At 35.5% G+C, this 72,089-nt stretch overlaps 1 long non-coding RNA gene across 3 annotated transcripts; it reads left to right on the top strand.

Moving 5' to 3' along the window:
- The first annotated feature begins 26,764 nt into the window (after window positions 1-26,764).
- LOC309608228 lies at window positions 26,765-69,976 on the top strand. Of its 3 annotated transcripts, none has more exons than XR_014232751.1 (3): window positions 26,765-27,723; window positions 60,497-60,590; window positions 64,312-69,976. It is a non-coding gene; the product is annotated as an uncharacterized lncRNA (long non-coding RNA). The 3 variants fall into 3 exon arrangements; XR_014232752.1 differs by lacking the exon at window positions 60,497-60,590 and adding an exon at window positions 44,607-44,757; XR_014232750.1 differs by lacking the exon at window positions 60,497-60,590.
- Window positions 69,977-72,089: the final 2,113 nt, after the last annotated feature.

The following is a 72,089-nucleotide window of genomic DNA, read 5'->3' as shown; positions in this document are numbered from 1 at the left end:
AGTGTGGGAGCATACAGGTGGCAGTGACAAAGAACATTCATTATCATTATTTTATTTTACTTTGAAGCTTAGAATTTCCTTCATATCTTTCTAAAGTGATGGAAAAGAATGTATAAGTGTTTCTAAATAAGCACTATGATATATATATATACACATACAATATGTTGTATTATATATAATGTAATTATATATATAGCACATATATCATATATGTGTATGTTATATGTATACACACATATATGACATTTGTATGTGTATCATACATGTTATGAAATATGATATATATTATGTGTATATGTGTTAAAATGTATAATGTATCGTGTATCTATGTATATAAAATATGTAGTTAAATGTAAACTCAGTCACAATCATGTTTTATATCTTGTACCACTGGCTAATACTTGATTTTGGTATAAACATCAGGTTATATAAGAGGCGCAAAGACACCCTGGAATATAGTAAACATGAAATAGTTAACAGCAAAATACTAAAAAGCAAAGGAACAGAAAAAAAGTAGATGACAAGAAGGAATACTTATGCCATTGTCATTTATGAGTCGTAATTATTTCACACAATATGTGTCCAGTAAGGATGCTCTTAATTCATGTTTGAATTAATGAATTCAATATATATGGTGAATTAATTTTCAAAATTTGCAATTAATATACCATAAGTGTTCATATATTTTGAAAATCACTCTATGTGATAATACTTATTCTATTGAGACATTTGTGAACTGGCTTAATAGAATGTATACATTCCTAATTTAACCAAAAGCAGTTTCCAATTGCCTGTTTATGAAAAATAATTTGGGATGTTATTTATTTAAACGAAAAATATGAAATTATAAGTGCCTTGATTCCTTTTTAATTATTTCAAAGGAAGGGAGGAAAAGAATGGAAGGGAAAATGTGGATCTTTTTATAGCTTAGCTAAGCATTATAGTATTGCACATCCTTTTTCCATGATTTTCTCAAATTTTGCAGTTACAGAATTGTTTTCGGTAGTCATACAGAAATGATTAAAAGAGTAGAAAAGAGGATCAATAAGAAAAGATTAAAGAGACTGTTATTTTGCAGCCTAAGGAAGAGAGAGAAGGCTGAAAGACTTCAAATATACGGGGTTTTAAACGTTGGATGGTGATTAGTTGCTATTAATTTATGTCTGCAAAGGAGAAGAGAAAATATGTAAAACTGTATCATGAAGAATTTAGCTTAGACACCAAGAAAATATCTGACTATAAAATGAAAAACTAAGGGATACTATTTGTTTTGGGATTGGAAAATTATGTTCTTATTTGAGTATATAATTTCCTGGCCAAGATGTATGGTCATGATATTTTCCTATGAAACTTTATAAAACATATGTTCATTACACAAAACTTGAAAGCACAGAAAAAACATAAATCAAAAAATCACCTTTACTGTCATCCCTCTAAGATAATTCATGTTAACATCATATGTTTATTATTTCTTCAAATATTTTGTCAACTTTATATATTTGTGTGCTTTAATAAAATCTATTTAATAGAAAATTTTAAAAAGATGACAAAAAGAATAAAAAAGAATATAAATCATTTCTATTGTAGCATATATTACCTTTCTCATTTAACACTCTATTGTACGAATTTTCTGACATCATCTAATGCTTTCGAAACTACCATAACATTCCATTATATAAACATGCTATGATTTATTTAATCAATCTATTCTTAAACCTTTAGGTTATTCTATTTTGTAATGATTAAATTAAGTGTTCCTGATGTCATTTGCATATATTTTGAACACACTTCTGATTATTTCCTTAACCTGTACTTCTACAAGTAGAATTACTTAAGCAGAGGGTATGAACAATTTTAAGGTTTTTCACAAATCTTGACAAATTGTTCTGCAGAAAAGATATACCTTGTTAACAACACAGTTTTTAAGTAACTAGTGACTAAAGATGAAAGTAATTGTGTTTTATCATATTTAGTCTTTGTACTATGGAACCATGATAGACTTTACAATTTTTCCTTTGGAATTTTTTTTTCCACTTAGAGAAAAGAACACACATCTGAAAGGACCTTAAAACCTGACATCAGCTGAGGCGTACTAAACCGTATCAATAAGATCATGTCGTTCTCAAGAAAAGCATGTTTCAAATAAAAAGGAAATGTCAGCCTTGAGCGTTTTTATTAACCACCTTCCTATCTTGCCTTCAGATTCAGCTTTGGCTGACCACTTCCTCTCTCTGGTTTATTTGTATTAGAAATAAGTGGATTCATTAACTGTGCCACTTGGTGGGTAAGCCAGGCCTGCAAGTGTCCAATAACAGGTAATCGTTGTATTTTTCATGGGGTGAGTGATGTTTACTTTGTTGATGGCCCCAGGAGCTGATGTAATCTGAGATAGGTCTTGGTTTACTTCTTGTTTTACTGATAACGCTGACCCATTTGAAACCAGCGAGAAAGAAAAATAAACATTCTGGAATATAGCACTTGTAACCCTTCCTTTGGTGGCTATTTTGGAATCTCTTCAAAGGCTTTTTTCCCCCCCTAGTTTGTTTTATTTTTTAGATTCCACGTATAACTGATATCATACTATAAATGGAGAAGAACCTCTAAAAATTGTGAATCACTATGTTGTAAACCTGTAAAGGCTTTTTTTTAACCCACTCTTTTTTCAACAATAAACCCTTATCTTGTCTCCCCTCTCCCAATTAAACCCAAAGTAGTCAACACTCAACCAAATAAAAAAGCAAATTAAAAATCTAAAAGACTCAAATTATGACAGACAGTTTTTATCTGGCATGGGTAGGCCACTTGCTAACGACCTATATTAATAACTGACCCTGTCAACAGCAAATTAAATATTTTTTGTAGAATGTTAAGTTAGATTTTTCTATACTGACTTGTTTGTTCCATTCTTTTAGATGTGTTGAAATGATTTTCTTGTTGATGACAGGAAATAAATATCAAGTGAGATAAGCATGTTTTACAATTACTAATAACGTATTTAATGGAAATTTATTATTGTGCCACACACCTTATTAAGCTATTTTTTACATTAGCTCACTTCATCTACACAGCAAATATTCATATTTGACATGTGAAGAAAGTGAGATATAAAGAGGTTAGATGATTCCCCAAGGGCAGGGAGCTAGCAGCTGGTGGCTGTGGACACAGCTCCACGCCTGCCTGAGTCTGGAGTCCATGTTCTTAACTATTACACTGTGCTGCCTCTGGTTTTTATAATGCCAAATACGCATAATACTGATCTGAAACAAATATACTGGAATCGGTACATTCAAATGAGTAATGTCCATTCAGCTAAATTGGACGTGTGTCAGTTGTCTTCATATATACAAAACGTAACTCAGAAATGAGCTTATTTGTTAAATTGCATGGAACAGTTCCCTCGAAGGGCCCATTTTGCCACCATGCACACCATTTTTTGCTATTCCAATTTTGGAATTATCTTTATTTGTAATTGAGTCAGGAGCAAATAAACCTTATTATTTCATCAGTCAGACCTTTTAAGTTATATGTATATAACATTTATTTATACATATGATTTACATATATCAATAACTTCAAGACCCCCAAATTAGTTACTATATTGCCTCATATATGTGTGTTTTCAAAAATTTTATTTCATCTCAAAGAATGACCATCATCTTGTCTGGTGGGTTCTGAAAGGAATTTCAATAGAATTTCAGCAATTAAGACACTTAGAAAAGGCACAGCCCTGAACATCTACTTTTAGGGACTCTTCTTCATGTTAAATATGAGTATTAATAAATTTCTTAAAAAGTACATATTACTTGTATATATTACATTTATCTCCTATGCGTGTATGTTTTTAAAATTGTGTTGCATGCCCTTAAAAAGCACAATGTGTTCAGAAGACTAACAATTATATGCCCGAACAAAACTTAACTAGTTAAAACCTCTAGCCCCTAAGAGATGAAAACAAGAGGCATTCCAATGGAGCCACACTGGTCAGTAGCCTACTCACTATTGGCACTGGCACATCTTCCACTTCTGGTTTATTTGCCTTCAGTCATTTTGGCAGCTGCACTAACAACAGCCTGAAAACTCAATCCATACTTCATAAGAAGGTAATTGGAAGAGAAGAGGGCTTTTGAGGGCATTTAAAAAAAATAAATGGAATAAAGATGCTGCTAAAAGCTATCTTCTTAGATTCACAAGGCTGACAGGAAAACAAAGTTCCAACTTGAAATCAGCATGGACTAGCCAAATGGTTTGCTCTATCATGGAAGGCAGCGAGGTTGGCACACAATCCAGTGTGTTCAGGCTACTGGCACTGTTACAACTGAAGCCAGATCTGCAGTCCAGATAAGAACCCGAGTTCCTGGGAGAAGAATCCATTTTAACTATTGCAATCATTTTCCTGGAATACAATCCAAAATAGCAGGGAGCATTTGGAAACAGTTCTTGCTAGTTGTATTTAGTTGAAGAAGCTCAGAATAGGGGAGCGCTAACATAAAGCACACCCAAACAGAAATAAAAGGTTACCCTGGCTGGTCTAGAATAAGAGATAGTGTTTACTTGGTGTGGATACATATGAAGTGATATAATGAGAAAGACGTTTATGATGATATCAAAACTGTGTGTGGTATGAGTCTGATATTAATTCCGCCTCACTAATGAAACAGGAAACCCTGAGACAGGTGTGACAAAGAGAATTACTACTGTTTCTTGTCCAACATTAATTTCTTTTTTGAATTAAACATTGCTCGCCCTCTTCTATACGTTCCAAATTGTTCCTTTCCTGTGTCAGCCTGTATTTTAGGATCAGAACTGGTTTATACATGAGACCCTACAGGCACAGTCCTTGTGGCCTATGAGCCTTTTAGGGATGCATGCTTTGGTTGGAACTTGGGTTATAATAATGATAGTAATAATAAAAACAACATGCATGGAATGTTTACTTTGTACCAGGTATGATGTGAGGGCTTTACATCCATTAACTCCCCTGATCCTTACACCAACCTTTGGGTTGGGTACTTTAATTATCACCATTTTATGTATGTTGAACCTGAGGTATAGAGAGGTTAGGTAAGTAGCCCAGTGTTAATTAGATAGGGAGTGGCGGAGCTGGGCCGCTAACCCGGGGAGGGTGAGAGAGGTGTTCCTCCCTGCACGTCCTTTGCCACGTGTTCCGTAACACAGCCTCTGGGGCAGAACCTTCAAGTTTTCTGCAGTAGAAAACCCCAACGTCTGCTCAAACTGGGGCCCTGTACTCAAACACCCAGGTAGAGGGAAGAGCCAAGGTCTGGAAGCACAGGGAAATCTGATTCAGTGGAGGAACTGGAAGCTGGTAGGTGTGGATGAAAACCAGATACGAGGCCAGGGTGGCAGGAGGAAGAAGCCAACCAGGTCGAGCCTTAGATTCCAGGTCCAGGTTTGGGTCGACCTTGGAACATGGGAAGCCAATAAAGCATTCAACCAATTAGCAGTTTTTAAAAGTTCACTCTGGAAGCAATTAGAAAACTTACCTGAGGTGGAGGAGGCTGAGTAGATGCCAGGAGACCCTTGAGGCAGATTCAGTAGCCCAGGCAGCGATAAGAGGTCTTAGATTAAGGGGTTGGTGGTGCAAGACTGTACTATGAATCCCAAGCAGCCCCAACTCTCCCTCTGGCCCAAACTCAGAAGCCAGATAGCGCTGGTTGTTGGTGTGTCGACGTCCTGAATACGATACCTTGGCTTATGGGTGATATTTTTCTATTCCAAATTTGAATGCAACATTTTATTTGTTTTAAATAAAATCCATGGCTATCATTCTTGAACATGATTTAGGCCATTTGAAATTTACGAGAAAGAAAAAAAAACACATGTTAAATTTGGCATGATGTATAATGCAAATAACAGAATTAGTAATTTGCTGTCTTGGATTCCTCCTTCTATAACAAAAAAGAAAAAGAAAGTCTGGCCTGAAATAACAATGAAAAAGTTAAACCAACACAAAATCATTAGGCTGTTTGCTTTTCTTGAGTTCAACCTGATATATGGCTTCAATATTTTCACAAGGATTAGGATCATTTTCTATATAAATCTGTATTGCATCATTAGATTTCAGGTAGTTGGAAAGCTCTAGTAAAACATGAAATAATTTTGACTTGATACATTTCCTCTTAGTATTTAATTTGCAAGTTTAATAAGATCTTTACAAGGAGCTCTAATTATATGTCCAATTTTTCTTAACGGCAAAAATACTAGCTTGTCAAAACTTTATGTATTCAAAATGCACAGCTTGATTATAAATTATGAGAAATTTAAGTGTAGGTTTCACTTACTACTTAATATTAAATAGCCTCTGCCCATGTTCTGACCTAACAGCTGGCCAGATTTCACTTCAGTTATACTTAAACACTTGTTGAAAGAAAGTTTATTGAGATTTCCATTAGGAATGACTGCTACTGGGAAATATAATTTATTAGACCATCTCTTACAGAATAAAGCAAGCCAGATTGATCCAGGATTCAAAAGAGTATTGTTTGTATCCTAGATAAACCAGTAAAATGTTTCTAAATGTGTTTATATTTACACTTCCAATAAGGATCTCTGGGAAGCTCAAACGTATGCTCTTTAAAACCGAGATTGCTAAAACTGCTATTTCTAAGGCATCTTTTGTTTATAAATGATATAAAAATTGTGCCCCAAAGACCAGCTAACTAAAATTACTATATTTGTGTTAATAGAAGTGACTCAAGTGAAAGCCCTGGATGAAAGAAACAGAGGCAGAGAGTATTATGGTCTCAAATTCTACATACGACTTTGGAAGAACCACTCTTCTTTGTCAGCTGAGTTCTCTGAAAGCCATATGTTTATTTTTGGCCTGTAGGGAACTTAGTGCCACTCATTGTTTGTACAAAGTTACTTCAGTGACTGATTATTATTAATTACCCTCCTGAAAGAATTTCAAGTCAGACAGAACTGGAGTTTAGAAATTGACGTGTGTCTCAGCCCTTCCCACTTGAATAGGGAGATCCTGACAATGGCCCTTGTTAATTCCAGGCAAGACCCACACAGCCCCTCTGGGCTTTCTCATGGAACCCTTGTTGGGTGGAAACATTTTACCGACCTGAGAGACATTTACCTAGAAACTTGGCTATCAATACAGTGACTGATGAGTTATTGTATAAACAGCCACATGTTTCCACATTAAAGATGGTGTCGTTCATAATAACGGCAGGTCAATGGGTATAAACTAGAATTGTCCTGGGAAAACTAGGAAATGATTGAGAACCGGGAAAACTTACAAAGTCTTATGGCCACCCCAAAATGGTATACAGAAAAGATGACATAACTAAGATTTAAACAGTATAAGAGATTACTTTGAATCTTTATTCAAAATAGGGTTTCTCTTATTTCAGATACAATTTGAATAAACTTTCCCCTTGCCTTATCTGATTCCCAGGGCCTGGTGATTGTGAGTTGCAAATCTGTAGAATGGGGTGGATTCCTTAATAAGAAGCAACAATTGACAACCCACCAGGGAAATGAACAAACTACCGCCCCCCCCCCCAGTTAATTGGCACAATGAGTATTAAAAGAAAACAAAAATTTAGTAGTTGTGGGTTATTTCATAAATGAAAACTTAGTAAGCCTCAAAAACGTCACATAAAGTGTCCATTTGAGCTGCACTATCCCAAAGCTAGGTCACTCCATTACCTAGCTTTATATCAAAATATTCTGACCTGGATGAGTCTTCTTTTCTATTTGAACAATTTAAATCAATCCATAAGTATTTACTGAGTTTGAACACCGTTCTATGTAATTTCCCAAGTATCCTTGGCACTATTCCCATAGTTTTAATGTCACTTGGTAAAAGAGTTAGATCCAGTTTAAATCTGTGGTTTGGTACACTCAGGACAACTTCTAAAAAGTGTCAAATACCCACCCACCCCTTCCAGAGACTTTTCTATACTTTCTACATATATTTTAAAAGATGTAACAGATCATCCAGACACTTCTTAAAGTTCAAAGATAGAATAATGAGGAAATAGGTAAGTGAATTCTATATTCTTCTGTAACAGTTGGATAATGATCAATTCTCTAACTCTTTTTGGGAGAAGACGATTAGGCTTCAGATTGCAGTGTGGTTGCGCCATGAAAAGGAGGGAGCTCATGACATAACTTAGTCCTGAGGATACAGGACAAAATTCTTAAAGAGCAAAAACGGATTCTATATACAAGAGGAAGAAGTAACCGAAAAAAGATGAGACATTTTTGTCTGTTAGGAATGGAGAGAAAGGGAGATAGACACACACACAAACACACATTCTTACTAAAACACACATAGATCATCTTAGAATTCCAGCATACGAGAGAGAATTAATGGTATGCACCAACTTGTCCTCTTTTTGGATTAAAATCATGGTATTCAGGAATTACGTCACAGCTTCTGGTGATAGAAAAAAAGGAGTTATTAGATATTAATAAGTAAAAAGGGAGGTCTTGAGAGAGCGTGATGGAAGTAGGGCTCTTTATGCACTTTTTTTTTCTTTGTGTCTGTGATAAAGTCCGGGGAAGAGGCCTGGCCTATGAGGAAGCGCAGCCCGGCTGCCTGCAGAGGGAGTGGGAAGAGTGTATTGTTAGGGGCTGAGAGCTGTGAGGCCGAGGTCCAGCACGAGGTTACCCTGGGCCTGGTAAGAGACCTGAGGACTACAGACTCATCTGTGCCCAGTTCATTAAATAAAAGCTCCCTACAGCATCTCAAAGATTAAAGCTAGTCTTCGTCTCCAGATCAGGGAACCAGGACATGGGAAACAAGAACTCCAAATTAAAAAGGCCAACAGGCATTTTGATAAATATCTAGACATTGAACAAGAATCCCTTAGAAGGCGTGTTCTCTCGACAAAGCAAAACAAATTTGCAAGCATCTTTTTGAAATTATAGGAAAGGAAAACTTTTGGTGAATAAAAATGTGTCTCATTGTAGCCTTAATACTAACTTAATAGATATATCACCGGTAGCATTTATTGCTTTTATTACTTCATTTTCATAAATTTATATATTTAATAATATATACGGCTTCTCACAGGTTCATGCCTATCTAAATCTTCCAACTGTCTATTTCCTAATTCTTTTTTTCCTCCTTAAGTTTCCAAAAATGTGTTTCTTTTACACAGTTTGGAGTGGAAGCAACAGCAGTTTGCAGAACTTCTTTGCCTTCAGTAAGGCAGCATTGCTGGTTTGCCTAAGATCATAGAAATGATTGTTTTAAGTTGACTTGTCATTTGAGAGAACACTCTCTCGCTCTTGCTTAGATGACTGGGCAGCAAAAACTGGATACAGAGCATTTAATCTTTTTTTGAAGCTACCCTGTGATGCCATAGATTTGGAATGTTAGTGAGAATATGTGGAAGCATACATGTTTATTGTCTAAATATGCGTACTCCTGTTCATCTGTTGGGTGTCTGTATTAGTCTGCTTGGGCTGCTGTAACAAAGTACTAGAGACCAGGTGGATGAAATAACAGAAATTTATTTCCTCCTAGTCCTGGAGACAGACAGTTAAGATCAAGGTGTGCGAAGGGCTGGTTTCTTGAGACCTCTCTCCGTGGCTTGCAAATGGCTGTCTTTTCACTGTGTCCACACGTGGTCTTTCCTCTGTATGTATCTGTGTCCTAATTGCTGTTATATAAGGACACTAGTCATGTTGGATTAGGGTCCACTGCAAATTGCCTCATTTAACCTTAGTTGCTTCTTTAAAGATCCTATCTCCAAATATAGTCACATTCTGAGGTATTGGAGGTTAGGACTTCAACTTATAAATCTGAGAGGACATAATTTAGTTTATAAGAGTGTACATAGGGCTTCCTTGGTGGTGCAGCGGTTGAGAATCTGCCTGCCAATGCAGGGGACACAGGTTCAAGCCCTGGTCTGGGAAGATCCCACGTGCCGTGGAGCGGCTGGGCCCGTGAGCCACAACTACTGAGCCTGCGCGTCTGGAGCCTGTGCTCCGCAACAAGAGAGGCCGCGATAGTGAGAGGCCCGCGCACCGCGATGAAGAGTGGCCCCCGCTTGCCGCACCTGGAGAAAGCCCTCGCACAGAAACAAAGACCCAACACAGCCATTAATAGATAAATAAATAAATAAAATTAAAAAAAAAAAAAGTGTACATAGAACACTTTGAATGTTAATCTCACAATTAGTGTCAATTTGGGGTTATTTGGCAGACTACAACCTAGCCTTTTCATAATTATATATCTTTGCACTATTCTACCAAAGGTTTCTTTCTCGGACCAACTTCGGGGAAATAAAATACAAGCAGAGTCCTCTCCTTCGTGACATGCTACTAGGAACAGAACCACTGTGGATGAGTAATCCTGATGGCACCTGAGGTTAGGACACTGGTGCCCTGCACAGCACGCTAGCATTGATGACAACCGCTTAACACGTCATCTATCCTCACACTGCAGGGCCCTGAGCCGTGCACACCAGGAAAAGAGAGTCGTGGGGTCCCTGTTGTGTTATTTTCCTCTGCTTTGAGCTGTTAAGTCCACCACAGCCATTTAGTAAATTATCAGTTTTCCTATTGGCCCTAAATCGTGCCTAATTAAAAATCTGACCTCCACAAGCTAGTCCTCTTCCTAAAGAGACAGAACATAAACAGGAAAAATCAGCTAATTGCTACAAAAACCGCTTTTGTGGCACTGTAATTGGACCTCAGTGAAACAAATGAACCCACTGGGGATTCCTTAATGAACGTTTAACTGCGAACGGTAGTCGGGCACTTAAGCAGCTAGGCTGATGGTCCCTAATGAAATCAAATAAAATCAAATAAAAGAATCTGGCATTTTTACTAACCAGATTTCTTGGCACTATGACATGAAGGATAATATATTTCCGAGTAAATAAATATAGGAAAAGTTATAAATGGAGGGGTGAAAACTGACTTGAAACTGCTCCGATTACACTTAGGAAAATACAACCCATGGAAAAAACCTCAACAGAGTGACACATGCTGTTTAATTTCACACATGGATTTCCCTGTCATGGAAGTCACTTGAGAGAACTACTGAATTTGAGTTGGACTATTTTCTTATTGAAACTTACGGAAAGTGCAATTTCTTTTCTTTACCTTCCTTTAAAAAATTTTTTTTAGGTCAAAGAACATTTTTAAATTGACAAACGTTAACATCACAGTCTACAGTGCTGTCCCCACGCTCCCTCAGGGAGTCAATGACAATTCGAATTTGGGATTCCCATGCCTAATAGACGACAAATGAACTCTAATGACAGTGAAACAGCTCTATAATTTAGTTACTTTCCGATTCTATGAACATTAAAGGGAACCTTCATAAATTGTTATTATTATAAACAATTTAATGATGTGTACCCACCAGGTGTGGCTAGGACTGCTAATACTAATATTTGTGTGCGCCCCACCGTCCTTGGCATCCTGCTACTTTTAGCCCCCTTTGCATCTAGGTAGGCAGGGGTCCTACGATGACTTCTAAGCCGTGGGCTGTGAGAAGGAGGTCCTCTAGACCTGGCCCATAATCATCCCCAGGACCTCCCATGTGATCTTGGTCTCTCACTGCTCCTTGGTGAATGGGTGTAGAAGGGTATGGAGGGGCAGGGAGTGGTTAGCAAGGACAAACACAGAGGATCTCAAATCTCTAAACTTGCAATATTACAGCATCAGTGTTATCTGGGAACCTGTTAGAAATGGAAATCCTCACACCCCGCCCCAAACCTACTGAATCAGAAACCCAGGGAGTTGTTCTGATGATCTGCTTTAGCCAGCCCTGCAGGTGATTCTGATGCACTTTAGAGTTTAAGCAGCATGGCTCTTGGAGATAGTCAGTAGTTGGAAGGACTGAGGTCCCTGAGGGAGTGTACAAGTGAGAAAACAATCTTTCCCCACCCTAAGTAGTGACACAAGCAAGAGATAACTCAATTATGCTAAACGCTGAACGTTTGGGGTTGGCTATTATAGGAGTTAGCATTATGTGCCCTCACTAGTTTACAAGTAATCTTTTGCATAAAATGTGCACCCTGTTAGTTTCAGCCTCCTTTGCATCTAGGCAGGGGGTCATGTGGAAACTCCTGACCAATGGGAAGAAATGACCTATGCTACTTCTAGGTCTGGCCCATAAAACATCCCTGAGATCTTCTAGGTGGTCTTTATCTTCACTGTTGCTGATTGGATGGATGTAGAAGACCATGCAATCCTGGGAGATAAGTATTTTTAGTATCTACAGTTTGAAAACGAAGAAGCTGATGTCCAAGTTAAGTGATTTAGCTGAAATTACATTACTGCTTTGTTCTAGATCAGATGGTAAACCCACATATATTATATAGTATAGAGTTGGTGTCCTCATGAAAGATTTTATCATTGAATTTTCAACATGTGACTTTATATATTTTTTCTTTATAAATATCAATTTTTTCCTTTACACATTTACTTCATTAAATATTTAGTATTAATAAAGCCATTTATAGATAATTTTGGATGCTTCTACACCATTCATTATTTCTACTCTTTCATGTCATCAATAAAATTTTATTGACACTTGCTATTTGCTAAGCACTGTCCAGAAAATAACTCTTTCCACATCTAGCTATAAACCACATTTATTTTACCGAAGTTAAGTAGGCTCTGAATGCTCTGAAGAGAGCTTTGTCCCAGTAATAACTTGGGAAAATATTTTACAAATGCTTATATGATTTTGCAAATAGTATTTAAAGTTGGGTGTTATGGAAAAAATCTAGGATAAGTCAACAGATTTGTGTGTGTGTCTGTGTGTGTGTGTATTCTGGTTCTGCCACAACCTAACTGTGCAAACTTTAACAAGTCATTTTGGAACCTAGCTCTCAACATCTTTAAACAAAAAATTAGGAATTGTGCTAATTGAACTCTAAAATCTCTTCCACCCCTATAATTCTAATGCAAAAATCCTAAATTGAGAATCCAGGTAGGATCAGTGAGATTGCGTTCAGTGGTTCAGTGTCTCCCCCTCTCTTTGGAAAAGAAAACAAAACTATTCTGTTACCTTGGGATGCTGAGAATGATATAAAAGACCTTGGTCAAGTCCAGAATAGTAATCCTGAGGTCTTTGCTGTTACAAATTGCATTACATGGAGACAGTAAATGTTCCAATTGTTTTAAACATGGTCAGCCATCCAGTATCATTGAATGGCCTCATGATGTGAAGGATGACCACTTGGAATTATGCAATGTGGCAACCCTGCAAACAAGATCATTTAGCATCATTATGATTAAACCCTAAGTCACAGGTTCAAGCTGCAGCTCTCCCAAAAGGGGCAAATTGCTGAAACATCTTCCAAATAAGCGTATTAATAATATACACCTCACTTGTTGAGTATATTGTCACATACTTGTTGTTGGGCTCATATGAGGTAATATATATAAAGGCTGTTTATTAACCGTAATATCGTATTTGTACATTTGTGCCGAAGACATTTTCATTTTCCCTTCAAAATCTTAAATTCAGTTAAAAAAAAAAGAGTCTGCAATGGCAGTAGACTCTCTGATTCAGATTAATTATAGAGATCCGCTGGAATTGGTAACCCAAATTACTAAATTAATTTAAAACCCACAGTTTATTATTTTCTGAGTGTGTCTAGTACTTGAAATAACTGCTAGCAGATTGTTTTCAAGTAGAGATCCTTTGGGACTACTTAAATAAATAGTTAGGATTCATTTGAAATTAGCAGCCCTCATTTGTATACAAACAAAATAATGTGTTAAAGCCTTTAAAAACTGTTCAGTGGTATGAATTTAAATTCTGGGCCCTAAGGAACAGTATGTACACCTGTAATTCATGAAGCCTAGCTGTTTACCTGTAGCTCGGAGCCACAAACTCATTTCTTTAAGCAGCAAACTAGTCCAGGAAAAGGTATCTTCCAGGGTTTTAGAACCCAAAGCACTTTATCTCAGTTTCTTGGTGTCTTGGTTTTCAGTTTCAGACTTTTCCCCTGATTTGCTATCATCGTATGTAAGGTAAGGGTGGAGTCTGCGGGCTTTGACAAAAGAAGAGCAAGAGGGACCTCAATACAGGGGAGTTGTAAGCTGAAGCAGCTGACCTTCCCACCCACACACGCCCCATCCTTCCCTCCAACCCTCACACCTCCTACCTCTCACTGACTTTGTACATTTCTGAGCTCCTAATCTTCATCACATCCCACATTCTTGGGGGTTGAGAATTCGTGGTTGAAATTGGGATTTAAAATAGAATCTGGCTAGCAGCTCTTTCATCCATTCAATTAATTCATATTTATCAAATTTAGATTATTGTTGTCAGTAGTGCAATGCTATTTAAGGAGCTTTCACTGAATTCAAAAGTGACAGCTACTGAGGAACATTTAATGAAGTGTGCTAAGGACTACAGTAGGAATAATCATAGATTACCACGGTAACAAATAAGGACTTCTTAATTTGATAAAGGGAAATTCAAAAATATTGCCTGGAGGAGGTTATGGTAAGATCTAAGCAAACATTTGAAAGACATTTAAGAGTTTTTCGGGTAAATGTAATGGTGGACAGAGGTTTTTCCAGTATATGCAGAATCTCAGAGGCAAGAGAAATTATGTCTGCAAGTATTCAGTGAGGCTAGAGCCCCTCTCGTTTTTACGTAAAAAGCACGGTAAAGACAGAGAAAAGCTTTCGTTTCTGGACGTGAGTACCACTTCTTGAGATGGGTAGAAAATTATTGCCCAACCCACTCCATTTTTGCATATGGTAATAGAGAAATATTGTTAGAAAACTTTAAAAGGAGTAGTTCTTAAGGTGGCATGATTATCCCCAGGGAGTTTTAATCTCTGTAATTAAAATATTGACCAAATGAGTATTTCGAGATAACAGGAGTTCTGGTCTCAGTTTGTGAAGGTGATTGCAGGTTATTTGTCATTTGTTTCTTCATCCACTGACTCAGAGTCCCAGGGTCCCTGACAGTGGTTTCAAAAGGTCTCAGGCTAATCCACAATGTTGAACTAAAACCTGATACTTTTACTAGGAATTATTCACAGAGATCATATCTCTAGTGGAAGATCTGTGAAAGATTCAATCAACCACCATGAATCTGCAATAAACCCAAGGAAAAGACATATGTGCAGTGTATGGCATATAATGTGTTTAGATATTGATAGTTTTTTTTGTCATGCAAGGATACATCTTGGAAAGAAAAGAATTTAGAGTAATGAAAACTGTAGAAAAGGGATCAGCATTTTAAAGTCTCAAAGAACAAGCAAACGTGAAAAGGATTCACTGTATCAACCAGATACAATTCTTGAAGTTTTCTTCAAAATTTCTTTAAAAAAATACCTGGAGCAGACAGTGCTAGAGACAGAACAGAGTAAGTTATAAAAATGGGTGGCATGGGCTCACACAGGAAGAGCCATATGGACATATGGACATATGGAAAGGGAGCCAAAATTGCAACGGTAGAACCAAAATATGCATTGGAGGTGGCAGAGAAAAGAAATGACTAGAGAAAAACAAATACTATTAGATACAAATCTAAGAAAATCTCCTTAATGAAAAAAGAGGGCAAATATTAAAGTGATGAGGCCAACTATATGTTTTGCAAGACACACACTCACCTAAAACAGGAAATAAAGATCAACAGGGCTAAAAATAATAACGTCAGATGAAAACTGAAAGATTCACCATGTTTGTTTACATACATTGGGCAGATATTGTGTCAAACAAATGTTGAATTATAAGATTAAAGAGCAAATTCTGAAGTTTTTAATTTAGGAAAAAGAAAACAAACAAAAAAGCTCCCATCATGTAAAAAGCAACAAACAGACTGGAATTATAATTCTTTTGTACAACTATGAATGCTAAAAAATAATAAATTATTTCAGAAGTTTGAGGAAAAGAGACAATGCTCTAACAATTTTAAGTCCAGAAATGATTTATTTCATGGTTTTAAAAATGTCATAAAGAAATACTTCAGCACACAGGAAGCCAGAAACTATTCCACACACATATTATTTTGAAAATAAAAAATGTAATTTGAACAAAGATATCAGCTAATCAAGAAATAAATATAACTTAGATTCTCAGAAATTCTAGAGTTTCCTCTTAAAGGACCAATGGAAAGCAACCAAGTAATTAAAACTTAACTCTAATAATTATAAGTGGGAGTGTCCAAAATAAATCTCAAGGAGAAGATACTTAATATTAAATAAGTTATTCACAGTAATTCATATACTGTTAACAAAGATAAGGTAGAGGAAAGATAAGATTGAAATATGCTAAATTTAATTTCTTTAATAACATTAAGGGAAAATCACAAATTTAAACAGTATAAAGCAAAGAATATTAGAAAATACAAGAAGTTATAGGAGGCTATTACATATCTACTTGAGCCTTTGAAAAATCAAGTAAACAATGAAATAATAAAGTATTTTGGAATATCACAATAGATATATATACTTATATTCAAATCTATCTACCTATGTCTATCTTCTATCTAGCTACTTTTAGCTATAACTCATCTTGTTTAGTAATTAACATCATGTCCTGTAGAAAGTATTTGTTAAATAAATAAATAAGTAAATATTTTATCTACTAGGAAATAACCATTTAAAAGACAATACTAAAGGAGAAATAAAAATCTCTGTAAATTCTGAAAGAAGAAAATTTATGAGCTATAATGGCTGATAGTAATTCATCAAAATTATAATCACTATTTGTAAACAAAAAATTAAAAAATGCTATCTATGAAAGCTAATGAGATAAGACCAAAACTACCTTTACAGGGAAACTTAGAGCTTTATTATTTAAATGTAATGAGAAAATTAGAAAAAGAACCACAAAACCAGCTATGAGCTAATAAAAGTAACAAATATAAAAAATACTAATTAAAGAAATGGAAAACAGAAATAAGTAGAGCTAACATATGTAAGAGAAAATACTTTGAAATAAATTGTAAAAATGAACTCTCTTCTTAATGCCATTACAAAGAAGGGAATAAACAATTTCAAAATAAGAAACAAAAACCCATTGGTTTACATGTCTTTTTTTCATATGAATGAATCTCTCTATTGGGTGTATAATTATAAATGGGATTTCTGAGTATGGGTATGAATAAAACAGGCAAATTATAATGACTGAAGTCAGTATAGTGATCACCTATGAAGAAGAGGGAGAGAGTAATGGTTAGCACGGGCATGAAGGGACCTGATAAGGTGCAGATAGTATTCTATTCTGTGACCTAGTGGGAACTTCATGTTTACGTTCACTTTTGATGGTTCTTTGAGGCATGCATTTAATATTTGTGCTTTTGTTCATATGTACATTATATACTTCAAGTCAAAATTATAAGAAAAATAAAAGAAAGTATACCAGACATAGAATACAGAAAAAAATTTAAGAATATTATATTCATTATTATGTTAGTATATTTGAAATCTTAGTAGCACAGATACTTAAGAAAATATGACAATAAAACTGACACTATAAGTTGAGTATCTTAACATATAAAACAATGAATAAAGTATCACAAATAATTTTATCCATAATCTTTTCAGAATAATAAACTATGCATGGTTAAATATTTTAGAGAATTATAAGAAATTGAATGCTGCCTAATTCATAATTCATAGCTACATAAGCCTGACACATATTGCAAAAATAAAGTCAATGTTCCAGAATGATTAGAGAAGTAAACATCCTAATAAAATACTGCCAAATCAGTTATACAGTACTCAGAAAGCACAATAAACTGAGGTGTAAAATTTTTATTCAATACAACTATCATTTTAATGTAAAGGCAAAATAGTATTTTCACACTAATAGGAATTTAGAAACGTTACCACCCACAGATCTCTGAGGGTTTACTAGAATATATTCTCAGGAAGAAGAAAAGGAACCCAGGAGAAAATAAGAAAATAGAAGATACAATAGTGAATAATAATTAGTGGAATATCTACTTTTTAAATTATCTATTTTTTAATGACAATCTAGGACTATAATTTCTGATTTGGGACAAGAAGAGAAGGAAATGAGAAAAGAAAAAAAAAGAAAAAAAATAAGAAAAGGACAGTAAAAGCATGCTGAAATTTTTAATTTTGGGAATGATGTAGATACTAACTCTAGGTATTGGAAGATAAAAGTTTAAACACTTATATAGAACCCTGAAAAAAATGATACACCATATATGTTTCAAACCAATATGGAAAAATTGAAATCAGACAAAATCAATCAAGTCAGAGTGGGTGAGAATGAGGGGTGAGAGGAGGAGGGAAAAGAAACCAAAATAACTCAAAAATTTGAAAGAATAGTAACCGCAATAAATATATATAGATAAAACTCAGCAATTAAAATATAGAGACATAAACGGAAGTGAAAATACTGTTGTAAGAGCTATAACTAAAATAAAGTGACACAATAAAATTGATATAAAGGTATGAGAAAGCTGTATCAGTGAAATAAAAAATCAAAGGAACATTGGTACAGCAATATTAAAGTGACAAAACCAGAATTTAAAAAAAAAAATCAAAAGAAACTGGAGTATGCTAAAAACGTTCTCTAAAAGGTATCCAGGACCTAATCCTTGAACCCTGTGAATGTCATTTTATATGGTGAAATAGACTTTGCAATGTGATTAAGTTAATGATCTTGAGATGGGGAGATTATCCTAGATTAACCAGGTGAGCCATAAATGCCATCAGGAACGTCTTTATAAGAGACATGGAGAGGGGATTTTAACACAGACAGAAAAGGAGGAGGCAAGGGGAAAATAGAAGCAGAGACTGGAGTGATTCAGCCACAAGCCAAGGACTGCTGGCAGCCACCAGAAGCTGCAAGGAGAGTATTGTCTTCTAGAGCCCCTGAAGGGAGTGTGGCCCTGCCGACACCTTGATTTGATCCAGTGATACTGATTTTGGACTTCTGAGCTCCAGAACTGTGAGAGAATAAATTGTTGTCTTAAGCCACCAAATGTGTGCTAATTTGTTACAGTAGCTACAGGATAACAATACAGAGACCAATGACAATCTTTTTTCTCATAAAAGGAAAAATGTAGCCCCAAACTACATCAATACAGGAATGAAAATAAATCAAACAACATAGCCTCAAAGATATATAAAGTAAAAATTAACAAAAATACAGGAGAAAATAGAAAAAGTCATAATCAAAATGATAAATGTTAGTACTTCTCTTTCAGAAAGTCAAGTAAACTTAAATGAGATATACTTTAAAAATTCAATTATCATGCTGAAAAAGCCTGTTCTAATAGATCTATGTAGACTCTTATATCCAGAAAAAAATCATCCTTTTCAACTACACATGGAGTCATTTACAAAAATTGTCATGTGATTGGACACAAAGGAAGTCTCAGTCAGACTTATATTATGTAGATCACACTTCTGGTCATAATACAATTCATTCAGAAACCAACTTCAAAAAGGTAGTTGAAATATAACTTTATATATTTTAAAACTAAAAAACACCATTCTAAAGAATTTATACAATTAAGAATAAAACTTGCAGAAATTATAGAATTTTTCAGACTGAATGACAGGAAAAGCATATAACTCAAAACTTATGGGAGACAAGCAAAAAAGCACTTATATGAGAATTTGTGTCCTCAATGCATTTAATTAAAAAAAACAAAGAAAGACAAAATTATTATGCTAGCATCTATACCAAGAAACTGTAAAAAGAGCACAAATTAATAAATTCAAATAAGTTGAAATAATATTAAAGTAGAATAATAATTAAAGAGGAAACATAAAACATATACTAAAACTTATCAAGAACACAAAAAATAAATCTTTGAAAGAACTTAAAACAGACAAATTGGGAACACTGATCAAGGAAAACATAGTTTAAATAAATATATTAAGAAGAAAATAAAATTAGCTATAATTACAATTGAGAGTGAAAATATATATAATACTATGGAGAACTTAATGCCATTGTATTTGAAAGCAAAAATGAAATGACAATTTTCTAGAAAAATAAAATGTCTCAAAATGATAAAAGAAGAAAAACTGAATATCCAAGTATATATTTAAGGAATGAAAATGACTATTGAAAAATATCCTACCCACAAACCCTTAAAAGTGACCAGATGATTTTACAGAGGAATTGTACAATGTTTTCAAGCCACAGACAATCCCTAATTCAGACTATTTGAGAATACAGACTAAATAAATAAATCTATATGCCTCATTTTATAAGATCAGTGGAAATTCTAGAGGTGATTTCAAACAATAAAATGTGACCTAATAGAAATTATACCAGGAAAGTTAAAATGGTTCAACTTACAATCACAGTAATGGTTAAAAAGACAGCAAACCAACAGTAATAGTTGTAGTAGATGCAGAAAATGAATAAAAAGCATAAAATGCAATACCTGTTCATAAAAGTATTTTCCCAGTAAAGTGAAACAGAGAGAGACCTTTCATCATCTGAATAAAATGTATTCAGTAAACATCAGTAGGTATCATTTTTCTTAATGACAGAATTTGAGAAATATCTATATTAAAGGCAAGCACAATACGAATCCCTCCTATCATTGATCATTCTACTGGAGATCCCAGCCAGTGAAACTAAAAAAGAAAAAAAGAAATAAAAGTATAATGAATGGAAAGGAAAAGGAAAAATTGTTATTTTTGACAGATATTTCTACATAGGGAACCCCCCCACACAAATCAATGATAAGTATAGAATCTGTATGAGTTCATTGAGATGCTAGATATAAGCTCAACCTACAAAAATCAACAGCATTAATAAAAGTGTAATAAATGGAAGTGGTTTTATTACCTCACTGGTTTTTTGGATACTAATGGGATTACCAAACAGTGCCAACATAGAACACTCCTTAATTGTTTTTGTTGTTGTTATTTTTGGGGATTTGGAAAACGGTCAAAAATTCACTCTTAAAGGACAGAACTGAGGAAATTTAAATGAACTTATTTTTTAAGTGATTGATTTATGAAATTCTACTTCATTCTTAAGAATTATTTTTGGAAAGATAACAATAAGTGCCACTAAAATTTCATCGCATTTTCCTTCCTTTCTAGAACTCAATAATTGTTTGTAACTATAACGTTCATTTCACGCAGCTGGAGAAAAGTTTACATTGTGGTCAGCTGAATACCGTGACTGCCTTCAGAGCAGTAAATAGCAGTTCATTTTTGGATGCCTCTTTGATCTATTTTAGAGGCTGAACTAATGACATACAGATCTGGCCTTTCTGCCTTAGCAGTGGTCCTTCAAATATCTCTGATTTTCTGTGATTAAAATCATCAAAGACTATTGTCTGCAATATTTTAAAGTGCAGAAATATCAACTCATGGAAAATCAAGTGCATTTAATGTGGTGTGTTCTTAAAATGCCCTAGTAATGACTTTCAAAGATACTTTCCTGATGTATAACTTTTGTTATCAGTAAACAATGACTACACAGTGAAAATACCAAGATGATTACATGCTGTCCAAATAAGCAGATGTTGTTCTATAATTATCGAGGGCTCTTTTCACGGTCATATTAATTTATGAGATAAAATGTAAGATTAGTCTTAGTAGTTTTCACTTATAAGTACATGGTCTTTGTAAAATCTTTATGACTCAAGTTGTAAAACATAGATTTTATGCAAGATAGGCAAAATATCTAAATGAAACTTACTGGCACATCATTTATAATTTAAAAATTATAATTATGAACTATTTTCTAACAACAACACTAAATAATAAAACTCTTTTAAATACATAGTTTAATTTTATTGTTAGTAACTCAGTCAGAAAAGATAGTATGGGGAAAGCAAGAGCCTTGTCTCTTTGTAATTGCTGTTCCCCATCTCACACTCAGTCTCCTAGGGTTCCAGGGAAACTCTGCAAAATTCCAGAACCCTAAGTGGGAAGCCATTGATCTTAATGACTAATGATTATAAGTTTAATCTCTCTCTCTCTCTCTCTGGGTGTGTGTGTGTGTGTTTCTAGGTAGATAGAGAGAGATAACAGACAGGTATGTTTCACAGAATTTTTGAAAAATCCTCTCTATTGTACTATATTCCATACCTACACACACACACAGACACACACACATACACATTATTTCAGATTTGACTCTGGTGTATGATTTTTCTATTACTATAACATATTACCACAAACTTAGAAACTTAGAACCACAGACACATTTACCACCTCAGGAGTCTAGGCATGGTTTAGAAGAGTCTACTGCAAGGCTTCAACCAAAGTGCTGGGCAGGGCTGAGTTCTCATCTCACAGCTTGACTGGGGAAAGGGTTTGCTTCCAATCTCACTCAGGCTGATGTAAGAAGAATTTATTCCCTTGTGACTATAAGTCTGAGGGGCCTCGCCTCTTGCTGGCTGGAAGCTTGAAACTTCCCTTAGCGACTAGTGTCAAGCATTGGCTTCTTGACACATGAGCCTCCTAACACTGGCCGCTAACTTCTTCAAATCCAGCAAGAGAAACAGTCTCAAGAACCAATCTGCTAGCAAGATGGAGTCTTATAAGGCAATCATAGGAGGGACATCCTATCACCTTTGCTGTATTTTATTTTTACATGTCACAGGTCCTGCCTACATTTAAGGGGGTGGGGGATTACACAAAGGAATGGACACCAGGAGGTGGGATCATGAGGTCCTCCTTAGAGTCTGTCCACCAAATTGTTTGAAAAAAGAAAATGAAATACTTGTTTCCATTTGAACCTGGCTGTCTAGGTATTAGTCAGCAAACAACTACAGTACTTCACGTCCAAACTGAGTAAAGCATGTAACGTCATTCTCAAAGAGATGGGTACATATATTTTTTATCACAGAATGAATTGGCAAGTCATACATCAATGAATGAGAATGTATAACCCTATTACACAGAAAAAAAAATCATTGGATTAAACAAGCCAATGTACTATGGTTCATATATATACCTAGTACATAAGGAAGTTTGAAGCACTTTCTTTGTAAGTAAATAATTGATATGGAACTCATTTTCTAAATATAAATTGTACATAGCATCTTTATTTTTTAATTTGTATTTAAGTTTTTAAATACTTTATCCTAATAGCTATCTTATAGTTTACTAAAATATTTTGAGTTGCATCCTGAACAGTATTTTTTTATGCAAATTATTTCATAATTTATCTATAGCCTACTTTTTAACATTTATTTTTGAGATATAATTGACATGTGCATTTTGTAAGTTTGATGTGTACAAAGTGTTGATTTGCTATATTTATATATTGCACTAAAATTACCACTGTAATGGTAACTCACACCTCTATTATGTAATTATCTTTTTTGTGGTGGGAACAATTAAGATCTAGTCTCTTAGCAACTTTGAAGTTTATAGTACAACTTTGAAGTTTATAGTACAAACTTGTTTATATCACTATGCTGTGCATTAGATCTCCAGGACTTATTTATCTAATGGTTGCAAGTTTGTATCCTTAAACAGCATTTCCCCAATTTCCTCACCTCCTAGCCCCTGGTAGCCATCATTCTACTCTCTGTTTTTGCAAGTTAGGCTTTTTTAGGTTCCACATATAAGTGATAGCATAAAGTATTTGTCTTTCACTGACTTATCTCACTAAGCATAATGCCTTCAAGTTCCACCCATGTTGTCAAAAATGGCAGGATTCCCTTCTTTCTCATGGCTGGATAATATTTTATTATATATGTACATCATGTCTTCTTCATCCATTCATCTGTTGATGGGCACAGGTTGTTTTCCTATCTTGGCTCTTGAGAATAATGCTGCAATAAACATGGGACTGCTTATATCTCTTCAATATCCTGTTTTCATTTCCTTTGGATATATATCCAGAAGTGGAATTGCTGGATAACAATTCTTAAGAAGTTTAGCCTTCTTAACATTGTATTCCTTCACCCACATTTCTTGATATACAAGTATACAATCCTGAAAGTACTATATTTATACTTGCCTTGAACTTTGTTTAACTATAATATCTTAGGATATTTCAAAATGACACATATATATGAATAATTTACTTACTATGTTATCAATCATGTATACAACAAACTATCTATATAATAGAATTTTCCAGACTGTGGAATGACTACTAACTACAACAATACTTTGGGTTTCCTGTTTCATGTGCATGTTTTCAACCACTTCCCTGATACATAAAGAAACTTTCTCTCTGATAACCTCTTTGCAGCCATTCAGTGAATGTAGCCATAGAGTCTTACTGGTGAGGTTTAGTCTATAAGCCTAAAATAAAGTAATGTCTAGTTTTTAAGAAGTAACCTAAAATAGAAACAATTTTTTTTACTTTAAAGGTAGCCATAATTTTTATTATTCTAAAAGAAATTTAAATGCAAAATAGATAAATAATAGGCTTTATATTAAAGATGAGACATAAAATTTTTAAAAAATATGTTTACAAATAAATAGTCTTAGCCTAATCCTTTATTAATTCCGAAATTGCTTAGACTGCATCTTTCAAAAATCATCCTTTAACTTCACCTTAGCAGCAAACATCTTTTGGAATTGTTACTGACTCTAGGATTTCAGGTCAAATACGTTTCTACATTTTCCACGAGAGATAACATGTTTAACATGCTTTGACTCTCAGAGCTAATGAAAGGGATGGTACTAGGTGACTTTCCAGAGTTATCAGTTACAATATCAGTGGACTATTCTTTGGACCCCTTGCCTTCCCGTGCTATGTTCCTAACTGGCTTAGAAAGAAACAAAAAACAAAAGGTGTGTCTGTGTGAGTTGAAGAAACAAGAGGAGTGCTATCTCTATGGGTTCAATTTAATCATCTTATCTTACATATCTTATAAACATAGATGATTTCTTAATTGATTTATTGTTTAAAAAACACACTTGTTTTTGTTGTATGACAAAAAAACAAATTATATACAAAAATATACAAAAAATATAAATACAAAAAATATACATATTATATACAAAAAATATACAAATTATACAATACATAATATTGTATAAATATACAAAATATACGATTATCGCATAATTTTTTTAAACAGAGAAAAGTTAACCCACATCCCACCTCCAGTTATAACTAATCTGTTTTGCTGTGTAGCCATAATAAAGAGTCTTTATTATTGTCTGCTGACATTATTTACCCTTTTTCTGGTAATGGTGCATTTATTTTCTTGAGAGAAATTAACCCAATATGAGTGTGGTTTTCCTGTTTTTCTTGTCAACACAAGATATTTTACATATTAAAATCTTTCAAAAAGTATTTAGTATTGTTTTTATTTGCATTTCTACCTTTGCAAGTAAGGATGAACACACTCTCCTGTTTGTTATTTCCTTTTGTGGCAATATCATTTAATGTAATTTGACTGATTTTCTGTCTGATATTGAATTAAAAATTGATTTATTAGAACTTTAAAAAATATGTTGACCTTCAGCTTAATATATAAATCAATATTCAGCTATTGTTTCTTGAGAAACATTTTCTCCATTCTTTCTCTTTTCTCCTTCTGAATTTCCCATGACACATATATCTGACTATCTGATATTATCCAAGCAGGTCCCTGAGTTATTCTTTTTTTTTTTTCTTCTTTTTTTCACTCTGGGTAATGTCTATTTTTCTATCTTAAGTTCACTTACCCTTTTCTTTGTCATATCCATTTCGTTAAGTTAATCCAGTAAATTTACTTTAATTTAATAAAAATAATTTAATTTCAGTAATTTAATTACTGAAAAATATTTTTTCAGAATTTTATTTCTTATTACTAATATTTTCATTTGGTTCTTTATTGTTGTTTCTATTTCTCTGCTGAGACCTCTTATACTGAGATTTGCATGCATGGAAGACATGTTTTATTTTACATCTTTGAGGATACTTTTTCTTTCATCGAATGAAAGAGTCTTTAAATTCTATAGTACTTTACAATTTTCAAAAGTTTCACACACATGATTTCATATAATCCTATAATAACCCTTGTTTGCCCCTCCCCCCTTACCCTTGTATTGCCCCTCTCCCCGTCCCCTTTGTTCTCCATATGAGTCTTCTTTGTTTCATTCACTAGTTTGTTGTATTTTTTAGATTCCACATATAAGTGGAATTTGTCTTTCTCTCTCTGATTTATTTCACTTAGCATAATGCCCTCCAAGTTCATCCATGTTGCTGCTAATGGCAAAATTTTGGTTTTTTTTATGGCTAAGAAATATTCCATTATATATATATGTGTGTGTGTGTGTGTGTGTGTGTGTGTGTGTGTGTATGTGTGTGTATATATATATCACATCTTCTTTATTCATTCATCTGTTGATGGACACTTAGGTTTGCTTCCATACCTTGGCAATTGTAAATAATGCTGCTGTGAACACTGGGGTGTATCTTTTCAACTTACTGTTTTCATTTCGTTTGGATACATACCCAGGAGTGGAATTGCTGAGTCATATGGTAGTTCTATTTTTAGTTTTTTGAGAAACATCCATACTGGGTTTTAGTAGCTGCTTTTAAGTTTTTGTTGCAACATCTGGTTTATCTTGGGTTGGACTCAAATGATTTTCTTATCTCTTTGGAATGTATTCTATTTTCTTAGTTCTTCACATGTTGGGTAATTTTTTTTTTAATATCTTTACTGGAGTATAATTACTTTACAATGTTGTATTAGTTTCTGCTGTACAACAAAGTGAATCAGCTGTATGTATACATACATCCCGGTATCCCCTCCCTCTTGAGCCTCACTCCCACCCTCCCTATCCCACCCCTCTAGGTGGTCACAAAGCACCGAGCTGATCTCCCTGTGCTATGTAGCTGCTTCCCACTAGCTATCTATTTTACATTTGGTAGTGTATATATGTCAGTGCTACTCTCTCACTTCGTGGTAATTTTGAATTGTATCATACACATTAATGCTAAATTAAGAGAATACTGGATTCTGTTATTTTTCTGTGATAAGTATTTTTTTTTCTTTTGTCTTAGCAAATAGTTTTTTGTTTTTTTATTGGAGTATTGTTGATTTACAATGTTGTGTTAATTTCTGCTGTACAGTGAAGTGATTAAGTTATACATACATATGCATTCTTTTTGTATTCTTTTCCATTATGGTTTTTCACAGGATATTGAATAGAGTTCCCTGTGCTCTACAGTAGGACCTTGTTATTTATCCATTCCATATATAATAGTAGCAAGTAGCTTTTATGGCTGAGATTAAACTGCTTTAGCAATCCTTCCTCCGACTCTTTTCCTATCAGGATTCCTCACGCTCTTCAGCATTCATGTTTCTTGGCCTCTCTTTTCTTGTTTACCAGACCAGGAAGAATAGAATATTCACATGTATGCTCCTGCCTTTGCTGTGTGTTCTCTGTTCTTAGCCTCAAGGAAAAATTGCAAATAGAGAAACTAAGCTCCTCATCAGTGCACCTCCAAGCAAGTTTCCACTCCACCAAAATCTGCCTGCTTATATTAAGTATTCAGGATAGCAACCTTCAGAACAGCAACGCGGATCAGAGTTCAAAATTTTTTTTCTTTGTTTAAACTGCTGTGATTCTGTTCTATGCGTGCATAGTTCAGATATGAGTCAGCAATGTGAGTAAGACAGAGTTTGGGGATTCTGGCTCCAGCTCTTTCCCTTCTGGTATTTCCCCCACACTCTTCAGTGTTCATAGTATCCAGGTTTCATTGTTCTGGTTCCGCAGCCAGAAGGGTTTTGGGATTTCCCATGTGCACTCCCTGCCACTGCTGTTTGCCCAAAGGACTAACATAGCTCCTCAAAGATGGTAATCATTTGTACAACCTGCTGCCTTCCTCCTCCTGGTAAGCACGGGTTTTCTGCCAGAATATATCTGCTCTCTTCACTGTCTGTTAGTCCAGGTTTTATAGTTATTGTCTGCAAGGGGGTTGGCGGAGGTTCATCCAGTAGGGTCTAAGTCCCACATGCCCGGATGTGAAAACATTCTAGTGGATTTCAATGGATTCTACTTACTATTTTTCTGAATTCTGTTTTTTGTTTTTTTTGCTGTTATTTCTTTGATAATTTTTCTTCTCCATTTTAAAATTCTCTATTTTTGGACTTATTATGCAGATACTGGCCTTTCCCATGGCTTACCTTTTCTCTCAAAATGTCTTTTATTAGTCTTTTGCATTACATTCTGGGGATTTTCTCAATTTTATTTTGCAATCTTTGAATTCAATTTAAAAAATTTTGACCCTTATTGTTTTATTTTCAAAAAAATCTTCTTTTATTGTTTCTTTTTGATAGCATCCTACTTTTATTTATGAATGAAACATCCTCTTGACTCTCCCTGATCATACTAATTAGTGTATTTAAAACTTTATTTTTCTGACTTGTTTAATTTTTGTTAGTTTTTCTATTTATTTTGGTCCTTCTCTTTCTTGCTACAGGACAAGTTCCTTGATTTTCCATTCATGTTTTAAATTGAGGCAGTAAGAGAACTGATTTGGGATCTCTGTAAACATGGGCAGTGTTTGGCCAGTGGCTGGCTTTTACTTAGTGAGCAGATGGGGAACGGGTGGTAAATATGTCCACCACCGACACTAACTATGACAGTTCTGTTTAGTTTGTTCAACAGCTTCAGAGAAGAGTCTTCTAATTTCTTGTCTGAGAGTAAATTTCATTCTTGTGTTCTGTACACCAGGGTAGGTGAATGGGTGAGGGCTGTTGTAGGATAGGGAGGGTCAGTTTTTCTTACATAGACCTTTAATTACCTTCTTGTTTCCATCCTTATTTCTCACGCTTGCTCACTGGTTCTTTCTACTGGTTTCAAGACTGGAGATTCCCAGTATTCTTGCCATGTTATATCTTCTGACGCAGACTTCTTTATGTTGTGACTTCTTCTATTTCATTCATACTGTACTCATCTCCTAGAAATTTGATGGGATTTCTTTTATGTTTGCAGCCACCGTTCTGATTGATTTTTCTATTTATTTATACAGTTTTTATTCCCTAAACTATTATTTTCAAAGTTATTTTTTTCGTTCTTCCTACTGCCTTTCTTTTTCCTCCCTCCCTCTCTCTTCAGTCTCTTTTCTGTCTCTGATTTCTCTCTTTCTCTCTCTCTCCCCCTTTCCTTCCTTTCTCCCTTCTTCCTTCCTTATTTTTTTGTGACAACAAGGAGAGGCAAACTCCATTCTCAATTGGCTATTTTGAACCTTACTATTTGGGGACGTTAAGTAATATATTTATTCCTTCAACTTTTTCTTCTATCTATAAACTGCTGAATATAGCTTCAATTAAATATAATAATTCACATTAAAAAGGTTGTAAATCTGCTTTAATTAAAAACATGTGTTTATTATAAATATTTAAATATTCAATTTTAATAGTATTTATTATACTTATAAAAGTTGTTTATGATTATTTTAGAAAATACAAAAAATCGACAATGCCATATAATCAGTAAGAGTCTTATCATTTAAAGATGAATAGTGTGCACATAAATGAAGTGTTATAACAGTGCACAAGTGCTTTAGAAACTTTAACATAGAAATAAATACATAAGACTTTGTAAATTTAATCAATGTGCAATATAATTACAGGATCTAACATGATAGGTTTATTTACAGATTCAGCAGAATAAATATTGCCCTGCAAAGAGGTATATCAGAGAGCAAAATGAGAGGGAGCCCACTGGAATTTGTGGGACCATTTCTCTATTAATTATCTCTCTGGAGGGTTTTCCTCATCCTTTTTCCTTCTAGAAGATATCTTTCTTTTTTTACAAGCACGTACTGTTTACATACCTGAAAACAGATAGGACTCAAGCCTTTAAGAAAATTTGAGGATGTTGTTAGCATTCTTCTCATGTAAAGGGGAAAATCTAATTTTGAAAGTGCACACAGAGAAAACTTTTGGATTTGTAAGTTATTACAAAAGTCTGTAATTTTTGCTGAAGGAAAATCTTTAATCACAGATATTTAATCACAGTGCATGTCTAATCAATTGGCAAAGTAACTAAAAGTACTGTATCTCAATTTTGTTGAGTTCATGATTTTATTAATCTTGGGGTTGTTACTAGAATAAGGTAATGACTAAAATTACCACTCTGTAAAGTAGGCACTACATTGTTATTTTAATAGGAACTTGCTGAGGTCAGAGCTGGGTCTAAAGGTAGGAGCTACAACTCTATAGGATCATATGAGATGCAATTAAAAAATTCATTTCTTACCTTGCTGTTTAATTTTTCATATGTGTATACCTTATCTCTTTAATCGGACCAAAGATGTCCTAATTGATAAATTCTCACCTAGATTAGAAATATTTGTGTTATCCATTAACTTCCTCCTAGCTTGCACCCTTAGATTTAATCAGCATAGTTGCCAAACTGCCCATTTCCACGGTAGCTCTTCTTATCCAAGTCTCCTAACTCTTTTCTCTAACTTCTTTTTTGTTTTTTTGTTTTTTGTTTTTTGTGCAATTCATCCTTCTCCTTTCCTGAGAATATGGACTTGATCATGTTGAGTATGCCTACCCTTCTCCCAAAGCTACATGGTTTCATCGCCTACATCAAAAGTTCTAAAGTTCTTACCATAACAATCAATTCTGCTTATCTTCAGGTTTTAGGTTATCTTCTCGTATGTACTCATTTTTTGCTTCTCTGCTTCACCCACACCAAGCAAAACATCATTGCCTAGGCGAATATTGTGAAATAAACCTTTGGGATTTTCTCACAATGTTTCCTCTATCTGGAATGATCTTCCTTGTCTAGGTTAAATCCCACCAACACTTCTAGGCTCAATTAAAATTCAAACTTCATCAATATTCCCTACAGTTGTAATTAGTCCATATCTTGATTGTATTAACATACATATTATATACTACAATATATAGGTAGCAACGCACACATCTGTTTGCCAGCAGTAGATTGTCAGATTGTTTGGATAAGAGATCAGTTGTTAAATATTTGTATTTCTTACAAATTCTGCCACATTATCTTGCTAATGCATCAATTATATTGGCTACTGCTGTTTAAAACTATGAACATCTTGGCCTTGGACTTCTTAATTTGAGACTATGAGTTAAATAAGTATGAGAAGTAGAAATAATTGATAGAGTTTGCTTTTTTTTGTGACATTAGATCTAAACTTTAAGAGAATATGTGGTGCTGTGAGCATTACAACACAGTGACAGAGCTATGTCTCTCATCAATTAGACCATCTGCTACTATATCACATAGAAGGCAAGTGCAATTAACTGGGGAGATATTTATGTGAAAGGTTATATATTTTATATTTCATTTATTCACTTTTTTATTAATGCATCGTTTGCATATATATTAAAATTCAACATACTAAGTGTACATTTTGATGAATTTTGGTAATTTGTACAACTTAACTGCCACCACGATTAGGAATAGAACAGTTCCCTCCCCCTACAGTTTCCCTCTGTCCCTTTGCACTCGATCCCCATTTTCCATTCTTGATCCCAGGTGAGGACTTACCTTCTTTCTCACTGCATAGTTTTGCCTTTTCTAGAATTTCATATCAATGTATTGATAATCATATAGTATGTGATCTTTTATGTTTGACTTCTTTCACATAGCATCATGTTTGTGAAATTCAATCATGTTTTACATATGTTAATATCATATTACTTTTTATTTTGGAATAGTGTTTCATGTTATGAATATACCCCCAGTTTTTTAATATATTTACCAGTTGATGGTCATTTGGGCTGTTTCCAAATTCTAGCTGTTACAAATAATGATGCTTTGACAATTCACATACATGTTTTTGTGCAGACATATGCTTTCCTTTCTCTTGGTTAAGTGCCCAGAAGAAGAATTTCTGAGTCATATGGAAAATTCATACTTAACTTACCTGATTGACTTGTGTAAGACTTCCAGTACTATGTTGAATAAGAGTGGTAAAAGTGGGCACCCTTTTCTTGTGACTGATTTTAGAGGAAAAGCTTTCAAGGTATCACCGTTGAGTTTGATGTTAGCTGTGGGTTTGTCATATATGGACTCTATGATGTTGAAATAAGTTCTCTCTCTACCTAGTTTGCTGAGTTTTTATCATGAATGGATGTTGAATTTTGTCAAATGTTTTTAGCTTTCCTTCTATCAGTGCAATGTATCACATTTTTATTGTTTCTGATCTTAAGAGTAAAGCATTCAGGGCTTCCCTGGTGGCGCAGTGGTTGAGAATCTGCCTGCCAATGCAGGGGACACGGGTTCGAGCCCTGGTCTGGGAAGATCCCACATGCCGCGGAGCAGCTGGGCCCGTGAGCCACAATTACTGAGCCTGCGCGTCTGGAGCCTATGCTCCACAACAAGAGAGGCCGCGATAATGAGAGGCCCGCGCACCACGATGAAGGGTGGTTCCCACTTGCCGCAATTAGAAAAAGCCCTCGCACAGAAACGAAGACCCATCACAGCCATAAATAAATAAAGAATACTGGTCAAAAAAAAAAAAAAAACTCATTAAAAAAAAAAAAAAAGAGTAAAGCATTCAGTCTTTCACCATTCAGTATGATGTTAGCTGTGAGTCTGTATAGATGTCCTTCATCTGGTTAAAGATGGGTCTATCCACTTCCAGTTTCTTGCATGTTTTTATCATGAAAAGCTTTTGGTCTCTGTCAAATTATTTTTCTGAATCAGTTTTGATCACCATGTGGATTTGCCTTTTATTCTATTACTGTGGTGTATTATATTAATTATTAGTGTTAATCCAACTTTGCATTCCTGGGATAAATCTTACTTGGTCAAGGTGTATTGTCATTTTTATATGTTGCTGGATTTCATTTGTTAATATCTTGTTGATATTTTTGCATCTATGGTCATGGAAGAAACTGATTTGTTTTCCTTTTGGGGGACATCTTTTTCTGTTTTTGCTATTAGGATGTTACTGGCTAAATAGATTGTGTTAGAAGTGTTCCCTCTGCTTGTGTTTTCTCAGAGATTATAGAGAATTGCTGTCATTTCTTCCTTAAATGTTTGGTAGAATTTTCCACTGAAACCATCAGGACCTGGTGCTTTCTTTTTAGAGAGTTATTAATTACTGATTCAATTTCTTTAATGTGTATGCTCCTATTTAGATAATCTATTTCACTTTGTTTGTGACTTGGTAGTTTTTGTCTTTCAAGGTACTGGTCCATCTCATCTAAGTTATCAAATATTGAGATGAGTTGCTCATATTATTCCTTTATTATTCTTTTATGTCTCTGGGATCAGCAGTGTTGGCCCTTATTTCACTTCTCATATTGGTAATTTGTGTCTTTTTTTCTCTTTTTCTTGGTTTGCCTGGCTAGAGATTTAGCCAATTTATCAATCCTTTCAAAGGACCAGCTTTTATTTTTATTGCTATTCTCTATTGTTTTTTGTTTTCAATTTAGTTGCTCTTCTTCCTCTTATTCTCTAAGGGAGAAGCTTAGGTTATTGATTTCAGGTCTTTTCTCTTTCTAAGGAATACATGCAATACTATAAATTTCCCTCTATGAACTGCTATTTTTGCATCCCATACGTTATAAGATGTATTTTTATTTTTATTTACTTCAAAATATTTTAAAATTTCTCCTGCGATTTCTTCTTTGACCCATGTGTTATTTACAACGGTGTTGTCCAATCTCCCAATATTTAGGGATTTTCCAATTATCATTCTGTTGCCGATTTTTACTTTAATTCCTTTGTGGTCTGAAAATATACTCTTCATGATTTCTATTTGTTGAATTTTGCTAAAGTGTGTTTTATCACTCAGGATGCTTAATTTGGCGAATGTTCCATGCAAACTTGAGAGGAATATGTATTCTGCTGTTACAGCGTTCATTCTATAAATGTCATTTAGGTTACATTGATTGGTAGTGCTATTCAGGTCAACCATCCTTACTGATTTTCTGCCTGCTTAATTTCTCAGTTGCTAAAAGGGGGGGTCTCCAAATATAATAGTTCATGTTTCTATTTCTTCTTTCTGTCCCATCAGCCTTTCTCTCACATATTTTGATGTTCTGCTGTTAGGTGCATACACATTAAAGATAATTGAATTATTTTGGGGGGAACTGACATCTTTATCATTATGGATCTATTTATCCCTCATAATTTTTCTTGCTCTGGAATTTGTTTTGTATGAAATAAATATTCCTCTTTCGTTTTTTTTTTTTTTCAGTTAGTGTTAGCATAGTATATCTCTCTCATTTCCTTTTCTGTGAATCTGTCATTTTATTTGAAATGTGGTGGGTTTTTTTGTCTGTTTGTTTTGGTGTACAGCATATAGTTCAGTTCTTATTTTTCTTCTATTCATTGCGACTATCTCTGTCTTTAAATTGATATATTTAGATCATTCACATGTAAAGTTGATATAGTTAAATTAATATCTACCATGTTTGTAACTCTTTTATATTTGTTGCTTTTGTTTTATTTCTTCCTTCCTTTTTACTATACTTTCTGTGGTTTTAATTGATCATTTTATATGATTGTTTCATCTTCTCTCAGCATATCATTATACGTCTTAAAAAATTTCTTTCAGTGGCCGCCTTATAGTCTGTAAAATCTAATTGTAACTTCAAAAAACACTCTACTTCTTCAGTTGTAGTAAAGATACCTTGTAACACAGTGTTCCTATTCATCCCTCTTTCCCTGTATGATATTTGTGTCATTCGTTTTACATCCGTCCTTTACATCCACCGGGAGCTCAACTGAGCTGGGAGAAAGCTGAGTTGCCAGATGTTGGAGTAGCCAATTAAAGCAACAAGCTCAAGATAAACGAGTTAAGCCTTTAATAACTTACTTTAGATGGTATAAGCAAGAGGCTAAAATTGGAGATAGCTCCGACATCCCCTGTTCCATTTTTCTCCATGGAACTGCAAACAGTGGACGGTCAGGTGGGCTAGCACAGATGTGGCTTCATCTCCTGTCAAGGGACTGTGATAAAAATACAGCCATTCTGTGTTACTGCATAAGCATTTTACAGTGTGACAGCCCTGCTCACACCCAGAGCCTGGACATTTAGATAAGGACCTGCACTTAGGATTCCTGCCACAAAGTCTTGCTTTGCTTTTCCTGGGTCACCCTTCAAAAATAACCGCTTAGAGTTGTAGAACCACCTATGGAAGGTTAGTGACCTCTGCCCCAACCACCTTATAAGTAACAGATGCCTGCTACCCTGTGCTATGTCTCCTGCTTGCCTGTGACCTGGGATAGAGGACTGCCCTTCCCCTGGCTCACTGTACACCTACGCCCCTTTTCTGGGACGTCCAAGTGATAAATCTTGTGACTTTACTTCCTTTGTGTGAGTGTATAAAAACTGCACCTTCAATCAAAACTGCTCTGAGGTTTACTCTTCCCCAGAGTGGAAGCTCAGATGCTGAGGGACCAACCTGCTGACCCCATTGGGGGGGTGTACCTCCTTAGTCTGCAGGGCATAATCTGCATATTCTTAATGTAACACATGAGCTATGCCCCCCCCCCCCAAAAAAAGAGAGAGCCTTGAACAAAGGTGTCTGGCAGTATGGATCCTGGGGTCAGGGGCAAGGGTAGGAGTGGAAAAGTATTGGGTCAGAGGAGTGAAAAGTAGTGAAAGGTTTCCCCTTCCTTCCCTTCCCATAAGGAGGCCTCCACAGAGGTGCCTGTAGAAGATCTTTGCCCAAGGCCTCTGAGAGAAAGACCTAGGAACGAAAGCACCAGGGCTAGGAAAGCAAATATGCAAAAGCATGACCGGGGAGAGGGGCCTGAGTCCTTGGCTGCAACTCCCTTAAGAGTCTGTGGCACACTGGCTCTGCACCAAGTCTGGTGTGGGGTGGGGAGGGCAACTTTCCCCTGCCTGGGCTGCCAGGGGAGCCTCTGTGATTTACTATGGTCAGGGCTGTAACACAGGTTTTCAACCTCACCTGATATCCATTTGCTATAATCACTCAATATATTGTAGTGTTATTACTTGAACAGTTATCTTTTATATCAAGAATAAAAAATATTTTATTCTAGCTTCATTTATTCATTCTCCAACGCTTCCTTTCTTTATGGAGCTCTTAGTTTTTGACCTATATCATTTTCCTTCTCCCTGAATCACTAATTTTCACATTTCTTGCAGGACAGTTCTCCTGCTGCTGAATTCCTCCAGGTTTTATTTATCTGAGAAAGACTTTATTTCTCCTTCATTTTGAAGGATAATTTTGCTGGATATAGAAATCTAGATTTATGTGGGTTTTTTTTCCTTTTAACATCTTAAATATTTCACTCCACTCTCTTCTTGCTTGCATGGCTTCTGAGAAGAAGTGTGTTGTAGTTTTTCTTTGTTGCTGCTGCTGTTGGTGTTAACTTGTTCCTCTATAGGTAAGGTGTTTCATCCCCAACCCTAGGCTTCTTTCACAATTTTCTCTTTGTCTTTTGTTCTTTATAATTTGAATATGATATGTCTAGATGTGGTTTTTGGTATTTAGTCTGTTGGTTGCTCGCCGACCTTCCTGGATCTGTGCTTTGGTGTCTGTCAGTAATTTTGGACAATTCTTGGCCATTATGACTTCAAATATTTCTTCTGGTCTCCTATCTTTCCTCTCTTTCTAGAATTCAAATTATACATATATTACATCTTTTGAAATTTTCCCATATTTTTTTCTGTTATATTCTGTTTTTCTCTTTTTCCATTTTATTTCTTCTTTGCACTTCAGTTTGTGAAGTTTCTACTGACCTATGTTCAAGCTCACTGGTTCTTTCCTCAGCCATGTCCAGTCTGCAGGGGAGCTCACTGAAGGCCTTCTTCTTCCTTCGTAGTGGTTTTGGTTTCCAGCACTGCCTTTTGATTCTCATAGGTCACTACTTCGGACTACATTACCCATCTGTTTATGCTTGCGGCCCACTTTTTCCAGTAGCAACCTTAATATACTAATCATAGTTATTTTAAATTCCTTCTCTGATAATTCAAAATATGTGTCAAAATAGGGTTTGGTTCTGATGCTTGCCTTGTCTCTTCAGCATGTTTTTTCTTACCTTTAACGTGCCTGGTAATCTTCATTTAAAGTCGGAAATAATTCATCAAGTAATAGGAACTGAGGAAAATAGGGCTTGAGTGTGGGGTTTTATGTTAATCTGGCTGGGAGTTGGGCTGTGTTTAATGAATGCTTCAGAGTCTGCTAGTATCCTGTTGTCTTTCCTGCTGCCTTGCAAAAGCTCTAAGTACTCCCACTCAGATCAGGTCTGTGTCTTACAGCTCTTCCCATTGCAATGCCCTGTTATTATACTGAAGCCCTGTTGGTGTGGTGGCAAGGCGTTGCAGAGAGAAGGCATTCTATAACCTGATGACCAAACCTCAGTCTTTTAGGGGTCCTGTGTCCCTGGGCTGGGACCATCACTCATTCCTCCCTTAGCTATTCTTCCCTTAGGTGAGACAAGAAGGAGGGAGGAAACTGGAATCACAAAGTGCCTTTCCTCCATGTGGAATATGGTTCAGGTAAGGACATGTTCCCTGGCAAGTAGATCTTTGTTATGGAGAACACTCTGGGCATAGTTCACAAAGTTTACTTTTCCTCCTCCTGCCAAAGCCATAAGAACATTTTTCTTGGCATTTAATGTGAGAATTTGGTGGAGTTCTTTGAGGTCAAAACCACAAAAGAGTTTAGGACTCCCCCTAAAACTGCAGCCACCAGGAATTTCTCACTCTCAAGTGAATCCAAACTCAGTCCCTAATAATTCATAAAAATTACCATAAAACTGTTTCAACCTGTTTATAACTCCAGTGATTTCTCTTTCAGGTAAGCTTATCTTGGCTGTGATGCTCTTGCTTCACCTGTCTTTCTTGATTTGGGGATGGCAGTTTTCCCTGTTTGTTTAGTTCTCTGATGGATCTAAGAAAAGTTGGTAATTTTTAGTTATTCCAGGCTTTTCTTGTTGTAAGGACAGGAATAGTGCCTTCCAAGCTTTTTATATATTAGAACTGAAACCAGAAATACCACTCATGTGTTTTGACTCCTCCAATCCTGAAACTCCAATTATTTGCATGTTAGACCATTTGCTATTGTCCTAGAGCACTTGGGGAAACTATATTTTCATTTCACTTTTATGAATATGTTTTTATTTCACTTTCATCTTTATATTTTTATTTCACTTTTTTTTTTTTTACATCATTTTGGATATTTTCTCTTGACCTATTTGTACATTCACTGAATCTTTCCTTTGCCCTGTCCAGCCTATTGGCAAACCTGTAAGACAGATTATTCATTTTTAATATTTTATTTTTATTTCTCACATTCCCATTTGACTCTCTTGTTATATGTTTCAGCTCCATGTGAAATTTCCTGTCTTGTCATAGGCATTGTTACATATTTGGTTTCATGTGAAAGTTACCTGAAACTAAGTGCACTGTCAAAAAGGATAATTAAGTTTGTTGAGTGCATACTATTTGTAACTTATTTCTTTTTAAAAATAGTATAATTAAAGATCGTGTTTTAATTATTAATTTACAAGTAAAACTTAAAAAGAACTAAATAATAATTATAAAGAAAATCAACATTAGACTTAAATTGTAGAAGTGGGTAGAAGATATTTCATAAAGCCTTTGGATGGACAAAAGCTATTTATGTATGTACTCTAACATTTTTTTCAGGAAAACTGGTCATTTCTGTTCAGTAGAGACAGATTTTTATAGTCAAAGGAATGGTGAATATTTTCTGCCTTTGAGGCAATTGTAAAAATGTTTTAATGTGCCTCAGCTGGAAATTTCTATGTCTTGCCAAATTAGATAATCACTGTCTCCCTGCAAAATTGTCTTTTATCTTGGAAATGGTTTGAGAATATAGTATATTTTAAAACTATGCAAAACGTTTAAAAAATTTTACTGTTTGGCATGAAAGTGCTGATTTTTAAAATCTCTGCCTTAGCTACCAATGTGAGAATTCCTATAAATGAAGTAAAACAAAAACAAAACAAAACAAAACCAAAAAACAAAAAGATACCCAGCATTATAGCTTGTGGGAGGGACCTATCAAGATAACATAATTTAACTTGTAGTAGGGAATGGTTGGTTGATTATACCTCATTCCTGAAGAACTTTAAAGAAAGTTTTATTTCCCCTCTTCCTCTGGTGGAATAAAAAAACATTTTAAAAAAGTATTTCTAGAATACTATCTACTGAAGATTCAACTTAATTAGATTTTAATTATGATTTATTTTCTATTTAACCAAATAATAGGAAACTCACTACTAAGTGTCAAATGGACCTATATGTGGTTGCATTCTTTTCCAGATGCTTTTCTGATTTATTCTAAAATTAATTATCTAATATTTTAAGGTTAATAATGAAACCTGTAATTTTTTTTTGGTACTATCATAATCTAATAATAGATATCTAAAAAGCTTTCTAAAATTGTATCCTGATGACTACACACTTATTAGAATGGCTAAAATCCAAAACACTGACAACACCAAATGCTGGCTAGGATGTAGAGCAACAGGAACTCTCATTCATTGCTGGTGGGAGTGCAAAATGGTACAGCCGCTTTGGCAGAGAGTTTGGTACTTTCTTACAAAACTAAACGTACTCTTACCACACACAATTCAGCAACCATGCTCTTTGGTATTTGCTCAAAGGTGCTGAAAATATATCCACACAAAAAGCTGCACACAGATGTTTATAGAAGCTTATTTCATAATTCCAAAACCTGGAAGCAACCAAGATATCCTTCAGTAGTAGGATGGATGAATAAACTATGGTGCATCCAAATAATGGAATATTATTCAGTGCTAAAAAGAAATGAGCTATCAAGTGATGAAGAGACATGGAGGAAACTTAAATGTGTATTGCTAAGATAAAGAAACTACTCTGAAAAAAGTACGTACTGTATGATTCCACCCATATGACATTCTGTAAAAGGCAAAACTATGGCAACAGTAAGAGGATTGATGGTTGCCAGGCCTTGGGGTGGGGAAAAGATGAATAGGTGGAACACAGAGGATTTTTAGGGCACTGAAAATACTCTGTATGATACCGTAATGATGGATATATGTTATTACACATTTGTCCAAACTCATAGAATGTACAACAGTAAATTTGTACTATAAAGTGATGCATAGAGTTTGAGTGATTGGGGTGTGTCAATGTAGGTTCATCGATTGTAACTAATGGGGGATGGTAGATGGAGGTTGTGTCTGTGTGTGTTGGGGGGTATATGGGAAATCTCTAACTTCTGCTCAATATTGCTGTGAACATAAAACTACTCTAAAAAATAAAGCTTTAAAAAAAGATTGTATTTTACTCCTTTTTCAGTGGCACATCCAGTGTATTTGAAGGTGGTCATTTGCATTCGGTAGAGAAAGAGTTTCGTAGTTAAAAAAAATTCTGACTTCAATAAGGTAAATCACTATATTGTCAGAGTTTTAATAGTGTCTCTAACGAGGCAGGGCAGAAATTTCATGAGTTTTGGGGGGGTCTGGTCTAAGGTGGGCTTTTCAATGTGGAGGTCTGATATGATCAGGTGAGGTTTATGACATAATTTAAAGTGGTGGACATAGAGACATGAGGATCCTGAGGGGAGAGAATAAAGCCATTCTTCAGAGTAAGCAGTGTCTTTTTTTCTCTTTAAGAATATTTTCTTTTATCCATACCAGAAGAGAAGATGCAAATAAAGACCCTAGTTATAAGTTAAATTAAGAACTTTCATCAATCATATTTTAAACAAATGGAATCTACTGAGATTTTAAAAAACCAATCAATGAGCTAAAACTGTAATTTACATTTTGCTTTCTTTTTTGCATACCACATATATAGCTTTATCATGCTGTTAAGGACATCATAATAATAAAACATTTCATCAAAACATTTACAAAAGTAATGAGATACCTATTCACGGCTCTTAATGAAAGAAATTAAATACCTCTATGCTCATGGAGGTCTCTACCTTGGACTTTTATTTAATAGCAACAAATCCATTATCTTGAATACCTAACTAGCTAAATTTTTAATATTTTATTTATTAGCTTTATTTTTCTGGATAGAGAAGGAAAGCAAAGAGCTCTAAACGGGCAAAAATAACATAGCTTCTTAGCCTTTAGAGGGAAATTCTTTACTGTGATACCACTCTAAATATGCTTCTGATAACCCTCTTTCACAAACAGGAAGTCCGTATGCGATATAGGCATATTTATTTATAGCTTTAATTATAACATTCATATTAGTAACATAAAAGGGAACCTTCAACCCTTACTTTTAAGGACTTCATTTTAGGCTTCTGCTATTAATAAGGAATGGGGACGCTGATAGCTTAAATTTTTTTATATTAAAAGGCTCATTTGCAAAAAACAAAGTAAATGGAAGAAAAATCATTTATGCAAGGACTGCTAATCCAGCTGTTTTGCTTCTGGGCTTAATTGGATTTACCTAGAATTGATATTTGGTGTCAGCATGTGTTATATCATCAACACAAACAATAGTTACCCAACATAAAGGAGGCTATGAGGAAAAGTAAACTCCAAGATTAAAAACCTCTAACCAAAGACAAAAATATTAATTTATTTGACTCAATCTTAGTATAAACACTATTTAGTCATGTATGTTTTACACTTACTATACCAGTTTGTTGCTATGTTTCTACATTTCTACCCTTTACATTTATCTTATACACAGAGGCAGTGAAGGAAACTAGAGTCCAATAAAATGGCTTTGAAAATAGTTACACGTGTGTTCTTCTCTTGGCAGGCAGCCACATAGACTATTGTCTCCAAAGGCAGGTTTGCAACATCTGAATTCCAAAGGCAGATACATATCATCCATCACGAGGCCTTTCCCATTTGTGTGTAGAAAAATGAACTTATCCTTTAAAACTAAGCAACAAAAGCCATGTTTGGGGAAGAATTTGCACACTATTTATGTATATTTTATTCCATTTATCTTTAAGAAGTTAATATTGGGTGTCTTCAAGTGAATATCAGGAATATTTTATTTCTAAAAATGTAAAAGAGATTAAAGAGAACATTTAAGTGCTTAAAGAAAACATTTTTTCAATATAAATGTTGGTGAATATATGTATTATGTATATGTCAATCTGGAATATAAATATATTTTATATATAAATGCATATCAATATCACACAACATTGCAGCATAGTCAATATTTTTAGTTGCATAACTCGCATTCAGACATCCTTCACTACCCTCTCCATCTTGTTTGAAAATGTACCCCCCTCGTTTATACTGGCACTTCTAAGTTTCCTTTCTTGTTCAACTTTTCCTTTTTCCATTACAGATCTCACCTAATATGCTAAATAATGTATTTGTTGATTATGTCTGCTGGTTACTATTTCTTCCTGCTCTAAAGTAAGCTTTATGAGAGCAAGGTTTTTTTATTCAGTGATACATGTCATTTGTCTATAACAGCATAGGATATATAGAGTATATGCATAATGAATGAATGAATGAATATGTTACAAATATTATGTGTGTACATATTTATGTGTGTTAGTGTATGTGGGGATAGATGGATAAATAGATAGACAGATAGATAGATAAATAGATGTGTGTTTTCAGACTTTCACATTATACTTTTCACACCTTATCTCTAATTTTTCTTCTTTTGGAGTTTAAGCCATCCTTCACTTATCTGTCATTTAAATAGACTATGGAATGCATAATGTTTAGACGTTTAATTCAAAAGGTCCAACTTAGCTGCCTAATATTCTGACTTCAGAGTTCTGAGATATATGCTCCAAACATGCTTGAAAAAAACAGCCTTTTTCATTTTCTCAACTTATGAATACTATCATAGTGCCCGGAACTTGGCTGACTAATATTCCTCCCAAATCAAATGAAATGAAAAACTACTCGTAAGTTGAATGAAACAATCTGAGTTACAACCAAATCTTCCAATGAAATGGTCACCTGAGTTCAAGGGTATCATCTGAGCCATGGTGGTTTAAGTGTACCCATTACCATGCCATAGCAAAATAGAAAATTATTCTGCATAATCATGTGGTAAACTGGTGGATTTAAGATCTAGAAGGCTCATACTTGAATACTTCCATCACCAATGGCAAACCAGTTGGGCTGCCACAACTTATTAAGCCACGCAGGTGAATTTGACAGTTTGTGAAAAAAATATTTAAAATTTTTACTCTAATATTCAGGTGTCTGCTCAAAGTGTCCCTCCTCAGTGATATCTAAATAGTACCCTCTTCTCATTTTTACTGCCTATTATAATTTATATTTATTTTAGTTCTTTGATTATTGTCTGTCTTCCTCACTAGAATATAAGCTCTATAAAGGCAAGAACTTTGTAGGTTTTGTCCATCCCTGTCTCACCAGTGTTAGGAAAAATATGCCTTACAGAGTGTAGGTGCTCAAGTAATAGTTGTTAAATCAATAAATGAGAGAAAATAAGTAGCACAAGGAGGGAGTGTCCTTTTAAAGGTCATTTGGTTGCCTCCAAAGCCCCTTTTCACCCTTCAGCCCCCCTCCAAGGAAGGTTCTGAAAAGCCTTAGTACTAAGCATTTAAAATAATAGATACTTTTTTTCTGAAAAGCATTTTTATCTTTCCTGTAAACATCTCTACAATGTGAGTCAGAATTCTATTGTCATGTTTATGACGTCACATTAGAGAATTAATACGTTCATAATTGCATGCTTATTTCTCAGAAATTACCTGATTTTTAAGTTACTTTGTTTTTGAAACACTAGGTTGAGTGTTAATATGAAAACTCAAGATGTATATACGTATGTTACTTGAGGAAATGGAAGAATAAGGAAGACTGCAAAAGATGCAGGCCTTTGATGGTAGAATAGAAAAGATCAACATTTCAATTTTAGACACGTTAAGTTCAAGGCATCTTTTAGGAATTCAAGTAGATATGAAGAGTATACAGTTGAACATAAAAGCCTGGAGTGAGGGGAGAGGTCTTAGCTGAATATATAAATTTTGTAGTCATTATCATATGAATATTTAAAGCCATAAGAAAGGAGGTGAATGTAGACAGAAAGGAGAGGTCTGAAATTGAGCTGAGATTCTCTGATGCTAAGCAATTGTGATGATGGAATTTACTAGGTAAGGACTACAAGGCGATGGGATCAGAGAAGTAGAAGGAAAAAATAACCAGGCAGCTGCGGTGCCCTAGTCATCAAATAAAGTAAAAAGATATCTGAAATGCTGGGATTGAAATGCTGGAATCGAAATATACTGGTTTTCAAGGTTTTTAAAATTATTTTTCTTTCTATTTTTTTCGTTGTAAAACTAACAGGCATATGACAGAAATATCAGACAAGAGAAGAGAAATTAATTCATATTCAAGTTCAGTAAAGCATGAGTAAAGATTTGTTGGAAAACCTAAAAGCCAGTATTAGCCAAGTCCTTTCAGTCTTTTTCTCTTTATGCATATTTTTAAATACTGAACTAATAATGTATAGATTTCTACCAAACTTATTCATTTTACATTAAATCATAAGCATTTAAAACATTACTGCCAACTGACTACTATTTTAAACTTTATTAGATATAATTGACATATAACATTTTATTCGTTTCAGGCATAGACTACTATTTTTTTAAATAAAAAAATAACCATTCATAAGGGATTAAACTGTATTTCTTAATCTAGTATTGGTGGATTTTCAGATTTTATCTTTCAGCCAAAGTGACTGTTTTGTGTCTCTCCTCCCCAGGGGTACAGGGTCCAACCATTTCCTAAAAGGCAATGGGCTCACGTCTGTGCCTAAGAGCTCCCTTCCATGGCCTCCAGAGTCTGATTGATTTCCTTCTACTCCTCTCCTAGTGGCTTAAGGCATCTGCTTTGTAGGAACTATCCAGAGAAGTGGGCAGGGCTTACACCTGTATCCCCACCGATGCCAATCACTTTCTTCACTGCCCAGTCCTCATCTTTCTCCTGAGGATCTTGTAGAGGCCCTTGGAAAGAAATCTTGAAAGTAAGTGCAAATTCTCCTTGTGCCTAGGGCCCTTAGCTATTCCAAAGTAACACACTAGCCCACTCTTGACCTTTAAGGATTCACCAAATGTTTTGCTTATTTCTTTTGCACTCACTTCTGTAATGGTCACCTCTTTCTCTCATGTTCCAACTGAGGTGAGCCAGTTCGTGTGTCCTATCTCTCCTTGGATGGGTTTATGCATCTTTGAGTTTGGTTTACTTGGCTGCCTTGAGGAATCAGCTCTTTAATGAATTCAAGAAAAGTTATATTGTAAATAATCTAGCCTTTTCTCCTTATTAGGTTTGAAGCAATTTTCTTTGCAGCTTTCCACTCCTAGACAGAAATGGAATAGTATCTAAATCATTCATTTGGCGAATATTTTCCAAGCTCTACTAACAACAAAGCCATTATACTAAGCCATGTTGTGGGCACCTAAAGATGTATAAATCATGGTGGAAGCGTAATATTCTTTTCACTCTCAATGCAGTAGTGTGGAGGAATCCCTGCTTGTTTACGCCACTGGCAAACTTGCTCTCCCATCTGAGGTTCAGCTTCTGGACTCCAAGCCTCATTCCTAAGAATGGCTTATAAGTCTAGAGATTCCTGTATCAGTAACCACTACCATATTACAATTTACAATTACACAATTTACAATTACCACTACCATATTACAATTTTGCCTACGGAAGGCACTCAAGGCTTCCTCTTTGCTCTTTATTTCTTCCCTCAGCTGGCCAGGTAAGAGCCAGAGGGCCTGGAGCAAACTGAAATAAAACCCCTGCAAGGTGCTGGTACATAGGATGTAATTCTTCTGAGGACAGTACCTCTCAGCTATTGGTTTTTTTTTTTCACAAGCTTAATTAGCTCCTTCATATTTAAAATGAGAGAGCTGAACTAAAGAACCTTCAGAGTTCTAGCCAAATGACAATCTGTGACTCTTTTATTTTGCTGTCTTCAGCAAGGAAGATGAATTATGATTTAGAGTTGGAAAAGAACATAGAAATATATACTCTAAAGTTATTGCTGAAAAAATGAGAAAACTGAGACAAAAGAAAGTTAAATGATTTGCCCAAGGCCACACAGATATAAAATGAAAACAAAAAACAAAGAAGAACAAGGTTTAAGTCACTATTCCTTGACCACAAGGAAGGCGCAAGAGAGTGGATACCGGCACAGATGAAAGGAACTGTGTTCGAATCCTGGGTCTACTGCTTACTTATCTGTAAAACCTAAGCAAAGTGAGTCAACCTTTCTAACCTTCTATTTATTCTTTCAGGAAATAGAGACGATAATAACAGTATGTGTTTCCTACAGTTGAAGTAGGCATCAAATGACATTATTGCTGAAAGCGCTTGACCAAGTGTTTTCAATAAACATACAAGGGCCTGTCAAACAGTAAAATGGTCTTTATGGTATTACTGTATGGACTGCAAATGCATGAGAAAAGGGAGAAACCGTCAAATCAGAATGTACAGTGTTTTGAACAGAACTACGTTGCACTGTCTCATAGGCCTGGCCTAGTTAATTCTGCAGGAAGGGATTTCTGGTGATTTCTTTTTTCTTCTCAACACTTTGCTGTACTCTAAATTTTTTCTTTGAGCATGTGTTGTTTCAAAACTCAACAAAAATAAAGTCTAAAGAAAAAAATTATATATAAGAAGGTCAGGAGTAGGTTGCAAATTTGGTTTCTGTCATTATTCAGAATGGGCAGCTTTTAAAAATGTTTAATTAACGAATTAACATATCTGTTTGCAAGTATGTGGGAGGTAGTGGTATTCTAATAACACTGCACTCCTTTAGATGAGAGTACAGATGGGGGTGTGTGTGTGGGGAATAAAAAAATGGAGAAACAGATTTGGATCCAAGCTGCAGGAGAGTAACTGCAGAACTCATATTTTTTTCTCCAAGGATTAGCTGTGGTAGCGAGCACTGCCAGCTTGAGTTTCTAAAATTTATTTTCTAGCCAGTGCTATTATTTTTATTCCTGTTTATTGACCAAGAACTGCTTCATTTACTGAACTGACCGCGTTGCAGAGCAGTTGGCCTGCCCTGTGGTTTCTGCTGCACGGGGTCCTGTATGTAATGCCCACTGCTGTCCGATAGATGGCAGCATTTCCCAAACAACGCCAGCACCAAGCCTGGGGCCCTTGCTACTCTGCTCCCAAAGAGAAAACAGCTCCATAATCTGTTGACAGGATTAAGGACCCCTGCTGTTTTACAGGAAGTAAATAAATCCTTATGGTATTCTGGGAATCTCAGGAGTATAGAGAGTGGCAAGGAATTGTTTATTCTATGGTAGAGGTATCAAATGAATATTTACAGCATTTAAAACAATTACCTCAGATTGATGTGGACTGGTGTTAAAAACCCAGCCTGTTTGCATTATCTAGTTTAGAATATTTCTTAACCTCTTGCCCAGTAGGTTTACTTTCTGAGTACAGAATTTCTTGCTAGTACAGTTTTTAGAGTTGGTAGTGAACGCTAAAGCTGGAAGACAGTGATGTTTTCTTTCTAATTCTGATGAAGCACTTAGAAATTAAAATATATCTACTGTGTATGCAAATCATTGTGTAAAACCTACACCACATGATATTATAAACTATAGGAACACAATACGCAAAATAAAATACACAATAATAGAAGATAAATAGTATCAGAGTGGGTATGTTTAAGTACAAGGTTATCTTCTACTTCAAAATTGACCGAAATTCTCCATTTTAGATATTATTTAAGGTAGACATAAAAAAGGACTCATCATAAATCTAGAATATTGATGCTGCATTAAATGCTTTTAGTTAGTATTCTTAAATACGTCTCTTACATAATTCAAAAATGACACAGAGCAATCATCTAAATCCATCAGTGAGATATACCCAGGGATTGATTCAATGTTCCTATTCAGGTTTTCCACTGCCCTAAGGGTGAGCTATTTTTTTTTTTTAACTCCAAATTTTTTCTGCAACTTCCTTTATTCTATATGTTCCAAGAAGCTGATGATTTTTTTTTAACATCTTTATTGGAGTATAATTGCTTTACAATGGTGTGTTAGTTTCTGCTGTATAACAAAGTGAATCAGCTATACATATACATATATCCCCATATACCCTCCCTCTTGCGTCTCCCTCCCCCCACCCCACCATCCCACCCCTCTAGGTGGTCACAAAGCACCAAGCTGATCTCCCTGTGCTATGCAGCTGCTTCCCACTAGCTATCTATTTTACATTTGGTAGTGTATATATGTCCATGCCACTCTCTGACTTCGTCCCAGCTTACCCTTACCCCTCCCCGTGTCCTCAAGTCCATTCTCTACGTCTGCATCCCTATTCCTGTCCTGCCCCTACGTTCTTCAGAACCATTTTTTTTTTTAGATTCCATATATATGTGTTAGCATATGGTACTTGTTATTCTCTTTCTGACTTACTTCACTCTGTATGACAGTCTCTAGGTCCATCCACCCCACTACAAATAACTCAATTGTTTCCTTTTATGACTGAGTAATATGCCATTGTATATATGTGCCACATCTTCTGTATCCATTCATCTGTTGATGGACACTTAGGTTGCTTCCATGTCCTGGCTATTGTAAATAGAGCTGCAACGAACACTGTGGTACATGACTCTTTTTAAATTGTGGTTTTCTCAGGGTATATGCCCAGTAGTGGTGTTGTTGGGTCATATGGTAGTTCTATTGTTTTTAAGGAACTTCCATACTGTTCTCCATAGTGGCTGTATCAATTTACATTCCCACCAACAGTGCAAGAGGGTTCCCTTTTCTCCACACCCTCTCCAGCATTTATTGTTTCTAGATTTTTTGATGATGGCCATTCTGACTGGTGTGAGGTGATACTTCATTGTAGTTTTGATTTGCATTTCTCTAATGATTAGTGATGTTGAGCATCCTTTCATGTGTTTGTTGGCAATCTGTAGATCTTCTTTGGAGAAATGTCTATTTAGGTCTTCTGCCCATTTTTGGATTGGGTTGTTTGTTTTTTGATGTTGAACTGCATGAGCTGCTTGTATATTTTGGAGATTAATCCTTTGTCAGTTGCTTCATTTGCAAATATTTTCTCCCATTCTGAGGGTTGTCTTTTTGTCTTCTTTATGGTTTCCTTTGCTGTGCAAAAGCTTTTAAGTTTCATTAGGTCCCATTTGTTTATTTTTGTTTTTATTTCCATTTCTCTGGAAGGTGGGTCAAAGAGGATCTTGCTGTGATTTATGTCATAGAGTGTTCTGCCTATGTTTTCCTCTAAGAGTTTATAGTGTCTGGGCTTACATTTAGGTCTTTAATCTATTTTGAATTTTTTTGTGTATGGTGTTAGGTAGTGTTCTAATTTCATTCTTTTACATGTAGCTGTCCAATTTTCCCAGCACCACTTACAGAAGAGGCTGTCTTTTCTCCATTATATATTCTTGCCTCCTTTATCAAAGATAAGGTGACCATATGTGTGTGGGTTTATCTCTGGGCTTTCTATCCTGTTCCATTGATCTATATTTCTGTTTTTGTGCCAGTACCATACTGTCTCGACTACTGTAGGTTTGTAATATAGTCTGAAGTCAGGGAGCCTGATTCCTCCAGCTCCGTTTTTCTTTCTCAGGATTGCTTTGGCTATTTGGGGTCTTTTGTGTTTCCATACAAATTGTGAAATTTTTTGTTCTAGTTCTGTGAAAAATGCCAGTGGTAGTTTGATAGGGATTGCATTGAATCTGTAGATTGCTTTGGGTAGTAGAGTCATCTTCACAATGTTGATTCTTCCAATCCAAGAACATGGTATATCTCTCCATCTGTTTGTATCATCTTTAACTTATTTAATCAGTGTCTTATAGTTTTCTGCATACAGGTCTTTGGTCTCCTTGGGTAGGTTTATTCCTAGGTATTTTATTCTTTTTGTTGCAATGGTAAATGGGAGTGTTCCCTTAATTTCTCCTCCAGATTTTTCATCATTAGTGTACAGGAATGCAAGAGATTTCTGTGTATTAATTTTGTGTCCTGCTACTTTACCAAATTCATTGATTAGCTCTAGTAGTTTTCTGGTAGCATCTTTAGGATTCTCTATGTATAGGATCATGTCATCTGCAAACAGTGACAGCTTTACTTCTTCTTTCTGATTTGGATTCCTTTTATTTCTTTTTCTTCTCTGATTGCGGTGGCTAAAACTTCCAAAACTATGTTCAATAATAGTGGTGAGAGTGGGCAGCCTTGTCTTGTTCCTGGTCTTAGTGGAAATGGTTTCAGTTTTTCACCATTGAGAATGATGTTGGCTGTGGGTTTGTCATATATGGCCTTTATTATGTTGGGGTAAGTTCCCTCTATGCCTACTTTCTGGAGAGTTTTTATCACAAATGGGTGTTGAATTTTGTCAAAAGCTTTTCCTGCATCTATTGAGATGATCATATGGTTTTCCTCCTTCAGTTTGTTAATATGGTTTATCACATTGATTGATTTGCATATATTGAAGAATCCTTGCATTCCTGGGATAAACCCCACTTGATCATGGTGTATGATCCTTTTAATGTGCTGTTGGATTCTGTTTGCTAGTATTTTGTTGAGGATTTTTGCATCTATGTTCATCAGTGATATTGGCCTGTAGTTTTCTTTCTTTGTGACATCTTTCAGGGTGATGGTGGCCTCGTAGAATGAGTTTGGGAGTGTTCCTCCCTCTGCTATATTTTGGAAGAGTTTGAGAAGGATAGGTGTTAGCTCTTCTCTAAATATTTGATAGAATTTGCCTGTGAAGCCGTCTGGTCCTGGGCTTTTGTTTGTTGGAAGATTTGTAATCACAGTTTCAATTTCAGTGCTTGTGATTGGTCTGTTCATATTTTATATTTCTTCCTGGTTCAGTCTTGGAAGGTTATGCATTTCTAGGAATTTGTCCAGTTCTTCCATGTTGTCCATTTTATTGGCATAGAGTTGCTTGCAGTAATCTCTCATGATCCTTTGTATTTCTGCAGTGTCAGTTGTTACTTCTCCTTTTTCATTTCTAATTGTATTGAGTCTTCTCCCTTTTTTTCCTTGATGAGTCTGGTTAATGGTTTATCAACTTTGTTTATCTTCTCAAAGAACCAGCTTTTAGTTTTATTGATCTTTGCTATCGTTTCCTTCATTTCTTTTTCATTTATTTCTGATCTGATCTTTATGATTTCTTTCCTTCTGCTAACTGGGGTTTTTTGGTCCTTCTTTCTCTAATTGCTTTAGGTGTAAGGTTAGGTTGTTTATTTGAGATGTTTCTTGTTTCTTGAGGTAGGATTGTATTGCTATAAACTTCCCTCTTAGAACTGCTTTTGCTGCATCCCATAGGTTTTGGGTCATCGTGTTTTCATTGTCATTTACTTCTAGTTATTTTTTGATTTCCTCTTTGATTTCTTCAGTGATCTCTTGGTTATTTAGTAGTGTATTGTTTAGCCTCCATGTGTTTGTATTTTTTACAGATTTTTTCCTGTAATTGATATCTAACCTCATAGCGTTGTGGTCGGAAAAGATACTTGATATGATTTCAATTTTCTTCAATTTAGCAAGGCTTGATTTGTGACCCAAGATATGATCTATCCTGGAGAATGTTCCAAGAGCACTTCAGAAGAAAGTGTATTCTGTTGTTTTTGGATGGAATGTACTATAAATATCAATTAAGTCCATCTTGTTTATTGTATCATTTAAAGCTTGTATTTCCTTATTTATTTTCATTTTGGATGATATGTCCATTGGTGAAAGTGGGGTGTTAAAGTCCCCTACAATGATTGTGTTACTGTCGATTTCCCCTGTTATGGCTGTTAGCATTTGCCTTATGTATTGAGGTGCTCCTATGTTGGGTGCATAAATATTTACAATTGTTATATCTTCTTCTTGGATCGATCCCTTGATCATTATGTAGTGTCCTTCTTTGTCTCTTGTAATAGTCTTTATTTAAAGTCTATTTTGTCTGATATGAAAATTGCTACTTCAGCTTTCTTTTGATTTCCATTTGCATGGAATATCTTTTTCCATCCCCTCACTTTCAGTCTGTATATGTCCCTAGGTCTGAAGTGGGTCTCTTGTAGACAGCATATATACGGGTCTTGTTTTTGTATCCATTCAGCCAGTCTGTGTTTTTGGTTGGAGCACTTAATCCATTTACTTTGAAGGTAATTATTGATATGTATGTTCCTATTACCATTTTCTTAATTGTTTTGGGTTTGTTATTGTAAGTCTTTTTTTCTCGTGTTTCCTGCATAGAGAAGTTCCTCTAGCATTTGTTGTAAAGCTGGTTTGGTGGTGCTGAATTCTCTTAGCTTTTGCTTGTCTGTAAAGGTTTTAATTTCTCTGTCAAATCTGAATCAGATCCTTGCTGGGTAGAGTAATCTTGGTTGTTGGTTTTTCCCTTTCATCACATTAAATATGTGCTGCCACACCCTTCTGGCTTGCAGAGTTTCTGCTGAGAAATCAGCTGTTAACCTTATGGGGATTCCCTTGTATGTTATTTGTTGCTTTTCCCTTGCTGCTTTTAATATTTTTTCTTTGTATTAATTTTTGATAGTTTGATTAATATGTATCTTGGCATTTTCCTCCTTGGATTTATCCTGTATGGGACTCAGTGGTTCCTGGACTTGATTGACTCTTTCCTTTCCCATATTAGGGAAATTTTCAACTATAATCTCTTCAAATATTTTCTCAGTCGCTTTCTTTTTCTCTTCTTCTTCTGGGACCCATATAGTTCAAATGGTGGTGTGCCTAATGTTGTCCCAGAGGTCTCTGAGACTGTCCTCAATTCTTTTCATTCTTTTTTCCTTATTCTGCTCTGAGTTAGTTATTTCCACTATTTTATCTTCCAGGTCAGTTATCTGTTTTTCTGCCTCAGTTATTCTGCTATTGATTCCTTCTAGAGAATTTTTCATTTCATTCATTGTGTTCTTCATCATTGTTTGTTTGCTCTTTAGTTCTTCTAGGTCCTTGTTAAACGTTTCTTGTATTTTTTCCATTCTGTTTTCAAGATTGTGGATCATCTTTACTATCATCACTCTGAATTCTTTTTCAGGTAGACTGCCTGGAAATAGACCTATTTCCTCTTAATTTGTTTGGTCTGGTGGGTTTTTTATTTGCTCCTTCATCTGCTGTGTATTTCTCTGTCTTCTCATTTTGCTTAACTTACTGCGTTTGTGGTCTCCTTTTTACAGACTGCAGGTTTGTAGTTCCCATTGTTTTTGGTGTCTGCCCCCAGTGGGTAAGGTTGGTTCAGTGGGTTGTGTATGCTTCCTGGTGGAGGGGACTGGTGCCTGTGATGAGGCTGGATCTTGTCTTTCTGGTGGGAAGGACCACGTCTGGTGGTGTGTTTTGGGGTGTCTGTGTACTTACTATGATTTTAGGCAGCCTCTCTGCTAATGGGTGGGGTTGTGTTCCTGCCTTGCTAGTTTTTTGGCATGGGGTGTCCAGCACTGTAACTTGCTGGTTGTTGAGTCAAGCTGGGTCTTAGTGTTGAGATGGAGATCACTGGGAGAGATTTCACAGTTTGATATTATATGGGGCTGGGAGGTCTCTGGTGGGCCAACATCCTGAACTCGGCTCTCCCACCTAAGAGGCACAGGCCTGACACCTGGCTGGAGCACCAAGACCCTGTCAGCCACAGGGCTGAGAAAATAAAATAAAATAATTAAAAAATATATTATTAAAATTTAAAAAAATTTAATAGTTATCAAAAAAAGAAAGAAAGAGAGCAACCAAACCAATAAACAAATCCACCAATGATAACAAGCGCTAAAAACTATCCAAAAACAAAAAAACGGACAGACAGAACTCTAGGACAAATGGTAAAAGCAAAGCTATACAGACAAAATTACACAAAGAAGCACAGACATGCACACACACAAAAAGAGAAAAAGGAAAAAAAAATATATCTATATATTAAAAAAATAAAAAGGAAGAGAGCAACCAAATCAATAAACAAATCTATCATTGATAATAAGCTCTAAATACTAAACTAAGATAAACATAAAACCAGAAACAAATTAGATGCAGAAAGCAAACCCCAAGTCTACAGTTGCTCCCAAAGTCCACTGCCTCAGTTTTGGGATGGTTTGTTGTCTATTCAGGTATTTCACAGAGGCAGGGTACATCAAGTTGATTGTGGAGATTTAATCTGCTGCCCTGAGGCTGCTGGGAGAGATTTCCCTTTCTCTTCTTTGTTTGCACAGCTCCCAGGGTTCAGTTTTGGATTTGGGCCCCGCCTCTGTGTGTAGGTCACCTGAGGTTGTCTGTTTCCCGCCCAGAAAGGAGGGGGTTAAAGGAGCAGCTGTTTAGGGGGCTCTGGCTCACTCAGGCCAGGGGGAGGGAGGGCTATGGAATGCGGGGCGAGCCTGCGGCGGCAGAGGCCAATGTGATGTTGCACCAGCCTGAGGCGTGCCGCGTGTTCTCCAGGGGAAGTTGTCCCTGGATCACAGGACCCTGGCAGTGGCAGGCTGCACAGGCTCCAGGGAGGGGAGTGTGGATAATGACCTGTGCTCCACACAGGCTTCTTGGTGGCTGCAGCAGCAGCCTTAGCGTCTCATGCCCGTCTCTGGTGTCCGTGCTGATAGCCGTGGCTTGTGCCTCTCTCTGGGGCTTTTTTAGGTGGTGCTCTGAATCCCCTCTCCTTGCGCACCCCAAAACAATGGTCTCTTGCCTCTTAGGCAGGTCCAGACTCCCTTCCGGCTAGCTGTGGCTCACTAGCCCCCTTCAGGCTGTGTTTACGCTGCCAACCCCAGTCCTCTCCCTGGGGTCTGACCTCCGAAGCCCGAGCCTCAGCTCCCAGCCCCAACCCGCCCTAGTGGTGAGCAGACAAGCCTCTCGGGCTGGTGAGTGCTGGTCGGCACTGATCCTCTGTGCAGGAATCTCTCCACTTGGCCCTCTGCACCCCTGTTGCTGTGCTGTCCTCTGTGGCTCTGAAGCTTCCCCCCTGCCACCCCCGGTCTCCGCCAGTGAAGGGGCTTCCTAGTGTGTGGAAAGTTTTCCTCCTTCACAGCTCCCTCCCAGAGGTGCAGGTCCCTTCTTTATTCTTTTGTCTCTGTTTTTTTCTTTTTTCTTTTGCCCTACCCAGGTATGTGGGGAGTTTCTTGCCTTTTGGGAAGTCTGACGTGTTCTGCCAGCGTTCAGCAGGTGTTCTGTAGGAGTTGTTCCACATGTAGATGTATTTTTGATGTATCTGTGGGGAGGAAGGTGATCTCCATGTCTTACTCCTCTGCCATCTTGAAGGTCCCCCAAGCTGACGATTTTTTAAAAGTCCATTTGATTTGTGGTCGTAATGCATACTAAGTAATTATCATTTTGAGCTACAACACATTTTCATGTATTGAAGATAAAGATTTCCAATAAGAAAATAAAAATGATCTTCTAAGTGATAGTCTCTAATAAAATGTCTGGTCTTTAACAGTGTAACTAGTCTGTAAAGGCCTTATCAGGCCCTAAATAGAATGTTTCTTTTAAATTCAAGTGTTTGAAATGTTGACTATTATGGTCACTCTTATTTTTATGAAGAATAATTGGATTAATTGGCCTTAATAACCAATGAAACTTATGCTTAAGTAATAGATGCAGCAGTAATTCTGCCTCAGTTGAACTTCTCAATTGTTCTGGTCTTCAGTTATCACATGGGTAAAATGTGAAAATAATTATTTTATTTAGTGGTGGTAAATATTATTGTTTGTGTAAATTTAATGCTAAACACTTGCTTGAGTAACAATCCAGGAGAGGCTTTGGAAACTGGATACAAATGGCAGATTCCTCTTGCTTATCAACCCTCACACTTCATTATGCCATGTGATTGTGTAGTTTCACAAGGCCAGTGAAGCTATTGATAACCAGTCAATGCATACGACCAGTCCAGATGTTGCCCATCACATGTATCAAGCTTGACAGGATTCATTTAGCAGCCAAGTGTAGTGAGAGCATTGCACACTCCTGTAGCATTGGGAACATAATTCAATAATATGCAATAACAGTGATAAGAAGGTGATGAAAACCTGACCAGTAATTGCTTTTTTTTTTTTTTTTTGGTTAATGATAAATAATTTTGATGCTTTAAATACTGCTTGAGGAAATTATAGAAAACAATCAAATGCCATGCTAAAACAAAACACTTTACAATGCATTGTTTTGTTATTGTGGTAAGAACACATAACATGAGATCTACCCTCTTAACAAAATTTTTAAGTGTACAGGGCAGTATTGTTAGTATAGGCACAATGTTGTACAGCAAATCTCTAGAACTTTTCATCTTGCTTAACTGAAAGTTTACACCCCTTGAATAGCAACTTCTCACTGCCCTTGCCCCCAGCCCCTGGCAACCATCATTCTATTTTCTGCTTCTGTGAGTTTGAGTATTTTGGATAACTCAAACAAGTGGAATCGAGCAAAATTTGTTCTTCTGTGACTGGCTTATTTTACTTAGCATAATATCCTCAAGATTCATGCATATTGTCACATATTGCAGGATTTCCTTCTTTTATAAGGCGAACACTTTGTTGTATATGTATACAGCATTTTCTTTATCCATTCATCTGTTGATGGACATTGAGTTTTTTCCCACATCTTGGCTATTTTGAATAATGCTGCAATGAACATGTGAGTGAAAATATGTATTTGAGATCCTGATTTCAAGTCTTTTGCTTAAAAACCCTAAAGTGGAATTGCTAGATCATATAGTCGCTCTATTTTTTAATTTTCTGAGGAACCTCCATACTATTTTCCATGGTGGCTGCACCATTTTACATTCCCACCAACAGTGTGCATGAATTTCAGTTTTTCTACAACCTCACCAATATTTGTTTTTGTTTGCTTGTTTATTTGTTTTTTGTTATTTTTATAAAGGCCATCCTAGAATCCTAGCAGATGTGAAGTGATATCTCATTGTGGTTTTGATTGCTTTTTTTCTCATGATTAATGACTGCAAGCATCTTTTCATATACCTTTTCATATATCTGTTGGCCATCTGTATATCTTCTTTGGAGAAGTTTTTATTCAAGTTCTTTGAGCATATTTAATTATGCATTTGTTTTGTTTTGTTTTTTGCCATTGAATTTTAGGAGTTCCTTCTATATTTTGGACATTAACCTCTTTTCACAGATATTATTTGCAAATATTTTCTCCTATTCACTCTGCTTATTGTTTTGTTTGCTGCACAGAAGTTTTTTAGTTTGATGTAGTCTCACTTGTTTATAGTTGCTTTTATTGCCTGTGCTTTTGATGTTGAATTTAAGAAATCATTGCCAAGGCCAATGTCATGAAGCTTTTCCCTTATGTTTTCTTCCAAGAGTTTTACAGTTTCAGGTCTACGTTTGAGACTTTAATCCATTTTAGTTGAGTTTTGTGCATACAGTGCATTTTTTAAAGTCTCCATTTTGTTTTAAATTCTAGTAATCAATCCTATGTATGCAACAGATCTATACACACTCTCCTTTTTAAATTATCTCTCTTGACTTTTGAAATATATAGAATTAAAGATTTGCTTCAATAGCTATAAATAATTGTGACTGTTTTTAAATCAGTCATCAGTATTTTGAATTATCTCTTTGAAATCATGTGATGACATATAAATATGTGATAAGGACCAACATTTTTGAAGGAGTAATATATTTTTCCAAAAGTAGGAAACAAAAGATTTGTCTAAAGGTTAGAAAGACATCAAATATACACTTTTCAGGTATCATGTAATTTTTACAGCAAACCAAATTAAAATGTAATAATAAGAGTAACACAGACCATTAACAAACATTTAATTGAATGTGATTTAGGTTTTCACCTTTTTATAAGTCTTTGTGTAAATGTACTAAAAATTAGAAGACAAAATCCTTTTTTAAGTCTGAAAATAAGGTCACCATAGCCAACGTCTATACTTCTGTTAACCTATCTTAGTTACTTTTTTACTGCTGGGCCAAGGCCAGTGTTCTTTCCTGACATGAGCTTGTTACTCTGCTCTACAGCAGGCTTCCAGGTCAGCCTGTTGGCTTAGAGATATTGCTTATCCTGTCCTCATTTCCAGAATAAATTAGACACTTGGACTGCTTCATTATTTCAGGTACCTAGGTAGATTTTCCCTTTGGTAGTAAACACAACTTGACATCTTATTTCTTCCTCTTTAACATCTCTGGCATCTCTCCCTTCCTTTCAGTTCCCACTGTCCCCAACTCATCATCTCACATTAGGTTACACTTCATAACTAACTGGGCTCTGTTCATGGTGTCGTGGCCATTTAATGTCTCCCAGAAATTCTTCCTAAAACACTCATCTTAGGAGCCATCAGTGGCCAACACTATTAAACCCCTCTGCCTGATTTTTAAGATGTAATCTAACCATGCCTTATTTATTCAATCTGATTCTCCACTCCTTCCCAATATGAGCTCTGTGGATCTCATATAGTTAGCACAAAGATTAAATAAAATCTGGTGTGCAAAACGTAAGCTATTACTTGCCACGTTACAAGCACCCAAACAACAAAAATGATGGCTATTTTTGTTACTTGATGTTTTTGTTATTGTTGGAACTCCAGCGTGAGATCCCTGGCTTTACTGCAAACTAGTGACAAAGTGAATGTTAATAATTTTAATGTATTATAAGACATGTCTCAGCCATTGTGAGAATAAGGTTAGGGAATAGTAATTTCAAAAATATTTAGCTCTATTGTCTTTGAAGAAAGTGTTTGCTCTCTTTTCTGTTTTACTGTCATTCTCCACTAAATGAAAATCAGAATACTTACATCATAGGGATAATGCAGGAATGTAATTAGTTTTGATTTTTAAAACATTTTGACACTGCAAAGTGCTATAACCGAGTATTAAATATTTTAATAAAAGCTTAACTCATATAAAGATACCATAGTACTCGTCAACACAGCATGATTTGAAACTGAGACTTGTGGTCTCCTAACTGAGACTGTCCTGAGCTCTGGAATGAGACTGACTGGTGTTCGAACCCAAGCTCTGCACTTGCATTGGGGTAACTTACCTGTTATGCTCTGTATCAGTTTCCTCACCTATAAAGTTGGGGAATAAGCTTTCTTCTGTAGGTTTGTTTTAGAGCACGCCGGTATGTATTAATGCTCAATGAGTAACAATGCATAAAACAATATTTTGAAGTCAAGTCAACATGTGGAGTCAACATGACTTATTGATCACACGGACTTCGCCATCATGGGTTAGGCTCTGACTGAGGCACAGTGAGAGGATTTGAAAGTTATTCAAAAAAATGTGTATTGAATATTATGCATCTACTACGCATCAGGCCTTCTTCTAGGCACCCTGGTAGAGTGAACAAAACTCAACCCCCTCAGAGCTCCTAGTCCATTGGTTGCAAAAAATGTGTAAAAAATGCATAAACAATGTTACAATTTACTTTAAGAGTCAAGTTACGAAAACTTGAAACAAAAAAAAATAGCAAAGAACAGAAAATTTAAATAAAGGTCTAAGGTAGCAATTACAAAGATGTCCTAAGGGAGTAGATGATGAATTGCCAAGTGTATGTTATAAACATGTGTCCTAGATGTTTTTAAGTCAGGGAAATCACTTTATATATGCTATATAAATAATAAATATGTTTATGAGAAGTTTTCCCCAAACTAACTTCACTCCAAATTCATGTGCTGAACGACCATGGACTATGCTATGTCATCATGCACACAAAAAGGATGGCTGCCTGGATTACAGGGTCAGCAATGAGTCTTTTTTGGACACCTAATAAACATCGATGATGTACACTGCCTTATTATGATAGACAATTTAAACACACACACACACACACAATTTCCAAAGATCTAGGAAGTATGACTTCCAGACTTTGAAATCAAGCTGAAGGTCTATAAGGTAAGATAAAACCCAATCCTTCGGCTGTTCCACTTACTTTCGTACAGAGGACTCACATCTGAGAGTGCGCAGAGGCCAATGTTGCTTTGCTGACATCCGCAGGCAGGGCTTCTTCTTGTCACTAAGTGAATGCTTATGATCAGGAAGGAGGATTTTTTTTCTGGGTGTCTTTTGTGGAGTTTCCTATCTTGCTTTTCATCTACAATGAAATAGCATTTACAAGAAGGTGGCGTGTGAGATGAAATCAGAAGAGTCTTTATTTCCCATGAATACAGAGCGGCTATGCCAGTTAACTTTTGCCTTTTATTTTGTTTTGACACCATTGTCAAAACGTTTAACTCTTCCTTTCCCAGAACCTGTCATTTGTGGAAAGAGACTGGTGACCTGCAAAGGAATTCAACTGATGTTATTGAACACAGATCTGATGAAGCGAGCTCAGTGCTATTATGAGATAAGAAAATCATGCAGAAATAAACAACTTGACATTTTACTTCCTTCTTACGGGGTAGCTCAGACGCAAACCACATGAGTTAGGCCTATCAACTTAGAAATAGGAAACATGACAAATCGCTGTTTTTCTAAACCTGAAACCAAAGAAATTGTACACTTCCTGAAGAATTACACACTTGAGTGGTTCTAGGTAGCCTCTGGATCTTCAGAACCCATTTGAGGGCTTCGAAGGCTGTTAAAACAGAGCTTGGCAAGTGTTTATTGGGTCAAGGCATATAGCTCAAAGGAAACAGAACCAACCTGGTGTGCTCATCCAACAGTGTAAAATGACTAAATCAAGCCAAGCCAGAATACTCAGAAGGGAAAAGTGTGTTAGGGAAACCCTCTGACTAACAGGATATAGATGATGATTGCCACGGGGTAAAAGAGCAAGTGTCTTAAAATTGGATAATGGGGACCCACGTAATAATTAATTGTCCTTCTTTCTCTTAAGTTCATGAGCACAAGACAAGGAGTAGTTGGCAACTGGGTCGAGAAGAGTACATCACAAAGAATATTGAGTGCAAATGCTCTACTTCTGTGTTTAGGTGAGTTCAGGAAAACAAAAAAAATGAAGGTGATTCCCTCAGTGGAGTTTGAGGGAGGGAAGAGAACCAGGGACGCTCTATCAGGAAGGAAACATAAAGGACCAAGAGAAGAAAACCTAGAAAATTCCTACTCCTTCAGACATCACTGAGTGTGACAGAACATTCCAAAGATTAGGGCTCCACTGGCAGAGAGCCTGTTGAGCTGGTGTATTAGCTTCCTATTGTCAGAAGTGTGACAAGAGTGAAAAGGGAAAGAGTAGGCAACGCCCATTTTGGAGAAAGAGTGGGAGGTAAGGAAAATGATTTGGCCGCCAGGCCCAGCAAATGCAGTATTTCATGACATGAGCTCCCTGGGAATGTGGCATCAGACTGGGCTGGCACAAATGTTTAGTTATATCCTTGGCCTTTCCATGTTTACCACCTACTGTTTTCACTCTCATATCCTTAGTGTCTTCGCTATCACACAGTTGCTGCGTGTTTTCTGTTTACTGCCCTTTCCTTTATATGCTTCCGATTCGAAATGCTTTATTTAGTGCAGGATATCTCAATCTCAAGCCTATTGACATTCTGGGCCAGAAGACTTTTTGTCATGCAATACTCTTCTGTGAATTGCAGGATGTTACCAGCATCCCTGCCCTCTACCCATTAGATGCCGGTAGCATCCCCTCACACAGTGGTGACAATTAAAAATGCCTCCAGACAATGTTCCCTGGGCTTGAGACTGCCAACCCCCCGGGGGGGCAGTCACAGTTCTAGTTTGTGCTTATTGTTGTTTATGCCAAAAACAAATGTGCTTCCCTAGAAATATTTTCCAAGTGGTTATGAGTGAGAAGAAAGTCTAACCTGCCTATTTATTCATCATTAGTTAATTGCTCTGAATTGGTACTTGGTGTCACATTTCAAAGCCTGTAAATTTTTTGTCTCAGTGTTTTGATGAATGCATTCATCTATTTTTTGGAAGTCAAATTATTTATCTATATCTATCTATCTACCTATCTTACTTCTTTTAAAAATTCTGATCGAATTGGATACGAACATAAAGAGTTTATCCTCTTTTTTTAAAAAATAAATTTTATTTATTTATGTATTTATTTTTGGCTGCGTTGGGTCTTGGTTGCTGCGCGCGAGCTTTCTCTGGTTGTGGCAAGTGGAGGCTACTCTTCGTTGCAGTGCGCGGGCTTCTCATTGCGGTGGCTTCTCTTGTTGTGGAGCACAGGCTCCAGGCACGCAGGCTTCAGTAGTTGTGGCATGCGGGCTCAGCAGTTGTGGCTTGCGGGCTCTAGAGCGCAGGCTCAGTAGTTGTGTCATACGGGCCTATCTGCTCCGCGCCATGTGGGATCTTCCTGGACCGGGGCTCGAACCTGTGTCCCCTTCATTGGCAGGTGGACTCCCAACCACTGCGCCACCGGGGAAGCCCGAGTTTACCTTTTTTTGAAGAGTTGTTGTTGAAAGGAAGAGGAGGGGAAAAGGAGAAAGAGCTCAGAGTTGTTTCCTCTAAAACGTGGACCTCTTATTGCCGTGTGTGTACTTGTTGCATTTTCTGGAGTGAAGTGTGTTTTCAGCCAGTCTCAGTCTAGCACAGTTGATGGCTCAGGTTCTTTCAGGTCAGTTTTCTCATATATGGCAAAAGCCTCTCAGTTTACAGATGACTTCACTAATAGATATCAAATGCCTTATCGGCACAAGATCATTCCTTTGGCATTTAACAATGTCTTATTTCAAAGTTGTGGTTTGAATGTCCATTTAATGTTCTTGGTCAGAGTATTAATAACTAACATAGAACCTACTCTATAATTGATGAGCTAGTACAAGCTCTATTGTAAAATTGTATCATTCTTGCTTCCACAGTACTGTGGATGAAACACGAATGCTTAAAATGCTCTGGAACGCAGTTTTAAGTCTTTCATTTGAATATCATTATGTCTGATCCCCAGGAATGTCCAAATTCTAAATCAAAGGATAAACCTCTAGTCTGAAGACTGAATTTGAGAGCTGGTTAACATGGTAGTTTCTTCATTCTGTCTCCTGCTCTTTGGGTGATGAAAATGAAAGTTTACTTTTAATGAGCTAGGTTCAGGAAATTAAGATTTCTTCCAGCCTTGTCCTTCCTTCATTCTTTCTGTCTATCCTTCCTTCCTTTTGTTCATTCCACTGACATACAGGGAACTGTGGAGGAACTACTGTGACCAGACATCATACCAGGCAAATGGGCCAGAGACAGGAAAAAGTTCAACAGTGCCCTGACCAAATGAAGGATCCAGTCAAGTAAACGAGCTATGGAAAGATGAAAGGGAGAGTATGGGGTAATGAAAGACCACATGGGAGAAACATCTGGTTCAGGCTCCATGAACTCTCTCTCTCTCTCTCTCCCAACCCTTAGCCCCTTCTTATTCTAGGGAGCTTTAGGGCTTATATGCAAAAATAATTAACAGAAGATAAATATGTCAAACAGGAATTAAGATATTTCTAGATTACTCTGCAAAGTTGAGAATTCATTTCTGCATGGAAAATTGGTTATACATGTTTTTACTGCTCTTTTTTTTTTAACATTTTCTAATATTTTGACAAGCGACTTCTTGGAGCTTTGCTTTCTTTGTCTGCAAAAACGATATAATATAGAGATTCTTGAAAGGACATTGTTTTCCCACCTTTTCAAGCAAATGATGCATTATTTCCCACCTATTCTTGCTACAATGCACACAAATGCACACAGATTCTTGATTGATATCTGTGAAATATCCTGAAAAGTCCTAATATTGATTTACATCCTCTCTTGAAGAAATAATTACTATTGATTAATCTGAGGCATTTAGCTTGATAATAATTGAACTCAATTCACAACAAAAATAAGTAAACTGTGGTGCTTAAAATTTTTCAATAGTGACTGCCTTTTTCTTTTATTTCTATGTCTAGATGAGTGTTGACCTTGGATAAAATCCATTAGCAAATTCAAATTAAACAAAGCCAAAATATTGATGTGGGTGGGTAGGCTTGAAAGCAACTGAAACTTCCAAAAATAATGTTGGAAAAATTGGCATAATAGGGAAAATCATTAAATATGACATATTCTTCAAAACTGATTTGAAAATGATATATCAATTTGTGACATAAGTAATACAGTAAATAATGATAAATAAGTACTATGATTTATGCAAATCTGATATGTGACTATCTGAATTATTTAAGGAAATATAAGGGCTCTTGTCTTTTAAAGAAGAAAACATTCATTCTGTTCCCTTCACAGGTATTTTAAATGATCACATATTCAGTTTGAAAAACATTTCTTTGTAGATGTCAGAGATGTTAAAAATGGCAAACAAGAATTATATATTTCTAGTTGTTTTCTGCTTAAAATTTATTTTTGGATAAGGAAAAATAAGTATAATCCTATTTATAATATACAGATTTTAGAAACAACCTAAATGCCCAATAATAGAATATGATTAAATAGAATATCATTTATTAAATGGGATAGTAGGGAAAATACTCATAATAAAATGTTGAGTAAGAAAACAATATACAAAATCCATCTTATATAGCTAAAACAAATTGTTTAAAAATGGTTGATTGCTTTTTCATAATGCAATATAGTGATATTGTCACAGTTCAGTGACTAGTTATTTATCACACAGAAAATTTTCTACTTGCAAAACACCATGTGCTGAACTCTGTGGAGAATATAGAAATGAATAATTCTCTCATTTGTTTCTTGTTTTTGCAGTGGTGTTATGTACATTTCATGGAGGTTGTACAGGGTGGAACTTAATAAAAGAGCACTCCCTGCTACGGCCCAGGGAGTATGTACCCTTCACTGTTAAGTTTGGTGCAAAGATAGCTTGTAAGTTATGTTAGCTGCTTCACCAAATCATTCATTGTCAATCACAGCCAAATAAGACTCAGTCCTGCTCTCTATTTTTCTGGACATAAACAACATTTTGTAATTGCTTTCAGTTCTTTCACCACAGCAAGTCTGAGAAAGCATGTAGAACAAAGCTCTAGACCTGGAGAGCGCACACAGCGCTCCTTTCGAAAGGGGTTTCAAAGTCAGTAGGCCCAAAAAAGGTGATTTTCTCACAATAAACTGGGAAACAGATGAAAGGCAGGTTGATCCATTTTTTCCTACGTGGCAAGCACATATTCTTAATGTGAATGGACTTGTACTCTGAAGTGCAATAAAAATTAGACGAGAGACTGATAAGTTAATAGACAATGCCTAGATACCATTATTATTATTAAAGGAAAAAAGATGTAGATATTACTCCAATGTAAATGTTTTCAATTAACAGCATTGTCTCTTATTGTACCCACTTTTCATTAATTCATATATTGCATTTCTTCAAGTATGTCTTTAATACTTTTGAAGCATATTTTTGTCAGTATTAGAGTTACTATCTTTAAAAATTAATTTTTTATTGTTAAGAAAATGAATTAGGCTTAATTTTGTTTTATTATACAAGGTATAAATCTATCTCCGTTGAGGCCATGTGAATAATATACACATAGAAAGCATTAGAGTACTTTCCAGATAGGTAACAAAATTAAATAAGAAATTCTGAATAATAAAACACCTAGAAGAAAATTTTGGAAATACTTATCTAATCTTGCACAGAGATTATAAAAGTAAGTAGAGAACTCCAAATAAAGTTTTCAGTATATTTGGTTATGTGTAAGTAACAGACTTCCAAATGCAATAAATATATAAATGAAATTGTGAAGAAAGCCAAAAAATGAAGAAAGTATTTTCAAGTCAGAAAAAAGCAAAACATTTGTGCAAAATAATAGGAATAGGCTAAATCTAACCAAGTGGGCAAAGAACACACACACTTCATGAATAAAATAAGTGAATTGACAATAAGCCTGGAAAAGTAAACACTAGTACCACAATATTTGTAAATTAATGTAATTAGGATAACTACAGAGGCTTGTAAAATGTAGCAGCACCTTGTGCTGTGAAAGTGAAAATAAATACAAATTATTTTATGCTTTCTTTCCTGGAAGAAATTTATATCGAAAGTTTAAAGGAATGTACAACATTTAATCCAGTAGTTTCAATTTTAGACTATATGTCAAATACATGTTAAAACATAGAAAAACATTCCAGTATAACTTTATTTATAATATACTGAAATTAGAAATAGTCTAAATGCCCAACAGTAGAATATGATTAAATGAAACATTATACATTAAATAGGATAGTAGGAAAATGCTCAGGATAAAATGTTAAATAAAAAAAACCTTTTTTAATAGATGAACTGCTTAAAGTTGGTTATATTTTATGATTATATTTTCATGGTAAAATTAAGAATGAGTTTTAATTTTCTCTTTGCTCTATTTGATATTTTTCTGCTTCTCTAAATAAATTTTAATTAGTTTAATAATCAGCTATTAATAATCAATGTTACTTCAAGAGAGAGAAAGAAGGAATTGCAACAAAGGTTTAGTGTTTCAAAGATTGGATTCACGTGTAATTTCAGGCTTGCTTAATCCACATGTTTCTAAGTACCGCAAATCATAACTATCAAAGTCATTGCATATTCACCACAACAGAGTCGTTAAAGCATTAAAGTTGATAAGGCAGCTGTGCTGACATGAGACTCCTTATACCTTAATGGTCAGAATAGCTGGAGTCGATCTTATCAACCATCTACACATAAAGGAGCCTCGCAGTCACATTTTCATTGACATGCTATATTGTACAGAAACCCTTGTGATTTGTTGCTATGGTACCTGGGAGATCCTTGGAGGTTCCAGTTCCACACTCTAGCTTGTTTGGGCATGTTTCAGGCATTCACAAACGAAAGAATGGAGTTTCCGTGTACACCCACGTGGTTTTCCGGAGTCCTTCCTCCAGCTGTATAGGTAGCAAAGAAGTCAACAAATGATCCCCCTTTAAACACAGTCATAAGTTTATGCTGCATAGATACCAGAATCCAGTTTTTTATAGGCAGAAAGTTTAGGGATGCTAAACACCAAGGAAAAAGCCATTTAAAAGAAAAGAAAGAAGATGAAAGGAAGTGAAAAGAAACACAACTGCTGTCACCACCTCCTGCATTTCCATCCTACTACAATAGAGGTTTCTTTGGCATTTGGCCTCAGTCTTAGTGATCACAGGAATCAGGAAGGGGTGGGGAGAGAGGAATAGTTTTCACTGTAAAACTGTAATAAAGACTGGTTCCATAATTCAAAGGATGGATGTCTAGTCTCCTGATTAAAGATGAGAGAGGTTCTTGGTTTCTCATTCTCACTTGGGAAAAGCCGTTTACTTTTCTGTGCCTTGTATTTCTCTATCTGAGAAGAGCTAAAATATTTGTCATCTATCAAGTCTAGCATTGCCTCTAAAAATCTATTACATTTATAAACATTTCACCTGTTTTGAACAAACAAGCAAAACCTATCATTGGTCTTCTCTGGGTTTGCCAGTTTCTTATCCTTTTATAGTTTTCATCACTAGATCAATGGATCACAAAAATTATCAGTTTTCCAAAGATTGCTGGAAATTTTTTACATGGATTCCAGCGTATGGCAAATACTACGACAATAGACAGAAGAGGACTTACAAATGCTGGTAATGGAGTAATCGGGAGAGTTGGAAGGAATGACAGAGACATTAAATTATTAAATTTACCAGAAGTGTGATACTGATTGTTCTTTGCACTACATTGATACTATATTAATTCATTCTCATTCTCTCTCTGTCTCCATCTCTCTCTCTCCCTCTCCACCTTCCACACTTTCCCCTATCTGTAGTATATACGTGGAACAGTTGTGGTTTTTTAAAAATATTACTATTACAAAGTTTCTGTGAAAATTATTTGATAGTGCTGGAAGACTAATAAAATTATATGAATTGTTGTTGATTATCCAATACTACAGTTTTGAAGTCCTTCAGAAACAAAATTTTAACATCCTTAACCTTTACTTGACTCTCAACCCACACTAATTGACCACACCTTGGATTTTGGTCACAGGGCAAATGTGTTTCCATTGCATTATGGTAAAGTCAGAAATTCTCATCTCTGACGGTAAACTGTTAATCCCACTAACTTTTTCACCCCCCCACATTCACTTTAGCTTTCTCTGTCATCCCTTCCAACTCTCCCAATTACTCCATTACCATCATTTGTAGGTCCTCTTTTGAAATAACTCTTATTTTTTTCCCCCACTTAATCTGGATAACTGATATTCCCTCTTAGTTATCTCAGTGTTCACTCAATCTCCTTACTGCCTTTAAATTTGCCTGGAGAACAAAGGTGCAAGCTATAGGTCAGCAGCTGAGAATTTTGGAAGGAGATCAAAATCTTCAGGACAGATGTGGAAGCTGAGTGTGAAGAGGGACCAGATGAACGGGTTCAAGATTGAGGCTGAGGCTAGACAGAAACTGCCAGAACCATATTCTTTTGGTTGCCTGCCTTTGGAGTGGCAGAAGTTGGGTGGTTAAAGGTATTAGGCTCAGTCCAACATTCAATGAAGAAGAAAACCCATTACTCGTCACATTGGTTTCCCCATGGTTTCAAGCTCCCTAAATTTAGGCACGCCACCAGGCATTTTTCTTTTCTTTTCTTTTCTTTTCCCATCCTGTTATACACATTTATTTACCCTTCTTGAATATTTCCTAGCAGAGCTCTTTAAAGCACATCCTGGTTCACTAAAGCTCCCGCTTTATTCTTTCCAGACACCATTGCCTCTTACATCAATGAAAAGATAAAAGCCTCAAGACAGAAACCACGATTACATTCCCCTCAATAAAATACTAAATAGCTTCTTCCAATCCCTGTCTGTCTCTGAAGAAGAAAGGTTTCTATGGGTCCCTGGTCTCACTCTCACCCTGGGTTTTTTGGAAGATGTTGCTTCTTCCACTTCTGCATACGCCCACAGTGTTTCCCTTTCTAAGGGAAACTTTCTAACTGTGGATAAAGGGTGGGTTTACTTTTGCTCATACCTGGTATCTCCAGAGCCTAGCACAGAGAAGGGGTTCAGCAAATAACTGTTAACTAATCATTGGGTGTCTTCTAGGACTTGGTCTGCAAGATACAGTGTTTGAAGACCCCATATTGACTTTGGACTTTCCTCTTCCCTCTTCAAAAAGATCTGAGTCCCCTCACCCCTGCACAAGGGCCTTTTTCCTAATCTGGGGAGGATAAGAAGAAATACTGGTTTAACCTGCTCAAGTTCTCTTTTAAAATATTTTCTATCTCACACCCGGATAGTACCTTTAAACCTAAAAGTCAAGAAGTCATCATCTTTATTCTAGGTTCTGCTGTAACCACTTCCCTCAGGGGGAACTATGAATTTTCATCAAATCTGGGGGTAGGATATATGGGAATTCTCTGCACTATCTTTGTAACTTTTCTGTGAACCTAAAACTATTCTAAAATGAAACAAATTTTTAAAAAATAATAGGATACTATGAAAAATTTTATAAAAACTATAATTTAGAGGAAATGGACAAATTTCTGAAAAAATACAAATTATAAAGGCTAATTGCTAAATATTCAAATTTTCAAAAAATTGCAGTACTTCTACTTCTGAAGTTATTAAAGCTTAAAACTGCATTTAGACTTTTGGAGCAATCATATTTTCATGTACATGAACATATTAATAATATAAAAATAAATATAGCCATAATAACTACATAAAAATACATTTATTGAGATGGAAATATCTATTTAACTGTTTTTTCTTTAATATTTTCTCATGAATTGTACATGATTATATATTTTTCACAACATAATGTTAAACCTTATTTATTTACAGATACATGGATCCATTGTTAAACAGATTGTCCATTTAAAAAAATAATTTTAATAAATTTGTAAGAAGTGTAATCTTCCATCAATGACTTTTTGTTACCTTAGTAATGGAACTATATATAGGGTGTGGTCATTTCAGACTTGTGATGTGTACCAACTTGTTTTCCTGAGTTCCTCCCCATCTCTGTTTCCACTGGCAGAATGTGAGTGAGTAGGATGAAAATTGTCCTACTTCAAAGATATCCACATTCTAATCCCTAGAACTTGTCAATACTGCCTTACATTAAAAAAATGCTTTTTTACACATGTGATTAAGTTAATGATCTTGAGAAGGGAAGAGTATCCTGCATTATCCATGTGGGTCCTAAAAGTAATCACAAGCATTGTTCTAAGAAGGAGAAGTAAGGATATTTGACCTCTCGGCCCTGTGACCAAAGAGGCAGAAATTGGAGTGATGTGGCCACAAACCAAGGAATATGGCAGCCAACAAAAGCTGGAAGAGGCAAGAATGGATTCTCCCCTAGACTCTCAGGAGGGAGTGTGGCCCCGCTGACAACTTGACTTTAGCCCATTGAAACTGATTTGGACATCTGTTCTCCAGAACTGTAATAAAATAGATTTCTGTTTTTTAAGGCACTAAGCTTGTGGTAATTGTTACAGGGAGAGTGGGAGACTAACACTGAGCTCTTATCACCATAGCCAGTCTATACACTGTACATATTTTCACATTCTGAAGGCAAACGTATCTTAATTATTTTGCATTTATTTGATTGCTAGATTGCAAGAAAAATAGAATTTTATTGTATTTTTATTATGAATTTTCTCTTCAAGTTATCGTGCCATTTTTTACTCAATTAGATTATTAGTATCTTATTTATTTTAACTTATGGTATATTGAAGCCATTAATACTTTAACAAGTTTGTCTCCACTAAATTCCCCGATTTGAAATTTAATTTTATTTACCCGAGTTTTATCCATATATAAGTTTTAACTAAATTATTTTGTGGTCTAATCTCTTTCTTCTTTACTGTGAAGTTTTCCACTTCTCTTTTGCTTAAAAGAATCACCTTATCATTCGCTTATATTCCCTTCTTTCTTTTTTTATGTTTTACAGTTTTACAGTAATCTTTTTATTCCATATATAATTTAAGCTAGTGTAAGATATGAGTTGAGAATCTGATTTTATTTTATTTTTCCAAATATATTACCAACTGTCCCAGCACCACTTAACTCTTTATTTTTTATTCTCTCATTTATTTGTGTGACTATCTTTATCAAATACTATTTTATATCTATCAATCAGGTTTTATTAATTATTATCTTTTACTACTCATTTAAAAATTTTTTGTAGTATATTTATTGGCAAAAACAAGCCTCCCCTTATTACTCTTTTTTTTTTTTTTTTCCCCAAAGTTCTTGAGTCCTCCTACCTAGACCAAACCTTTTATTTGCAGGTCAACTTAAATTCTCAAGTTCTCAAAAAATATATATATATGTATTTTTTAAAAGTTTATTTGGACATATATATGTACACTTGACCTAAAGGGAAAAAAAGGAAAAGATATTTTCATTTTTTTTCATTTTTTTTTGTTGAAGTATAGTTGATTTACAGTGTTGTGCTGATTTCTGCTGTACAGCAGAGTGACTCACTTATACACATTTATACATTCTTTTTTTATATTCATTTCCATTATGGTTTATCCCAGGAGATTGGATATAGTTCCCTGTGCTATACTGTAGGACCTTATTATTTATCCATTCTAAATGTAATAGTTTGCATCGACTAACCTCAAACTCCCAGTCCATCCCTCTCCCTACCCCCTTCCCCCTTGGCAACCACCAGTCTGTTCTCTATGTCTGTGAGTCTGAGGAAAAAATATTTTAAATAAATAATACTGAAATAAAAAAAAAGTTTATTTGGGATGATATCAAACTTATCAATAGATTTATGAGAAATTGACATCTTAGTCTTTGGCCTCCCCATTCAGGAACATGATTTGTCTCTCAATTTACTCAAAATTTCTTCTGCAGCTGTTTATAATATGGATATGTAGATGCACTAGGCCCACAGAAAGCCAAAAAATGAAGATGTAATTAAAATAAGCAGGTTTAAAAAATATAAATAAATAAAATATGCAGGTTTGAGACTGTCTGATTTGGGATGCATAACTGAAGCGCAGTGAGATGAGAAAAACTGGGTAAAGATAAAGGTCCCTAAATAAATATGAAGTGTTGATTAAGCCTCAAAACTGAATTGTGTAAGGAAATACCTGATTTTCCAGAGACTTGTGGTCACTAATATTAGGAGCATCTCTCAGCAACACTATATACATTTATTAAGATACGTAAGTAAATAAAAATACATCTAATTCATACGGACAAGGAAAAAAAAAGAATGGCTGGATGGCTTCTCACATCAAAGTCTGTGGACACATCAGTGTATTTGGGAGAATTGCAAAAGGGTGACTTATTTTTAGTTTCCAGATGCTAGATTAAAGCAAGTTTAGCTCTTATTGGTGAAAGAAAACCCTATTTATAACCATGAACTAACTACATAGTATATCTGGTGATCCTGTTACTTCTTTTGAATGGAGAGAGGAAGGCAGGGCAGTATCAAGAGGTAATGTCACTAGAAAACAGTAAGTCGAATTTGTGAATTCTCTGAAAGTTGAATGGGAACAGAAAAAAATGATTTTGCAATAATGTTTATACAATTTCTTCAAAAATATCAAAATAGCTAAAATACCA

This window comes from Balaenoptera borealis, assembly GCF_965194805.1.
Source record: "Balaenoptera borealis genome assembly, chromosome: 12".
NCBI classification, from domain to species: domain Eukaryota; kingdom Metazoa; phylum Chordata; class Mammalia; order Artiodactyla; family Balaenopteridae; genus Balaenoptera; species Balaenoptera borealis.
Note: the sequence above shows the minus strand (reverse complement) of the source record. Positions and strands in the feature narration are given on the sequence as shown.